At 37.8% G+C, this 72,089-nt stretch overlaps 1 protein-coding gene and 1 pseudogene across 1 annotated transcript; both read right to left on the bottom strand.

The window, feature by feature from the left end:
• Positions 1 to 30,687: 30,687 nt before the first annotated feature.
• On the bottom strand, positions 30,688 to 56,885 carry UBXN2B (UBX domain protein 2B). Its single transcript, XM_058528745.1, has 8 exons — positions 56,802 to 56,885; positions 51,382 to 51,485; positions 45,170 to 45,320; positions 43,156 to 43,239; positions 42,230 to 42,339; positions 39,697 to 39,834; positions 33,827 to 33,988; positions 30,688 to 32,822 (listed from the first exon to the last, which is right to left on the bottom strand). Exons 1-8 carry the CDS (start codon positions 56,883 to 56,885, stop codon positions 32,660 to 32,662), a joined length of 996 nt encoding a protein of 331 aa, XP_058384728.1. The 3' UTR covers positions 30,688 to 32,659.
• A 13,718-nt stretch (positions 56,886 to 70,603) lies between these two features.
• LOC131396659 (swi5-dependent recombination DNA repair protein 1 homolog) lies at positions 70,604 to 71,694 on the bottom strand (annotated as a pseudogene).
• Between the last annotated feature and the right edge of the window lie 395 nt (positions 71,695 to 72,089).

Genomic DNA, 72,089 nt, shown 5'->3' with positions numbered 1-72,089 from the left:
TTCATGGCCACCTGGGAGCAACACAGAGGTATGCAGCCTTCCCCAGAGGAGTGGGGGACCTGAGCCAGGAACGCTCCAGCTACAGCCATTATTTGGACCCAGCACAACCAAGACGAGTGTCATAATATCTGGCTTTGTTGGCCACAAACAACAATGGAGAATACCCCCAGAAAAGCTGGGACACCAAAAATTAAATCCCGCTGTTAAAGGGCCCATGCACAAACTCACCCGTTTCAGAAAGCAACCTAAAATCACCAGAAAGAAAGGTGCACAGTCCTTTGGTGAAAAGAGACTTGTCTGATAGGCTCTGGGTGCATCTCAATGAGAGTTGAGACCTCTCCAGGGACTGGGACATTGGCAGCAGCCGTTGCTGTGACCCAGTGTGGGTGTGCTGACAGAGATGCTGGCAGATGCCATTGGAGTTCTCCCTGTGGTCTGCTAGCCCAGGGTCTGCCCCATCCACTAGAGCACAGATTTAATGCAGCTTAGCCAAGGAAAGCAGCACCCCTAGGGACTGGCCCTACCCAGTAACAAGCCCTCAGGCAACTTATGGGCCTGCTAAGTGAGCTTCCTGGATTTTCCTCAGCCTGACAAGTGGGTCCACCTCTGTGGGGCAGGGTATGCATGAGGAGTGGGTGGAGAGTGTGAGACATTGGTGGAGTGAGTGGCTCCTACCTTGGAGTGACTGGGAACACTCCAAGGGGTTGGGGCACACACACAGGGCAGGACTGTGTTGACTGTGTGTGTGGCCCTGTGGGCAGCAGGGCTTGACAGCTGCAGAAGACTTGTGCTTCTCAAAGAGCAATATAGGGGATGGGCCCCACTTTCCAAAGCCTGAAAGAACTGGGTGCTCCCATGCCTGGGGCCAGCTCCACCCAGCTGCAATCCTCAGAGAGCTAACAAGAGCCTTATGGGCTGGAGGCTTATAGCAATTGTAAGCCCCTGAGCCTAACAATCAGCCACACTGGGCGTCTAATCACTTAATAGAAAAACTGCAACAGGAATGTGCTATTAGACCTTGTAGCCAACTGTGTTGGGGTGCCCCACACCTGATAAAGAGACTGACAGGCCCACAACAACTACACGCACCTGAGCATTACAACCAGCCGGCCAAGGGGACAGCTCAGCCTCCCTGGGCACCTACAGCAAGAGCAACCCTACCACAACAGAAGGACACACATAGCCCACACAGAGGTCATTCTTGGAACATTTGGAACTGGTGACAAGAGGGAAGCACACTGCCGGACCTCATAAGGCATCACTTATATAAGGTCACCTCTCCAAGTTCAGGAGATGTAGCTGCCCTACCTAATACATAGACACAAGCACAGGGAAAGAGGCAAAATGAGGAGGCAAAAGAATATGTTCCAAGTAAGAGAACAGGACAAAACCCCAGAAAAGGAACTAAATGAAATAGAAATAAGCAATCTACCTGACAGAGAGTTCAAACAAAGAGTCATAAGGATGCTCACTGATCTTGGGAGAAGAATGGATGAACTCAGTGAGAACGTCAACAAAGAAATGGAAGATATAAAAAATAACCAATCAGAAATGAAAAATACAATACTGGAAATGAAAAATTCACTAGAGGGACTTAAAAGCACAGTAGAGGATACAGAAGAACGGATCAGTGAACTGGATGAAAGACTAGAGGAAATCACCCAAGCTGAACAGATAAAAGAAAAAAGAATTAAAAAGAGTGAGGACAGTCTAAGAGACCTCTGGGACAACATCAAGTGCACTAATATCCACGTTATACATGTCCCAGAAGAAGAAGAGAGAGACAAAGGGGCAGAGAATCTATTTGAAGAAATAATAGCTGAAAACTTCCCTAACTTAAGGAAGGAAACAGACATCCAGGTACAGGAAGCACAGAGAGCACCAAACAAGATAAACCCAAAGAGGCCCACACCAAGACACATCATAATTAAAATGTCCAGAATTAAAGATAAAGAGAGAATTCTAAAAGCCGCAAGAGAAAGACAACAAGTTACATACAAAGGAAACCCCATAAGACTATCAGCTGACTTCTCAGCAGAAACCTTACAAGCTAGAATAGAGTGGCACAATGTATTTAAAGTGCTGAAAGGAAAAAAGCTACAGCCAAGAATACTCTACCTGGCAAGGTTATCATTCAGAATGGAAGGAGAGATAAACAGTTTCCAGGACAAGCAAAAATTAAAGGAGTTTATCACCAATAAACCAGTCCTACAAGAAATGCTGAAAGGACTTATTTAAGGGGGCAAGAGAAGACCACAAATAGGAAAAATTACCTATTTCCATGATAAGAAGGTAATGGATACAAAGGCACAAAAAAGAGGTTAGATATGATATCAACAACATAAAATGTGGGAGGAGGGGAGTAAAAGAGTAGGGATCAGATAGAGGTCAAACTAAAGAGACCATCAACTTAATAAAGATTGCTATATATGTAGGTTACTATATATGAACCTTATGGTAATCACAAACCAGAAACATATAATAAAATACACAAAAAACTAAGAGAAAGGAACCCAAGCATAATACTAAAGAAAGCCATCAAACTGTAAGGGAAGAGAGCAAGAGAAGAAGAAAGGAACAGAGAGGAATTACTAAAACACCAAGAAATAAAGTAAAAAAATGGCAGTAAGTACATACTTATCAATAGCTAATTTAAACATCAATGGACTAAATGCTCCAATTAAAAGCCATAAGGTGGCTGATTCGATAAAAAAACAAGACCCATATACATACTGCAAACAAGAGACACACTTCAGACCTAACAACACTCACAAACTGAAAGTGAAGGGATGGAAAAAGATACTCCATGAAAATGGCAATGAAGGAAAGCTGGGATAGCAATACTTATATGAGACAAAATAGACTTTAAAACAAAAACTGTAACAAGAGACAAAGAAGGGCACTACATAATGATCAAGAAGACAATCCAACAAGGATATAACAGGTGTAAATATCTATGCACCCAATGTAGGAGCATCTAAATATATAAAGTAATTATTAACAGACATGCAAGGAGAAATAGACAGTAACACAATAACAGTAGGGGACTTTAACATTCCACTTATACCAATGGATAGATCATCCAAACAGAAGATCAATAAGGAAAGATTGGCCTTAAATGACACACTAGAACAGATGGACTTAGTAGATATATACAGAACATTCCATCCAAACACGGAAGAATACACATTCTTCTCAAATGCATATGTAACATTCTCCAGGATTGATCACATATTAGGTCACAAAACAAGTCTCCATAAATTTAAGAAGATTTAAATACTACCAAGCATCTTTTCTGAACACAACAGTATGAAACTAGAAATAACTACAGGCAGAAAACCAGAAAGCCACAAATGTGTGGACATTAAACAAAATGCTACTGAACAATGATTGGGTCAATGAGAAAATCGAAGGAGAAATCAAAAAATACCTGGAGACTAATGAAAATGAAAACACAACATGCCAGAATTTATGGGATACAGCAAAAGCAGTTGTAAGAGGGAAGTTTATAGCAATGCAGGCCTATCTCAACAAACAAGAAAAATCTCAAATAAATAATCAAACAGTGCACCTAAAGAAACTGGAAAAAGAAGAACAAACAAAGCCCCATATCAGTAGAAGGTAGGAAATAATAAAAAATCAGAGCAGAAATAAATGAAATAGAGACTAAAAAAAAATAAAAAAAAAAGAAAAAATTAATGAAACAAAGAGCTGGTTCTTTGAGAAGATAAAATTGACAAACCTTTAGCTAGACTCACCAAGAATAAAAGAGAGAAGGCTCAAATAAATAAAATCAGAAATGAAAGAGGAGAAATTACAAGACACCTCAGGAATACAAAAGATTATAAGAGAATACTATGAAAAGCTATATGCCAACATATTGGATAATCTAGAAGAAATGGATAAATTCTTAGAATTATACAACCTTCCAAAACTGAGTCAAGAAGAAATAGAGAATTTGAATAGACCAATCACCAATAAGGAGAATGAAACAGTAATCAAAAACCTCCCAAAAACAAAAGTCCAATACCAGACAGCCTCTCTGGTGAATTCTACCAAACATTCAAAGAAGACTTGACACCTATCCTTCTCAAACTCTTCCAAAAAATTGAAAAGGAGGAGAAGCTTCATTAGGAGCCATTCTATGAAGCCAACATTACCCTGATACCAAAACCAGGCAAGGACAATACACACACACACAAATTACAGACCAGTATCACTGATGAACATAGATGCAAAAATCCACAACAAAATACCAGCAAATCACATACAACAATATGTTAAAAAGATCATACACCATAATCAGGTGGGATTTATTCCAGGGATGCAGGAATGATTCAACATCCGCAAATCAATCAATCAATGCGGTATACCACATTAATAAAATGAAGAAAAATCACATGATCATCTCAATAGATGCAGAGAAAGCATTTGACAAGATACAGCATACATTTATGATAAAAACTCTGAATAAAATGGGGATAGAAGGAAAGTACCTCAACATAATAAAGGCCATATATGACAAACCCACAGCTAATATCATCCTCAATGGTGAAAAACTGAAAGCTATCCCTCTAAGAACAGGAATCAGACAAGGATGCACACTCTCACCACTCCTATTTAACATAGTACTGGAAGTCCTAGCCAGAGCAATCAGAGAAGAAAAAGAAATAAAAGGGATCCAAATTGGAAAGGAAGAAGTGAAACTAATTATTTGCAGATAACATGATTTTATATACAGAAAATCCTAAAGAATCCATCAAAAAACTTTTAGAAATTAAAAATGAATACAGTAAAGCTGCAGGATACAAAATCAACATACAAAAGTCAGTTGCATTTCTATACACTAACAAGGAAGAATAAAATATCTAGGAATAAACTTGACCAAAGAGGTGAAAGATCTGTACACTGAAAACTGTAAAACATTGCTGAAAGAAATTGGGGAAGACACAAAGAAATGGAAAGCTATTCCATGCTCTTGGATTGGAAGAATTAATATAGTTAAGATGTCCATACTTCCTAGGGCAATCTAGATTCAATGCAATCCCTATCAAAGTTACAACAACATTTTTCACAGAAATAGAACAAAGAATCCTAAAATTTATATGGAACAACAAAAGACCCTGAATAGCCAAAGGAATCCTGAGAAAAAAGAACAAAGCTGGAGGTATCACACTCCTTGATTTCAAAATATACTACAAAGCTATAGTAACCAAAACAGCATGGTACTGGCACAAAAACAGACACACAGATCAATGGAATAGAATCAAGAGCCCAGAAATAAACCCACACATCTATGGACAGCTAATTTTCAACAAAGGAGCCAAGAACATACAACGGAGAAAGGAAAGTCTCTTCAAAACAAATGGTGTTGGGAAAACTGTACAGCCACATGCACAAAAAATGAAAGTAGACCATTATCTTACACCATACACAAAAATTAACTCCAAATGGATTAAAGACTTGAATGTAAGACCTGAAACCATGAAACTTCTAGAAGAAAACATAGGAAGTACGCTCTTCGACATCGGTCTTAGCAACATAATTTCAAGTACCAAGTCTGACCGGGCAAGAGAAACAATAGAAAAAATAAACAAATGGGACTACATCAAACTAAAAAGATTCTGCATAGCAAAGGAAACCATCAACAAAAGGAAAAGACAACCTAACAATTGGGAGAAGATATTTGCAAACCATTTATCTGATAAGGGGTTAATCTCCAAAATACATAAAGAACTCATCTCAACAACAGAAAAACTAACAATGCAATTAAAAAATGAGCAAAAGACCTGAACAGACATTTCTTCAAAGAAGATATACAGATGTCCAACAGGCACATGAAAAGATGTCCAACATCACTAATTATTATGGAAATGCAGATCAAAACTACAATGAGATATCACTACACACCCATCAGAAGGGCTATAATTAACAACACAGGAAACAACAAGTGTTGGAGAGGATGTGGAGAGAAGGGAACTCTCATACACTGCTGGTGGGAGTGCAAACTGGTGGAGCCACTATGGAAAACAGTATGAAGATTCCTCAAAAAATTAAAGGTAGAACTACCATATGATTCAGCTATTCAACTGCTGGGTATTTGTCCAAAAAACACCAATGCGTAAAGAGACATGCACTCCTGTGTTCATTACAGCATTATTCACAACAGCCAAGACTTGGAAGCAACCTAAGTGCCCATCAAGGGACGAACGGATAAAGAAGATGTGGTATATATACACAATGGAATACTACTCAGCCATAAGAAACAATGAAATCCAGCCATTTGTGACAACATGGATGGACATTGAGGGTACTACGCTAAGGGAAATAAGTCATAAGGAGAAGGTCAAATACCGTATGATCTCATTCATAAGTAGAAGATAAAAACAACAACAAACAAACACATAGAGACAGAGATTGGATTGGTGGTTACAAGAGGGGAAGGGGATAGAGAGGAAGGCAAAAGGGATGATTAGGCACATGTGTGTGGTGATGGATTGTGATTAGTATTTGGGTGGTGAACATGATGTAATCTATGCAGAAATAGAAGTATAATGATGTACACCTGAAACTTATATAATGTTATAAGCCAATGTGACTGCAATAAAAAAAAAAACTAAAACAGAAAAAAAAATTAGACATTTCTCACAAAGCTAGGAAAATGGGGAGAAAAGTATAGATGGAGTTAACTTAAGCTAAATATAAGATAGATAATTTACCCAAAGAAAAATTCAAATAATGTTTAACTAAAGACATAAATGACTAGTATATTGCATCTATATTTCATGTCATTCTGGTCACAACCCTCAAGAAATCTTCAAAGCATTTCAAAGTTGAAAAAATCTTCAGACGGACCAATCAACATTGGTTTCCTTTTTGGGGAGAAATAAGTAGTCTTCTAAGTCAGCATGTTATTTTTATGATCAAATGTTGAGAGGAGTATTGGGAGATGACTCTAAGATCATGACAGTTACCAAGAGAGTGACTTCATTTTTCATCAAATTCCAAAATTTTTAAAAATTACTAGACCCCTCAAGATGTAAACAAATTCTAGGAGAACTAAAAGAAACAATCTCTATTTCACAGATAGTAGTGAGCAAAGCAAGGAAGGCCTTAAATCAATAGGTGATAGATGCATAATCATGTATTATGTTGTGTAACATTTACAGAGGTGAAGTGATTTGTCTAAGGTCTCATTGATGGTAAGTGGTGGAATGAAGACAGGAATTCAGGTTATAGTCATTCTCTTTCTGTGAAGCCATGCGGCATCTACATACCACATTGCTCCTATGGAAACTCACATGAGACACGGACATCTGAGAAATAAACAGCTTCAAACATGTAATCTAATGAGCTCATTGCCATGATGTTAATCTACTAAAACATAATTGAAAAGTTGGTTCAAGCATCTGAAGTCACAGGATATGCTGTTTTTGTTGGTTGCTTAACTGAAGTTCAGTGAAAGAACTTTCTCCACACTCCAACTCCAGTTCACCTTGGGTTCATTTTATACTGGTCACATATTAGGTTCTATATGTGTTTAAAAAATATATCTCAATTAAAGCAGTAGGATCCAAAGTTGGTTCTATAGAGATGGGTTAATGGTTCTATAGAGATGGGTTAATTCAATTGATATTATTTTCCCCTCTTTGTTCTGTTCACCTTCAAATGGCACACTTTTCTCTCTCTCTCTTTTTTTTTTTTTGTGAGGAAGATTAGCCCTGAGCTAACATCTGTTACCAATCCTCCTCTTTTTGCTGAGGAAGATTGGCCCTGGGCTAATATCTGTGGCAATCTTCCTCTATTTTGTATATGGGATGCCACGACAGCATGGCTTGATGAGTGGTGTGTAGGTCCACGCCCGAGATCCAAACCTGTGAACCCCGGGCCACCGAAGTGGAGTGCGCGAACTTAACCACTGCGCCACTGGGCCGGCCCCTGGCACACTTTTCAAAGCTTATAAATAATAGGTTTATGCAAAAAGGTAGTTAAACTCATAACTCTATCTATTAGGGCAAAGAAATATCAGTAGAAGTGCAGTGTGCATTTGTGTGTATATTAGAAAGCTTAGAAATGGCAAGCATTTTGTCACTGAAAAGCTGTAAAGCTTCCAAAGTCAACATAAGCCAGTAGGTTATACAGAGCCTGTTCAACTCTGGACTCAATAGCCAAGATCAAGGCCATTTACTGATAAGAGTAGATCTCGATCAGTATTTATCAAGGTCTTTTTTTTTAAAAAAAAAAGAAGTAGAGCTATTTGGAAACATTGAAACCAAAGTGCACTTGCATGTAGCCTTGGCCCCTTGTGGGTTCTACTTCTGATGTTTCTGCTGAGGTCTTCACTATTCTTGGGTCTAGAAACTCTAGGTAAATGACATTTTAAAAAAACAAAAATGTGATACTATAGCCTCACTATCACTAAGAACCGAAACCATTATGTAATGGATGGGATAAATGCAATTTACAGTTTCTAAGGAAGGCAAATCCTAGTGAATGAATTCCCCACTGAGGACCTCAATCAGTCTGGCTAAGGGGCGAAGTTTGTGAGTAGAGACAGAAAAGGTGTAATTGGCTCTACTTAACAAAGAATTTGGAGTTCTAGGGAGGACTACCTCCAAATAGCCAGCACAGAGTTGGCATGATGGCACAAAGATGGCGTGATGGATGTGGCATGGAACAAGGTGGCCAAAGAAAAGTCCCTAGGGATGGACAGTGGAAATGTCGCTGACTAGGTGCCTTGAGAAACTCAAAGGTGGGTTTGGAAGCAATTAACTGTTTTTCCAAGTTGTTTCTTTTCCTTTTGTATGTTAAGGAGATGTAACCATCGGCCATCCTGAAACTGACCAACCCTCACCACAAGAGCTATGCCCACGACCTTTGCCTTATTTTTAATGCAAAGATCCCTCCAGGAGGAGCTTCGGCCTCATTATGTGGAAGCATGTTCTCCAACTGCGCCTGTGCAAGTGAATACTTGCCTCTCCCTTTTCAATATTCATACCCCAATCAAAATAAATTTCCCGCTTCCCTTTGTTTGGGGATTCCTCATGGCCTCCTATTTGCTGCAAATACACTTTACTTTGTGAGACAACTTCCACTGGTGTAGCGTCTTATTTAACTCACCAGGAGGCGAGCCCACTTGGTTCCGTAACAGAAGGACTTTTGGAAACAGATATGTTGAGTGTTCTATTGAAGTTGTTTATATTGCTGTAACAATTATTTCTCCTTCCCCTGCAATCTCCTTTTATTACCATCAGCTGCCAAAAGAAAGAAAGCCTTGTGAGCGGAGTTTTGTTTTTGCTGGGCTTTGATTTTGGGGAGGGTAGGGTGGGTGAGGAAACCACAGAAAGGGTCTAAGTTTGACACCTGTGTCAATGTAGTATAGAGTAGGAACCACATATTAGGGGCAGCGGGGTGACTATTCATAAATCAAACTAACTGAATAGAAGCTAGGAGCTTGGGGCAAGGATGCTCATGAAAATAAAGTGAATGTGGAGGAATGCTGGGAAGGGCTTTTGACTTCCAGAGGACATGGAATGAAAGTTAGAGCTAATCTTATCTAGAAACTAAAAGGAGGGGAAACCTTAGCTGCTATGGACAGAAGTACTTTGCCTTCCCACCTCTCTCTCTCTCTCTCTCCTCTCTCTCCCTCTCTTTGCAAAGGAGGCAGGTAGTTAACAAATATGTATCTTTACATAACTTTTAATTTTCTCACACTTGGGAGATATTATTAGCTTCCATTTAATTTTATAGATGGAGACATTCAAGCTCTGAGTCACTTTTCGAGGGGCATTCAGAAACGAGTGGCAAAACTAGGGATTAAACCAAGATCTGACTCCAGGGAGATGTTTATTCCACCAGGCTACAAGGAAGTGACATGGACCCCCTGAAATCACTGAAAAGCATACTTACTGACAGTGGGGGCAGGGAGGACCTCTGGTGCCCTATGGTCTAAAGAGTTCAGTTTGCCATATATTAATGACTCTAACTATGTATTGATTTATGTATTCAGATCTCTAAAGAAATAAGTAAGAGATTTAAAAGGAATGAACCACCTTTGGCATATTATCTTTTTCATTTTATCTTTTAACATGGGTTCTTCATCAGAGTCTGTTTGTTTGGGTGAATTTGCTCCAGAAAATAGAACGTTTCTGTTCTTCTTATGGAAATTGAAGGAGTTGGAAAATAAGTATGATGAAAATATGGGAAAGAAGTCATTAAGTGCAAATGAAGGACAAGTGGGAGAGAATGACAAGTAGGCTTCAATCAAATGACAGAATTAAATAAATTACTGGAAAAGTAAGAAAGCCAGTTATATGTAAAATTAACAAAGATAAGATCAGACATTAATTACAATCATGAGCAACTGAAAAATTTGAAAATTAAAGACCACAATGAGGATTTTGGATTTAGTTAAGAAAGAAGAGGTTAAAGAAGACCTTATCATGGCTGTTTCTGACAATTAAGGGTGACAGAAGTCAGGGCCCAAATTAGGGAGAGAATTGGAGAGTGGATAGCTGAGGCAATTCAGATGTTTACACAAAGCACTTCAGAGGCAAACTTTGGCTCAGACTCCCATGAGGAGCAAGATCAAGGAAATATGAAGACATCAGAAGTATAGGAACATTCAAGGAGAAAAATTGTTCTCCCTTATATCTCTTTAATAAGAGAGAAAGAAAGAGAGAGAGAGGGAGAGATGAGAGAGTGAGAGGAATGAATAAATGAATGAGAATAAAGCAGGCAGGATTATTTTAAATAAACAACTAAAGGATATTATGAAGAATCAATAAAAAAAAGATATTGTCCTAAATGAAGAGTCACAAAGTGGCAGAGATTGTTGATTTTTTAGTGACAAAAAGACCTAAGAGAAGTGAATAATTATGTAATCAGAGTACTCAATGGCACAGAGACACCAAAGGATAATTTCACACTGAGTCCTCATAGTACACAGAGAGAGAACAAAAAAATCATGAGTGGAAAAAAGAATGAAATCAAGTGAAAGCTTAAAACAGTGAGGAACAAAGAAGAGATTTTTAAAAATTTAGAAAAAAAAATAGGTCAACTATCACAAGGTTAAAAGGAAAAGTGTAGTAGTTAGTTGTTAAACTATGCATTATCTCATATAACTCCCATTACCTATCAAAGGTTGGTATAGCACAATGAGGTAACTAAGGCACAGAGTTTAAATGCCTTGACTAGCTGGTAAATGGTGAAGCCAGGGGTCAAATCCAGGCCTATCTCCAAAGCCTATACTCCACCTCCATTAACAGTTTTGTATTAATGAGCATTAACAATTTTGAAGACTTCACTATAGTATGCATTAAAAAAAGAATATTTTCCTACATAGCTAAAAACATTATCACACTTCACAAAATTAATCATAATTTTCAATATACCCCATCCGCATTTCACAAGTTGCCCTCAAAATATCATTTACAGCTGGTCTATCCAAATCTGGATCTGGTCCAACTCACACTATTCTAGTTGTATTCCTTACCTCTCCTTTAATCTGGCAGAGTCTCTTTGCATGACACTGATCTCTCCTGTCAAATGTTTCATCTTCTGGATTTGCTTATTACTTCTTTGGGGCAACTTTTAACTTATTCTTCTACGAATTTCCTGTAAACTGAAAGTTACATCTAAAGGCTTGACAGATTCAAGTTAAATGTTTTAGTCGAGAGCCCGTCACAGGTGATACGCAAACACCATAGGCAATCCACTAGGAGATGTGTAATACCTGGTTGTTCCACCATTAGGGGTGCTAAGTTTGGTCAATGAATTAGGGTGATGATGGCCTTATTCTCCATTGTACAATCTTAGCCTCATTGTTCCTCCTCCATTGTACAGTTATGATTTGCCCCTTGTGATGACAGTGTAATCTTTTTTGATGTTACTTGGGCAAATCACATACAAAATTCACTTCTTCATCAATCAAACATCTAATAATTTTAACACCAACTGATGATCTTTGCTTGAGTCAGTAATTTCATTACGGACTGCAAAATGGTAATTTTATATTTCTATCATCATCTACATTTACTAGCTGGTATTCTTCTGTAAAGTACAGCTTTCGCTTATCAACTAGGGTTACTGGTTATTCAGAAACATAGGTCTTATTGGAAAGGCAGGACAAATGCATAACACTTTCCTTTACTCATTAGTTTTAAAAGTAAGGAGTTGGTTTAATGGCTACCTCAAATGGTGATGAAGAGGTTTTAATGACTCATTTGAGAATCATGAAGGTCTTATAGATTTTAATAGACGTCATGCATCTCAGTTAACTACAATCTTGATGCTGAAATGGTGCCAAATTAGACCAGGGGGAACTTCAACCTGGCTTCTGTGCCCTTTTAAAATGACCCCATTGGTCTTTGAAACCACTTTTATTTTAGGTCACAAGATAACCTGGACTTATCTCGTATTTTCCTTTCGCAAACCTGGAGTCAGCCATTTCTTCAAGAACCCCCGGCTACTGTTAGTGAGGAATAATATTAGAGACCAAAATTTGGACTAGAAATGGTAAGCAGTTTTTTTTTCCCCCCTAACTAAACTGTAATCCTATGGTAAATCTTTTCTAACTTGACTTTGTTCTTATCGTGAAATTTTTTCACATCGTTAAATATTCTACTAAACATTTTTTAAATGACTGACTAGTGGTCTATGAAGGCACCATGATTTTTGTTGAATAGTCTGTGTAGTTAGACTCACACATAATTTTTTTTTAAAGCTATTAAACATTAGGCCTAATAAAATTGTATTGTCCTGCAAATTTTTCATTGGCTTTAACCTACTTGTTAATGCTGTCCTTTACCAGCTATCCCACAGATACTAGTAGACTGAAGATATTTTTAATAAGAATTCTCAAATTCTCTTACCAGTAGATCATCCCAGAAAACCAATCCAAACGGAAAAGAATAAACAACTCAAGTTATATTTTCTCTGGATTTACTTATTGGTTTCCACTGACTTGTATCATTTGTCCATCTTTAACTCCATCATAACACCTTTAGGCAGGTTGTGTTGGTCAGTGCTTACTTTTATGAAAAAGAATCAGAATTAAGAACTGAAGGATTGTGTTCTAATCTCTTTGTTCTGGAGATGAGAATATTGAGATTGCAGAGCTGGTGGTAGAGGCATGGTGAGGAATTTAGGACGTCCGACTCTTATGCCAATCCTTTCCATTTTCATTTTATAATTCTGCCACTCACGTCTCTGTTAGGGGACTTGGTGATTCTAAGGTTGCATGCACAATTTTGGAAGAGGGAAAGGTAAGGGTCAAAATAGAATTCACTATGATGAGAACTGTGACTGCAAAGACAGAAAAGAACCCAGAATTGAAATCTGAGTAATCAGAATTTAGTCAAGGAAAACAGGAGGGGATATGGCATGGGTAAAACAACAAAAAAGAAAGAAAGAAAAATAAGAGTTAAGGAACAAATTTTACATCAGTGCATTAAAATGGAGAATGTATTATCAAGGGAGTTCAGAGACTTGGTGGGGCATTTTAAATACTTTCCAGGGAGAACGGTCAGTGGGCAATACACCAAAGTGATGAAGATCTGGGCTATGTTTAACAGGCAATGCCACACTGAGAAAACCCCAAGGCCTGGTACATTGACACTACCGATATTTTTATAATTTAACATTATCACATTTCTGAAAACGCTAATTACATTTTGTCAAGTGTTCCTCATCTATACTGCAGGAGGTCAGAAAAAGCAGTGCTAAATGATATTGATGTCTGGGTAATGCCTAGTTCTTATTATAAAAAGTAATTTTTATCCTCTCCCTCCATTTTATTAAAACAGCTAAGGGAAAGATCATGACATAAATTCTTTCCTAGGGCGCACACACCCTCTGATGGAAATAAAAATAAGTAACCAAATTCCCAGACACTGATGTCCTAATGTTAACTTGTCAAAGGTAACTAAAAGACTTTATTTTACTATCAGCAGCACCTTGATCTTTGTAAAGATTAACAGGGCCTGTAGCCTTAGATATTTATTGCCAGATGATGACGTATGAAAAAAAATTTCTTCACTTGGTTTTACCTCACATGGCTCCTCCTCTAAACATACATACTGGGGGGTGGAAATGCGGTTCTTCCCTCATCTTACATCCTGGGCTGTTTTATAAGATTAGAGTCATTCTGTAAAAGAAGTTAAATTGTAAACAACAATAGCCTTTTGGATATTAATTGCTGCCAAGCAATGATATCTGCTCTAGTCGTCTCTTCTTTTCTTATGTTGAAGATAACCATCTTCCCTCCCACCCCCGAATGTTTTAATACATGAGATTTTTAAAAGGCTGTATTAAGATCTTTTCTAATTTTTAGGTTTATTAACTTTTTAGCTTTCAAGATATTCTGGCTTACAGTTGAATAAGAATACCAGATTCTTGCACTAGATCAACGAAAAAAATTGATATTCATATTTCCAGTTTAAAAAAAACACAATATTCTTATAAAAATAGCACCAGACCCTTTCAAATGCTCTGCTTTTTCTCCCACATCATTCTGGAAGTAATAAAATTGCCAGGAAGACAGCATTAACAAAGATATAAAAAACATTAAACTGCGTTAGAATACTCCACACAAAAAAGTACATAGAACCAAAATCACCAAATGGTCATAAATTAACGTTTCCCCTGAGGATGTTTTCGGTGGTGAAGCTGTGTTACCATATTTACTGACTGTCCTTTAGAATATGACTTAATATGCTGAAAATTACTTAAAATGCTGAATACTCACCATATTTGCTGAATTGTCTTTAGAAAACAACTTAAACTTTTTATCAATGACCTATGAAATGAGTGTCCTGACATCTCTGTATGTGCACTGCAGGTGATTTAAGAAGAAAGAGGGTCGATGTTTGTTACCAGCAGTGCAGGACGATGGAAACGGAAGCACATCAAGAGGAAGGAGACCCTGACTTCATTTCAACTCACAATGTGATTCTTCCAAAGTCATTTAACTTTTTTCCCCAGGAAGGTAGTGGGGATAACATTTGTTCTGTTTACCTCCCAGGGATCTCATGATGCGAGAGCCCGAATTCATCCTGTCCACTTGGCGCACTTCTCTCCTACACATTTTAGGACGGAGAACTTCTTGTTCCAAGGAATGCTCCCAGTAAGTCATATTGGAAGTAATATTTAGAAGTATATGGGAACAAAGAGAAAAGACAACCTGAGAAGAGAAAGGCAGGAGAAGTAAGAGTGGAAGTGAAAGTTTATGTGTTGTTTGGAGATTTATTATGGTTTTGTTGTCCGACCAACACCCCCACTACCCCCAACCCCACATACATGTAGTACGAAAATTTTTAGATGTTTTTATACATATCCTATGAGTAAAAGTAAGCACTGACTATTGTTTATAACAGTAACAATAATGAGGAAATAACCAAACATGGTTTTATGCCTTAAATGCAATTAAGTCAAATCTTAGCCTTGATTGGCGAATCATCCATAAATGTGGAATTAGGGGACCTATTTGTAGATATGAAATGAAAAAACTTAAGTCATAAAATTGAAAAAACTCTAGGAAAGCAAACATCTTTCATAATTTAATTTTCACTAATAGATTAAATTAAGGTAGACCCTCAGACAATTGCAGGTATTTCACATACTGTTAGCTTCTCAGGAGAGCATTCCTTAGTCCTCTTCCCCCAATTCTACCACGGGGAACTGCCAGGACCATTCAGCTATAGGTATAAGTGCTACCACTCCTGAAAATGTACCAAGGCTGCCACTTCTAGAACACTTTTTTTTACTTCTTCCTTTAAAATCCAATCAAAATGTACAAATGTTTTCTATCATCAGTATCAACTCTGTTGGCACTATTCTGAATCTCTCATTTTTAAAACATTAACGCATACATTCTTCCGATGTTCAGAGGATCCCATTCTTAATTCACTGATTTATTACTTACTAACCATTTACTGAGTGACTCCTACATTTAAGATACTGTTCTAGGCTCTAAGGATATAGCAGTGGATAAGAGAAATCTCTGCTCTCACAAACTCACATTCTGAGAAGCTGGGGTGATAAAGCTAATTTGTATAATGGGGCCCACAAAACTGAGGCCTCCCCAGTGGCCTAGCCCATGTCACAAATCTAAACCTAAGTCAGCCTGCACTTACAGGAAACACCTGTCAAGGAAACCTAACATACACCAAGCAATCCTCCAATTCAGCTTTAGCTAGCTGACCTTACCCTAGTAACAGGACGTGTTTGCCTTATAAGGAAATCCCCCACCTCCTAGTCAGTCATGTCCGGTTTCCCCATTGCCTCTTCTAATGCTCTATAAAACTCACCCTTGTCCCACATCTCTCCAGAAGAGTGCCCCTCTGCTTGTGAGGCACTGTACTCTCTCAATCCATGGATTGTTTTCTCTTAGATAAAGGAGATCAAACTCAGTACTAAGTTGTTTTATTTTCGTCATTTGACAGGGGAACAAGAAACACTGTCCCCATGTTAGGAGATGGAGATAAAGGTCAAACAAATTAACAAGAAAATAGCAGGTATTGCTAATGCTATAGTAAACAGGGTAATGGGACTGAGAGAGACAAAGGGATAATTTTAGGTTGAGGCACCAGGGAAGGCCCCTCTGAAGAAATCACATTTAAGCTGTTAAAAAAGAGACAACAGGGGCCGGCCCAGTGGCGCAAGCGGTTAAGTGCGCGCGCTCCGCTGCGGCGGCCCGGGGTTCGCTGGTTCGGATCCCAGGCGCGCACAGACGCACTGCTTGGTAAGCCATGCTGTGGCGGCGTCCCATATAAAGTGGAGGAAGATGGGCACAGATGTTAGCTCAGGGCCGTCTTCCTCAGCAGAAAGAAGAGGAGGATTGGCGGATGTTAGCTCAGGGCTGATCTCCTCACAAAAAAAAAAAAAAAAAAAAAAAAAAAAGAGACAACAGATCCCAAATGGAGTCACTTATGCTAAACCGCATGTCAGCAAACCAAGACTTAATACCTAACCTAACTGCAGTTTCAGCCTCTCCCAGGAATGTAGCATTTAATCAGTCAATCTGGAATTACCTGGTCAGCACTAGTGAGGAGATCTGCCTGATAACCCCTTCCATCACCCATAGGAAGGTGACCTTGCCTGAAATAATCCATTGTTTGCTAGAAACTTTCTTTTTCTGTCCCATTCTGCCTATAAAAACCTTTCACTTTGTACAGATCTTCAGAGCTCCTTTCTATCTGCTAAGATGGAATGCTGCCCGATTCATGAATCATTAAATAAAACCAATTAGATCCTCAAATTTACTCAGTTGAATTTTGTTTTTTAACAGATTTGGTGGCAGTGGCAGGACTGAAGGAGACTTCTGATGACTTCAAGGACTACAAGAAACACAGGCATGAGTGGTACCTGCAAACCCTTTTGAGTTCTCCTTCTTGTTTCCGAGGGCTGTGGGTGAGTTCCTCTCAGTTCTGAACTTCTCTCTCTTTGCGTTGAGCTCCTGATCTAACTGGCTTTCCAGTCCAGGGCAGGTCAGCTTGAGCTAGCAGACTGTTCCTCCTGGAACCCTAGCCCTTGGCCCTTGGTTCAGACTGAAATTCCCATTTGATTGGAAACCCCAGCCTTTGGTTCTGTCCCCAGATTCCATGTTGGGAACTGCTGCCAATTTAGTTCCCCATTTGTTTTGAACCCTTCCCCAGATTCCATGCTGGGGACTGCTGGCAGCAGGTGCAGTTCCCTTTTTGTTTGGAATCAGTCCACAGTCCCCATTCTTTGGCAACTGCTGGTTCAGCCCTTTCCCCAGCCCCCAGTTCTATGCTGGGAATTGCTAGGGGTGTGCACAGAGCCTTCCTTTGGCCAGGTTGCAGTAATCTCTCTTGGTTACTGCAGGAAAGTTAAGGCACACGTGTTTAAATAAAGGCTATTCCTAGTAGGAATTTCAGAAGCCAAAAAGCAACAAAAATTGGTGGGCATGGGTTGAGCACTTAAAAGCTGATAGAGTGCTTCCATCCTAATTCTAAGACTCTCGTAATAGGATAAGTTGGTTACAGAATGTGTTAGATTGACACTAGGTCACTGCCAACCTCAAGAAAATTTTTGTGCAATGAGGTACACTGTAAAACACCACACAATCTCCAACCCAGTGGCACATCCCCCTGAAGTGTTAGTTTCACTCTGAAAGACCCAAAGGCTTAGCCAAAAAAGAACAACAAAAGAAAAAGAATGGGATCATTAAGCTCCTAAGAGTCAAGCACACCACCTTCCAGCATAACTGCCTATTTTATGTCTAAGAACCATGGTCCTGGAAGCTATAAATATCTACAAAAATGGCAAAATCTTACTAAAAACAACCTAGAGTTACAATGGTCATTATGGATAACATCCCCATTAGACAAAATTGTTCATTTAAGTGCACTTGAAAGCAAGGGTTCCCAAATTAAACAAACAGAATAGGATACCTATTTTAATTGGCTTGCAGAAGCTTTCAAAAGGCTTTAAGATTCCAAAATAATCTCATTGAAAGATTCATTGCAAAAGGCTAATGAAAAATTAGGGGCCAGCCCAGTGGCATAGTGGTTAAGTTCACGCACTCCTCTTTGGTGGCCTGGGGTTTGCAGGTTCAGATCCCAGGTGCAGACTTAGGCACCACTCATCAAGCCATGCCATGGCGGCATCCCACATACAGAATGGAGGCAGATGGGCACAAACATTATCTCAGAGCCAATCTTCTTCAGCAAAAAGAGGAGGATTGGCAACAGATGTTAGCTCAGGGCCCATCTTCCTCACCAAAAAAAAGGCTAATGAAAAATTAAAAACACTAAGACAAAAGACAGTAAGACTGATGTGATTCCTACTGCTCCCTTCTATCCTCCTTTACCTGAATACTCAGGTTCTACTAATTCTCTCTATCTGAACTGCCTTTCCACTCTGAAGAGACTCTTAAAGAGTTGTGTTTTAAAATAAAACCACCCGAGGTTGCAGGCCACCCTCAGGTATCTTTCACTCCTTGGTCAAAAACCAAACTAAGGTCCATAGTTAACGAATTTTTCTTAAACCCAGTGAGGATCCTCAAAAGTTTTCTGAAGAATTTAGAGTCATTATTGGGGCCTATAACCCTGGGATGTCAGATCTTTATCAGCTTGTGCACATGCTGATAGGACCTGGTAAAGCGCCAAAATAGATATGGGAAGCATAATAGTGGAACCCTGAGAATGATATCTGAGATCCTCAGTCTCCAATACGGTTCACTTATGAACCAAAAATGCTCACAAAATAGCAACTGAACTTTTAAAAGCCGTTCCTGGAGTCTTCCCTGCCTACATTGATTGGTCTTTTATTCAAACATGTAAACAAAAGAAAGACGAACCTGTGGCAGAATTTAAAGCCATCTGGAAGCTCTCTTCCTATGGCATTCCAGGTTCCATACAATAAATGAGGTCACCTAACTTGTGTTAGTTGCCCTATTTGTAAATGGGTTATCTCCTGAGATTAGTGGGTTGATAAAAAGACAGAAACTAGGATGAGAGGCCACCAGTCTCACTGAACTCATGACCATAGCTGAGCACTTGGAAAGGACTTTGGAACAAGATCACAAACAAAAGTCTGCCAAACTACTGGCCTTACAGCTACAACAGCTCAAAGGCCAGGCACCTAAAATAGTACCTGGGCCTCCCACATTGCACCCTCCTAGGATCTACCACCAAAATTCAGGCTCAGGAGTCAATGTATTATTTATAATCAACTAAGACACTGTAAAAAAGATTGTTCTCAAAGATTTTATGTAAATTCTTCAACATCAACTTGAAGGCCCTCATATCTATCCCCAAAGAAGGGTCTCCATACGGGCACCTCCCAGAATTGACAGGACTCTGAGGGGTTCTTCAGTAAACTGTGACCAGTAATTCCCTTAAACAGCCAAGGGGAAACTAAAATTAAAATTAGTTTTAAAAAACTGGCCAAATTCTGGTGGATACCAGAGCTACACTCTAGTTTAAACCTTACTCGGAGCCTGCAGATGAGATTCAGGGAAAAATTGGCAGAAGCTGGTTAAAGGTAAGAATTCTTACCAGAGTCAGCTCTCCTGGGTCTCTGTCTGTAGTACCTAGAAGAAGAAAATAAATAAAATTTCACATTGCCCCTTCCTTTTCAAATCTAGGCCATTGGTTATTGATCTTTGAGAGTGGCTCTAGATCATGTGGAGATAATATCTTTTGCACCCTCTTTGAGGACACCTCTTGGGTCCATGGGGTTGTTTAATGCTGCCAGGAATATTTACTCTTTGTCCTGGCTGAAAACTGACAAGGAATGTACGTAGAGGGAGAGAAAAACCTTCTGAAGCCTTTGTGGAAAGATTTACTAAAACATTCCAAAGACAAACAGCTCTAAATCTGGACCACCAAAATCTTTTGATTTCTATCTTAGTGGAAAATCTTCTCCCTGATGTAAAAAAGCAAATTGAAGATAATGTGGTTGGATAGGTGGATCAACCTATGATGTCACTTAAATTGCAACCCAATTCCTTGAGGAATTAAAAGCAACTGTCTTTATCTTACAAATCTTGGCAGAACCAGATATGCAGCTCCAGAAACAATTCAAAATCCACCCATCCTTTTTACCAATCCCCAAACCTCTCGCATTTATCTCAAAAGGCTTATAAGTATTATAAAAATTCTGGCCTTAGGGAACAAAAATCCTTCTTGGAGAAATTTGTACTCTTTCCCTGTGCCTTTGAGGTGCAGAGGTTCTGCTTGGTCTTCATCAGGAACTCGTAGCTGGGCCACCTCTTTAAAATGCAAAATTCAGGAGGTAATTCTTATCAGAAAGAAAACCAAAGGGGGAAAGGTTATTTGAAACTTAGGCAAATGAATAAAACCTTGAGTGTCGTCTCTACAAATATTAGTAAAAAGCTTTAGCCATCTGAGCAGGTAACCTTAAACTTATTCTATCTGCCAGAAACACAATTTAGATCTGACTTCTTTTATAACTAGTGCATTTTGTATTATTGTACCTGACTCATGGATAAAACATTAGAATGAAAGCTATAAGATCTCTGTTTTCATCTGTCTGTATGTTTATGTGTGTCTATACATATATATGTTGTAGATGTGTGCTATTTTTCTACCTCTGGATGGAAATGCTAAAATTAATTTGTAAAAGAGCTCTATTTAATTGATTCTTTTTTAAAATTAAGCACTTATATGAATTAAATATTCCTAAAACTCTCAAAAAAATAATAGAAACCCAAAGATTTTTCAAGTTCACATCATCTAGGATTAATCTTCAGTAAATAAAAGCTAGTTTAAGGTTCTTGGTTTAATTAAAACAGGCATGTCTTTAGAGTTATCATTATTGAATATAATACTTTTATTCTACATGGGTTTTCTAATCAAATAAGTTCATGTTATCTGTTACAAAATTAGTCAGCCAGAAAAATAACTTAGGATGATGACTGAATTTGTCTAATATCTGACGAAGTTTTTGTAGGTAATCTAAACATAATTATTAAGAATAAATGATTTAAATAAATGTAAACAGGATAACAGCTTCCAGGTGAACTTTTCAGCAAATAGTTTCCAAAATCTTTTGGTAACGTGAAACCTTAGAGTTCTGCTGAGTTAAGTTAAATGATGGAAATTCATTGAATATCTAGATGACTTCAAATAAAATAAAATACTAAAACTAGTTTTATCCACTTTTGGCTTCCTTTTACAGAGGGACTAAAGATATTTGGATCTATTAGTAAACACGTTTTGTGCTACATATGCTGAAAAATTTACTATAAGGAGTCATATGTTTCTAAAAATTATGAAATGTATTCATAAATTTGCCAATCTAATGAATGCTGATTTAACAGACAGTTCACAGTTGTTTACTTCTTTATTTTCACTAGAAATTAAGGTTTTAAGCATTAAAAATTTAATATATATGTAAGCTACTAGAAATTATAAGGGAAACATCTCCATGTGCAAGGAAAGTAGGATGTGTGTTTTTGGTAAAAGAAGGTATGAGAAATAGAAATGCTTTTTTTTCATGAGGAAGATTGGCCCTCAGCTAACATTTGTTGCCAATCCTTCTCTTTTTGCTTGAGGAAGACTGGCCCTGAGCTAACATCTGTGCCCACCTTCCTCTATTTTGCATGTGGGTTGCCGCCACAGCAGGGCTTAATGAGTGGTGTAGGTCAGCCCCCGGGGTCCTAACCTGCGAACCCGGGGCTGCTGAAGCGAATCACATGAACTTAACCACTACACCACCAGGCCAGCCCCTAGAAATGCATTTTAGTTGAGGGAAAAGAAAGTAATTTTATCTTAAAAGCAACGTTGGTTATTTCAGAATGGGAAAGAGAAAAAAAATACAGGACAAAATCTAAATGTAAATAAGAAAGTTGTAGAAGGCTTGTGAGAAAGGAATCTTGGGAAAAGCAATTTATGAGTGGTCAAGCTGGCTAGGATTAAAATGAATGTATTTGAATAAAAAAATGAGTTTTAATATCAAAAGTAAGCTGGTACAAAATTAGAATTTGGTTTTCTCTCTGGTAAAAGGACAAAGTTTTCTTGGACTATTGGTCTGCTCTTGATAAGATATTGTGAAAAGTTTTTCTTTACCTTTTAAGTAATCTGCATGAACAGCAACGATTTTGTGTCTTACCAAAATAATTTGCTGTTCTTCATGTTATCTTTATCATCAGGTCTTTGATTACTTACAAAAACTGTCTTCTCTATTAAAAGACCTAAGGTTTTTACAACTATGTAACTTTCTGTATTTGCCTGGAAGTCTTTAATTTTCCCTTTGGTTAAATAGATAACTGGGTGTTGTTTCACAGGGAACTGTGATCCTATTTGTATAAGTGTTTTAAAGCCTTTTGATATTTTTGACAAAGTTCCCCCAAATCAAACTCTAAATGAAGTCATTTTGACCTCAAATTAACTTTGGGATTTTCCAGAGGATGCCTGGAATATCCTAAAAGATTTGCTCTCTCTCCTTATAAAAAGAGAGATGCTAAACTATTTAGGTTTATTTGATGTTAAATTACATGAAAAGCATTGTCAAATAAGAAGTAATATCAAGCCTTCTTTATGTTGTATTTCTATAGCTATATAAGTGTTCCAGAAATTGTGTGAAATTCCTGGAAATCTGATATGTTCTGGTATAATGTTATCAATTGTAATCCTGGTTATTATCTTAAAATGTTGTATGTTACAGAAATAACCAAATTTCCTTGTCAATTCCATTTAACGTTGGCCGTTTTTAAGTCTTTTGTCATTTACAGATGATTACTATTTCATTCTGATGCTTTTACAGAAGTGTTCTTACAAAAGTGCTTTATCTTCAAGAAGATTCATGGAAAGGACTTGGACAAATACAGGTTTCTGATAGCTTTAAGATCATAAAACTGTACTGGGTAAGAATTTCCAGAATTAATGGAAAAACTGGATTCAGGCAGAATAAGTATTAATTACCTAGGACTAAGGATGATGATTATAATTTTTTAATGACTTTTTGTTTGAAACATTGCTGGTTCCTTAATGTTTTGTTTTTTCTAGAATTAAGGAAACCTTTTCTCTTCAACTACCTGACTTACAGCAATTCGATAAAGTATCCCTTTGTAAACAAAGATGAAACATTTACTTTTTCTCCCTACCTGATTCCTCCAGAATTTGAAAACTCTTAAGTATTCTTTTCATGGCAATATAGTTAGTTATTTACATAAGTTCAATAGGAATCTTTTCTCCTTATAACAGGATCCAATTAGAGACATTGGCTATATTACCAAGGCTTTGACTGATAGAAATTCACTCAAACTACAGGTATTGCAGGCAAAATCTGATGGTGAGTCCGTGGCTTGGTTTCCCAACCTTGAGAAGCTTTTAAGAGTTCAATCTGAGATTCCTTATGAAAGGAAAGCAAAACAGTCTTTAAAAAGAGCTTATATGGTCAATCATTATTTTTGCTGTACTTATGTAAATAATCAGGCCAAGTTTAATGCAAACTAATTAGTTCTATTGTGATTATCTTAGGTAAAAAATGGGGGTAATTGTAGAGAGAAAAATTCTTTGCACCTTTGTAGATTCTAGATTTTAGTCCTGTTAATTGTCGTCGAGGTTTTGTTATATATCTATAAACTGGACTTTATCCTAAATTCTTCTAGTTTTCTCAAATATCTAGCTATGGCTTTCCAAACTAATTTTTCCAATTTTCTCCCACTCTTCTGATTTGGAATCACTAAGAACAAAGACTGCCCTTGAATCTCCTTGAAAGGAACTATACCAGGTCTTCCTCACTACCCAGATGACAGCCAAACTTCGGAGACTTGAACCTTGGGCACACATCTCACAGCTGACATTTGGTCCTGTGCAGACACTAGAAACCTTTGAATCAAATTCACAAGGAAGAGAAGTAGGCTTACATCAATATAGACTGCTTCCTCCCAATAGTCTGGATCGGGTTTTCTACTTCAAACATAAAACCCTTCTCTTCTTTCTTTCCCTTATCTGGCACTGGCCTGGAAAGAACACCATCACCCATATCTCCCAGGCCATTGCTAAGGGGGGTAACTTTTCAGAGTATTGGATTTGTCATAAAAAATTCTGATCTGTATGAAGGCCTAGATGGCTGGTGCATAACCGGGCAATGCCTTTTAGGTTATCTAACTGTGCCCCTAACTGTTCATAAACAAACTGAGATATCTCAGTGATCAACTCCCCTGAATTTACATCAAGTTAGAAAGGACCTACCAGGTGGCATTCATTATTCAGGATTCACTTCCTTTGACAGGCCCCTACTTCCCTGGTTAGGAGTGAGTCCAGATGTGGCTATGATCAGGAATCTCCCCTTAATTCTCGAAAATATTGAAGGATCTGCTACAAAAGTGATAGCTGCTCAATGAAAATCCTTAGACTCTCTGGCCAAGGTTGTTCTTGATAATAGAAAGATAAAGATAGCTCTTCACTATCTTCTAGCTGAGCAAGGAGGTGTCTATGCTGTGGCCAACACCACTTGCTGCACCTGATTAACGCTTCTGGGGAAGTTGAAACTCAGCTACGTAAGATCACTGAACAAGCCACTTGGCTTACGCAAGTGACTCTTTCAATGTCTTTCTTTGACTTACTGTATTTTGATTGGTTTGTGTTTTGGGGACCATGGCTCCAAAGTACACTCCAGACTTTGGAAATTATCCTGTTTATAATAACCAGAGTAGTCTCCCTGGTGTGTTACATTCTCTCAAAAGCTTTCAATGCCTATTTGCAGCTGTTAACCACCAAGCAAGTGATCTCCCTAAGACTGGAACATCAGAAAAGAAACAAAGAGAATGACCAAATAAAAAATTGTGAGTCTGAAGTCATGCCCTGTAAATACCAGAGATTCAGCCAAAAAAACATCATGACCTGTGAATACCACACGGGGATGAGAAAAAACTGCGAGAATTTCAGAGCAGTAACTGAATGTGGTGCTAACGCCTTACATTTTGATCACATCTCTCAGTTAAGCTGAAAGTCTGAAAAGGAGGTAATTGTAAAGAAAGAGACAACAGGCCCAACATGGAGTCACTTATGCTAAGCCCCGTGTCAGCAAACCAAGACTTAATACTACCCAAATTGCAGTTTCAGCCTCTCCCAGAAATGCAACCTTTAACCAGTCAATCTGGAATTACCTGGTCAGCACTAGCGAGATGATCTGCCTCACGGATGCCTCTGGCTCCCATAGTAAGGTGACTTTGCCTGAAGCAAGCCACTTCTTCCTAGACACTTGCTTTTCCCACCCCCTTCTGCTTATGAAAGCCTTTCATTTTGTACCACTCCTCAGAGTTCCTTTCTATCTGCTAAGATGGGATGCTGCCCGATTCATGAATCATTAAATAAAGCCAATTAGATTCTCAAATTTACTCATTTGAATTTTTTTTTTTAATAAAGCTGTGGTCAGAACGACAAATGGTTACAGAGTGACACTGATCATAAGTAACTTGCTGCCTGCCAAATATAGGATTCCGCTCTTAGTAAGCCTCAATAAATGTTAAACCCAAGTAGTTATGTCTAAGATAATACCTTTGTTGCAAATGAATCACACAGACGCTTAATATTAAAGAATATAAAGTCAGATTAGAGTTGCCAAAGAACACCTACGTACATAATATTTCAAACAGTAACATCCACTTACATTAATAATAGATTTTCAGGGAAAAAAAACACCTCCAACCTTGATGTTATATTTTATAATATGCATATATAAAATATTTATTTGCATGTAATTTTATTACGTTAATAAAAATGACCATCTCACCTCAGGGAAGGTTAAATCTCACATTGATCTGTAGAAAGGATGAACATTTCTTTCTATAAGATGTTACTTCATCCTACTATCTTCTCTGCTCAAAAGCCCAGACCCAGTGACAAATTCCAGGCTGCTGGGAGGAGAAACTCCACCTGTACTCAACTATGTTCATGCTTTGACTTTCCAGCCTACTGGTGTTCTGAATATTTGTAGTATTTATAGTTGCTACTTTTTAATCAATAGATTCTGATAGAAAACTAAAAATTATACTTTTTACCATTCCTGATCCTAGGATAAAAATGATAAAATCTGTCAACATTAGAAGAAACAAGCCTTTCCCACAAAGACGAAAAAGTAGGGAAGACGTTAAATATGAAACTGTAGGACATTTTATAATTCACAATGTTCTAAAAAAATACACTGAAAGGTGCACTATGTAAATAAGAAAAATACAAACCAAAAAGTAAATGCAAAGGCATAAAATAAAAGGACATATACTCATTTTAAATACTCTTCTATCCCCAAGGTTGAAGTGAGAAAGGTGACTGTCTTAAACATGATCGTGTTGATACCTACACTAACGTACGCCATTGTAAACAGCGGAACTAAGCCAAGCTTACACTGAGGACGTCAAGGGCAGGAAAGAGAATTGTGAGGGGAAGAAGACAGTTGACCCACACCTTGAATCTAGTAGCAGTTTTTTGTTGTTGCCTGATTAACATGCATACCTTAATTCACTAGAAGCCAATAGAAAAAGTACTGTATTGCTAATTGTGTGATGTCCTTAAGTCCACGCTAATGAGTTTGTCATTATTTATCAGGCCCTCCAAAGAAAGCAACAAATGTTGTGAAACATTCAACAGAACTGACTGACTACCATTCTTTCCCAGTAGCTTTCATTCGAGAAGCCTAAGAAGCCATATGAAATGAACTAGTCAGTTCTCAGAGGAAGTTGTAAGGTTGAAGCCCCCTAGAATGATCCTGAATGTCTCTGCTTAATATTGTTAAAGAACAAAATTCTACTGAATAAATTTTAAGGATCTTATTGGCTTTATTCAGTGATTCATGAATCCGGCAGCATCCAATCTAGCAGATAGAAAGGAGCTCCGTCAAGCTGTACAAAATGAGACTTTCATAGGCAGAAGGAAGCAGGAACAAGGAAGTTACACCAGGCAAAAAGCAGACTGGTCGTGACAAGGTCACTGTCCTATAGCGGACAGCAGGGCTCTCAGGCAGATGACTTCACTAGTGCTGATCAGGCGACTCCTGATGGACTGATGTAAGACTCCATTTCTGGGAGAGTCGGCACTGTAATTAAGTCCGTCTTGGTTTGGTGACGTGGGCCTTAGCATAAGTGACTCCATTTTGGGCCTACTGTCTTATTTTTAATAATATAGAAATATTTATCTAAAAGAAAATAAGTCATTAAGTTCAAACTTTCTAAAAGGGTTTTTTTTTTCAGAGACCTAGGTCATAGCTATAAATTCTAAAGAGGCCAACTTGTTAAAAGTGGATTATAGCCAGTTGTTAGTTCTAGGCCACACATGTAATTTTTGTGTGCTTTACAAACACACACATACATACACACACACATTGTTATACATATGCATTGGGGCTCCCTTTATAAATAATTTACGTGGAGTTAAAAGATACTTTAATTTAAAGTGTATAGAAGATTATAGAAAATGTTTCTTAGCCTTTATGACAAGATTGGACACAAGAAAAATTTGCACTTTTATTTCGGTGGAGTAAAAACAGAAACAGTAATGAGAAACTGAGACAATAGTGCGACACCTCAGTTCCTTCTCTGCCCATCAAAAGATGCATCACAGGAAATTAAACCACAGGAAATGCTACTCATGCTTAAAATACTCCATCACGCCACTCAAATAAAACTGCAAATCAAGGAAATTTTGAAAAGAATTCTCAATGAGTTTCGGTGAAAACATTCTTTATTGGTAAGCAGACACTTAAAATTTTTTGATTACATACGTCATGCAAAACAATTAACTTCACACATAGTTGTCTAACTGCTCATTGTAACATAATCTTTTTTGAGATGATTATAAACTTTAAAAGTTACGGCAACTGAAGTAGTAAAAAGAATTCACAAATACGACTCTAAATGGAACAAAACACTACCTAGTACATGTGAAAGTACTGTTCATCCCTTCTGGATATTTCTCTCTCCTAATGTAAATGTCTATATATTTGAAGACCATTATATACAAAAATGGCAGTTATTTTGTATGTGCATCTATAGGCACTCCATCTAATTGATAAAAAAAACTACAAGAATAAAATTCCAAATAGCTCTACGGGGTTTGGTTAATTTTTCCCCCATTTTGTTAATCCAAAACAGGGCACTGCCCTTTTATTTAAAATGTTCATTTGTTTCGATTATTTCCTTAGGACGATAATTTTACTCCTGTGAAAATGTAGTTTAACCTTGGTAATCTTGTTGAACTGAGAATGATGTTTTTAACTGTTATTTATATATTCTCCAAGTCGTTTTGAATTAGTGGAGAGAAGCAGGGCTTCCTATTCTGAGGGGAAGACTTGGGAATCATCTTCTTACTCTATGTTATGACAGAGAAAAACTTTTCTCTGCGGTGGGATCAACACTTCTGTCTTGCGGCAGTTCTGGTAGTACTCCCCGTATTAGAACCTCTCACACAGGTGAATTCACCTCCTTGACATAACCAGAGCCCCCAGAGAAACGTGAATTCCAATTCTCCTATTGGCACATTCAAGTCAATTGGCAGTGAGCACGCACAGTAGACTTTTCTAGATACCTGAAAATGGGGTGCTGCTGTAACAAATACCTAAAAATGCAGAAGTGGCCTTGGAATTGGGCAGTGGGTAGAGGTTGGAAGAATTTTCAGCAGCATGACAGAAAGAGCCACGACTGCCCTGAATACTCTTAATAGTTATACGAATGTTAATGCTAGCGAGGGCTCGAAGGATTAGGAGCATGGTAGAGAATATCTAAATTGTCATGAACAGACTGTTAGTAGAAATAAGGTCATTACAAGTGCTGCCAGTGAGGGCTCAGTAGGAAATGAGGAACATGCTCTTGGAAACTGAAGAAAAAGAGACTCTAGTTACACGGCGGCAAAAAGCTCAGCTGAACTGGGTCCTGCAGTTATGTGCAAGCAGAAGTGGCAAGCGATAAATTTAAGATATTTAGCTGAAGAGATTTCTAAGCAAAGTGTGGAAGGTGCAGCCTACTTTCTTCCTGCTGGTTATAGTAAAATGTGAGAGGAGGTAGATAAATTGAGGGAAGAACTGTTAAATATAAAGAAAACAGGATTTGATGCCTTAGAAATTCTTAGCCTACTCAAATGGCAGAAGGCATTAAAATTAAGAGATTCACTGTCAGGAAAGCCTGCTCTAGGGAAAGAGATGAGGGTGTGGCTGTACAACCTTTTGCTAATACCCGAGAAAGATCAAAAAACTCTGAGGTGGGGTTGGACTGGTGGCACAAGTGGTTAAGTGCGCTTGCTCCGCTGCGGCGGCCCAGGGTTCGCCGGTTCGGACTGCTTGTGTAGCCATGCTGTGGCGGTGTCCCATATAAAGCAGAGGAAGATGGACACGGATGTTAGCTCAGGGCCAAGCTTCCTCAGAAAAAAGAGGACTGGCATCAGATGTTAGCTCAGGGCTGAGCCTCCTCACAAAAAAAAAAACCAAAAAAACCTCTGAGGGGCTGGCCCAGTGACGTAGCGGTTGGGTTCGTGTGCTCTGCTTCAGCAGCCCAGGGTTTGCAGGTTTGAATCCCGGGCACGGACCTACGCACCGCCTATCAGGCCATGCTGTGGCAAGCATCCCACATATAAAGTAGAAGAAGATAGGCATAGGATGTTGGCTCAGGGCTAATCTTCCTCACCAAAAAAAAAAACCACCTCTTGAGTATTCAGTCACACAAAAGGCTCTTTGAAGGGTGTGACTCATAAATCCTCTCAGCTATCTCAGAAAAAAACAAAAATAGAAATGGGATTATCCAGGATAGCTCTTGAGGAGCCTCTGGTCTAATGGAGTGAATCCCTGTAACAGACAGGAAAGAGCCACAGGTTTCTTGAAAATGTTATACCAGCAGACGTTGCCATCTTAAACTGAAAGGGGCTGAGGTAGTATGAAATGAAAGAAGATGGTTGGACCTCCCACAATTCCACAGGCAAGAAACAAGCTGATAAAACTACTTAGCTGCAAACACATGCTAACTCCCATGAAAAAGAAGATGACTCTGAGAGGGAGTCACAAGCCTAGAGCATGGTGCTTCAAGCCACAGAAGACGATTCTCAGGCCTTGAGACCTAATGGAGTGCCTGGCTTAATTTCAAATTGCTTGGCACTGGTGGCTTCTTTTCTTTCTATTTTCTATTTTTTTGAACAGGAATGTCTATAATTGTTACTCTATGCCTGTCCTACCATTATATTCGAAAGCAGAAAACTTTCATACCTAGCAGAACTAGGTTCATAAGTACATAGATGGAGAGGAACTGTATCCCAGGAATCATACCCAGATCCTCACTCATACTTGATTTAGATGACTTAAATGAGATTTGGAACTTTTGAGCGGTGAGATTCAGATAAGATTTTGCACTTTAAGTTGATGCTGTACTGGGATGAGACTTTTGAGCACCTTTGGATGGGGGACTTTATTTACGACTGATGTGAATCTTGGGGCAGGAGTGGACAGTGTTAGACAGACAGCATACCCCCTGCCCAATGTTCATGTTCTAATTCGGAAACCTGTGAATCTGTTACCTTACAAGGTAAAAGGGATTTTGCAGATGTGATTAAGTTAGGCATTTTGAGATGAGGAGATTATCCTGGATTATCTAGGTAAACCAAATGTAATCACAAGGGTCCCTATAAGAGGAAAGCAGGAGAATTAAAGTTGGAAGTAAAAGATGTAAGGGCACAGGCAGAGACTGGGGGATACAGCCACGAGTGAAGGGATGCCAGCAGCCTCTACAAGTTGGAAGAGTTGCAAAAACAGATTCATCCCTGGGGCCTCCAGAAGGAACTTGCGATATGTTACCTTACGTGGCCAAGGGACTTGAAAGATGTGGTTAAGTTTACTATGGACCTTAGTATGGGGAGATTATCCTGGATTATCTGGTGGACCCAATCTAATCACATGAGTCCTTAAAAGCAGAGAACCTTTCCTAGCTGTTGTCAGGGAGATATGATGACAGGCAAGGGCCAGAGAGAGGCAATGTTGCTGGTTTTGAAGATGGAACAAAGGGGTCACAGGCCAAGGAATGAAGGTGGCCTCTAGAAGTTAGAAAGACAAGGAAATGATTCTCCCCTAGGGCCTCCCGGAAGGGACGCAGCCCTGTCGACGCCTTACTTTAGCCCAGTGAGACCCATCTCCGATGTCTAACCTATAGAATTATAAGATAATAAATCCGTGCTCCTTTAAGCCACTAAGGCTGTAGTAATTTGTTACAGCAGCAATAAAAAACTAGCCAGGAGTGGTGACCAAAGAGGAAATGACGTCTGGGAAGTAGCAGCAGCTTCTCTATCGTTCCTGACGTAGCCGACCTCATTCAGGAGATACCCGGCTGCAGCAGAAATGCAAACGTTTACGCTGGTCATTCTGCAGATCCAGTCCGTCTGACAGAATTTACATTCCTCTATTTCTACACTTGTTCCGTCCTGAAACAGAATACATTCTGGGCTGAACACTTAGAACAGTGTTTAGTAGAGATAGTTGGTCCCCTAGAAAAATGTGTTGAATGAATAAATGAACGTGATAAAGGCAGGCCCTGGGAAGGACTGTAATTACTATTTTAAAGTGCTATTTAACACATCTGCTCAAGAATTGCTGATCTTCATGTCTTTGTTTCTAGTTTATGATGGTCATAGTTCTGTAAAATACAAGGCCAAACTGTACTTTTTGACACTAGTAATACAGCTAAATCAGTAAGTAAAAAGGATGTGTAAAATCTTAATAGGAGAAATAATTATCATATGATCAAAGTATTTCACAATCAGAATACAGATACTTTTCAGTATATAGCACAGAAAAACTTTCAAATTATTTGATCAGAAGATTTCTTAATGGCTGTTGATCAATGCAGCACCACGAAACTTTAGCGCAAATTTTACCAAATGTATTTATCAGGTTGGGGTTTTGTTAATTTTTGCTGCAAATAAATATTGTTACATTAACACTGAGCATGTAACAAATTGTTTTGCCAGAATATTTACAAGCTATCAATGTAAGCCATCTCTGCAACTAAAAACTCATCTCAAAATCTATTCCTAGTCCAAATTCATCTATACTAAAGGCTGGAAGATAGAACAAGATTAAAACCAAAATTTATCTCTATAAATAATAAAAATAATTTGTTTTTCTAGGCTCTAAGTATTTTCCTTATTAAAATGGCACATTATCTTTCCTCCATGCTACTGCATGAATAGGAGCAATATTATTTGAGTTGCTGGAGTATCACAGTGTTAAGAATATCTGCTTCTTGTAGTGTCAGGCTTTCATCTGTTAGCTCTTTGTTTGGAAATGAAGTCACAAGAATAAAGTCAAGAGTTGAAAATTCAGGACGGGACTGTACAATAAAGTCCCGAACATCCAGGATCCTGGAGAAATAAGATAAAAAAAATTTGTGATACAAAAATTTTATTGCCATGTAAGCTTTTAGCTAACATTAGATAATAATAAAAATTACACAATTCAAATCCTTATTTAAATGTTCTGTAACTTTCTTTAATTTACATTATTTCAATGGATGGATTTATCTTGGCTTTAAGATCAAATGTGAGGATAACTTTGGAGTGTACTTAATTATCCACTTTTACTGTAAACAGAGACAATCTTTAGGTGAGGTATGAAGAAAATACATGTCAACAATGTTATGACACTGAAAGTGCAGGTCCTACTTTATTCAGAGTATAAAATATTTTAGCAGTACACGATTCAGAAAAAGGTAATTGGCCTGTGTCAAGGTGAGACTATAACCATGAAAAGTGTAGGTCATGAGAATAATTTTTAAAACTCACTTTCACATAGAACTCAACTAAGATCGTAAATGTATCCCTTAGATGGATACAATGAGCAAATAAAAATAATATCTTATTAGCCCAACAAATGTACAAATGAATGCTAAAATGACATTTTTAAAAGTTTATTTGAAATCCTTGACAATAGCACAGTTAAACTTTATTTACACTACAAATTTATATTATGAAGAATTTGCTCAGTACAAAGTCAATCCAAATCAGAATTAGGATAAATTTTTAAATAAGTTAAGTCCAAATAAGGTTTTACTATATTAAATCAAATCTGATTCCACTCCACATGGTTTTAGCAACAGTGCAAAACTGCAGCTTTTAAGAATTTTATTTTTGAATGATATCTGAATTTGCATTAGTATTTGGACAGTTTACAAAGGATGTTTAAAGATTAAGTATTTCACTTCTTACACACAGCTATTACCTTTTAAAGTCTTTTTCTTCTGTCAAAAACTTACTTCAAAAGTAAGTCTAAAGATTTTATTCATTCTTTGTTAGATTTCATTACTCAGGTCATATACAGTTTTACCAAGATCAGTAACCGTGTGTATAAGAGCAAACTAGAAGCTTACCTGTGTGTACTATTGAATCTCTGTATCAAACGACTCCCATCTGCTAACCTGATTTGAATTTTTGTTGTTGGCATTGAATCATCGATAAGAACAACTGCATTAAACATTGACTTATCCTCTTCTTCTGGGGAGGAAGGTGTACTGACTATTTCAGGTGTAAGGCTAAGAAAGAAGAATTAAAGAATTAGAACACAAATTTGAATACATAAGACATTTGACAAACTGAAGACAGCAGAATAACCACTTGGACCCACAGCTGACTCTGAAGTTATGCCGCCTACGACTTCTGGACTGGCAAGAACATGGCTTCCTGCGAGTCTCCTATACTTCGGCCAACCTCTCTCATTATAGTAAAATTATTTTGGATCCTATGATTCTGATTTAGTTTATCCAATCTCTTTCAAAAACCTAACTTTGTATTGTTTCCTTCCTTTATCCCTTTGAAATTTCATGTTAGCACGGTTTACCACAACAGTCGAGTCAAAGAATGGCTACGAGCACAGACGGACTTGGTTTCAAATCCAGCCAGCTATGTCAACAGCCTCAATTTGAGTAAGGAAATTAATCTCTTTGAATCCTAGTTCTATCATTTATAAAATGGGGGGAAATAATACTATGTTAGGTAGATATGTTATACCAGCAAGCCCTTAACATGGGGCCCAGGACAGTGTTTCAACAGACGCCAGCTATTTTTGTACAAATTATCAGCACTAAACTATTAACTTAATTTAAACTTAACTAATATTGCTTAAAAACATCTGATTTAAGTAGTTACTGCTTTACAAAAGAGAAGTAATTCCTAAGTGTTAGTGAGGAATGAAATTTTATATATGGTGATGAATTTATAATGAAGTTTATTTGACAGGACATCTTACCATTGACTTTGATGACTAATGACCTTGGCAGTGACTTCTCAGTGGCTTCTAAAGAAGCTGGAAGACCCAGCATTGTAAGCCAAAGGTGAAAGTCAAAACTAGAGTGCTCTTTTGGTTAAGAAAATAAAACAAATTTAGCCAAATTTTTCATAGACATCAAATTTTAATCTTCTTTCAGTCATCTTAAGGGATTCTTTGATAGTCTTGATGTTTGTTCTCTCTGATACAGAGATTTAGATGGCTTCCTATAAATTATTTTCTTTTGAAAAAAAGTAAGTCTATATTTATTAGCATAAAAGTTCTTTGAGCATTTGAGCTTTTGTCAAGTGTAAACCTAGCCTATCACAACTCTCATTCCCACCCAAAAGTTTCTCAGAATATATGGCAGAGTGGTCAAATTAACTGGCACTTACTGCTAACACTTCCCCTTTCTTTACCTATCTCCTGACAAATATTTTAGAACTGATTTCAGAATATATATGATAAAGATATGAAAAAGGAGAAAAGGATGATTTGCAATCACTCATCAGGTATTATTAAGGAAGTTTCTTTCAGGTTTGGAATTGCGGGCTTAAATAGCTGCATTGCCAAGCTGGCTTACTGTGCTGACAGTCCAGTGTCCCTTACACAGGGAGAGGCATGAGAACCAAAGGGAAGGGACACAAGACGCTGGATGCAAAGGACCTCTTCTCTCCACCTCTGCCTCACGGACATTATCACCACCACCCTCACAGCCTCACTGCATCCGTTATTTCATTTAAATCATGGGCTGAGGGAGGCAGAGGTGCTTCATGGTTAACAGCATGGATCCAGGAGCCTGACTCGCGGATTCTGATTTCGCCACTTATTAGATGTGTCACCCTGGGCAAGTCACTAACACTCTTTGTGCCTGAAATTCCTCATTTTCAAAACAGAGACAACAGTAGTACTTTTGTAAGGATTAAATTAAGTAGGACATATAAGCACTTCAAATAGTGCTTTTATATAGTTGGCACTACCTAAAAGTTAGCTATTAGCATTATAATGATAATTCTAACAACATCTGGGGAAGGAAGAGCTATCCCTGTTATCCCCACTGATGGATTAGAAAGCTGAGGCTCATCCTGGGTTCTTTCCATGACATCAAGTTGCCTATATTGCTGTTTCTATACTTTAATGCTTACTGTTTAAAATAGACTCTGATCAGGTAAGTTCTTCTCAAAACATAAAAATAAAGTACAGGGCAGGCAAACTAGGTAAGAAAAGCCCTTTCATGTGTTTCTTTGTAAGATGTGTGTATGTCAACATGAAATTACATGGACTAATAACATTTGAGGACGGGAACAGACTTTCAAGATAATTCAGAGAAACCACATCATTTTACAGGAAGGGAAAACTGAGTCACAGAGATTGAAAGACGGGCTGGGAGCCACAGAGACAGGCAGTGAGCAAGTTGGTTAGTGCGGTATAAAACAACCATTTAAAAAAGATACATTAAGTTTAATATTTAGCTTTCAAGTCACACCTGTTTGCTACTGAAAACTTTCTCCTTATCATTCAATTGATCAAATAATAGTGACATTTTGATATATTGTTTGTATGTCCAAGTATTACATTAAAAAGAAAATTTTTAAAAAAAGGAAAAGAGAGAAGTTAACCGATAAAACAAGATTTCTAGGCAAACTGGAGGAAAGGATGTAGATTCTAAGTGGAGTGATTCCCTCAGACAGGAGGACAAACATCTTCAAGCTTAGAAGAGGGAAGTAAGGACGGATTTAATCAACTTAGAGGCTGAGGGGAATACATTAAGAAAGTTAATTCTTATTGGGCTCTATTTTCTCAGTGAAGCTGGAAGCCAAGGAATCCATGCGAGTGCGGGGCAGAGGTGAACAGGGGGCTCAGGGAAAGCAGGGAACATCTGGGAACAGCCCCTCGAGAGTGGGAGCAGCTCAGCTTGCCTGCCCAGCATGGGAGTGCAAACGTCCCCAGCAGCACTGAACCGCACAGAGCAGACAAAGCCAGTGACTGCACAGTAAGGCAAGGGGCCACAGAATCGCTGGGATCAGAAAATGAAGAAAAGGCAGGAGGGAAGGGCTGTTAGGAGGGAAGGCTATTAGACTTTCGAGGAGAGAGCCCTCAAGGGTCCAGCGACCAAGATGAAGTCAAATCTCAGGTGCAGTGGGCGGAACGGGTGAGAGTGGCAAACAGAATCTTTTGGACTGGACTGCACAGCATGACACACAGGCAGTGATTGTTCTTAAGCAGAAAGAGAGATTTGCTTAAAAACCACGATTTTTATCATCATACACACCAGCTCAAAAGCCTACAGTGAAAGTCTCCTTGTTAGCCCTGCCTGTCAAAAACGAATCTGTGATTTTCTGGGTCTTTTACTTGTTGGGCTCTCCTCTAGCTCACCAAGCTAATCTTTATTCAGTAATACAGTTTGTTCTACCACTGTAAACTTGCAGTTTTCCATCTATGATTTGCTTGCTCCTCTTATATTACGTGAGGGTACTGGGTAATACTTTTATTGCATTTAGGTTTACCCCATAATTATTTGCATATCACAATAAAAAATTAAGTTAGTTTCCATCTATGTAATGTCCTGTTTGCAATTAGACTGCCAGCTATGGAAGACAATGGAATTATTTCCATTTCCGTTTTGTTTGCTTCTTTTTAATTATCTCTCTGTTCAGTAAATAGTTGTCTGGAACTCCTGGGTAATGAGTCATTTTAGAAAACTACTTTCTGAATAAATAAACGTTAACAGTTAGAACTTTTATATTTTAATATTTTTTAGTAAAGCCTTCTAAAATGTTCTATGCAATTCTTCACTTTCTTAGAATATATCTTCAACTATTCCACATTTGGATTCAAGTGCATCATATAGGCTCACACCACCACACGAATCTCCTAGTGTAAATATCCTATAAATTAGAAACTGAAAAGTCTAAAGAGTACATTTATCAGACTCCCTTACAGCTAGGATTTTATATGATTCAACCCTTCCACTGAGCAAACAGGTACATACTTGTATGGCGCAAGTAATCACTGTAAAGTGGAAGCTATGTAGCTATTCTGGTTACCAAGGTATTGGAGGCATTTGATTCTTCTAGAGCAGTCATGATAGACTGTTCTAGTGTCTGGTCCCTAGGGGACTGAGCAACTGATAGGGTCACAGGAGGTATTTTCTTTAGAAAGTTCCCTGTTGTTTGCTTCTCCTAAGGAAAACTTGGTTTGCTATCTCTTCTAAAAATTCTATAAAGTATCCAAGGCTCTGTAAGAAACCCTTTACTATTTAAACTAACAAGTGGATTCTGTTTTCTATAATCAAAAACCCTGACCAATATGGCTAATGATCAGCATAGCATTATCACCACTGATTTTTGTCATTCTCCTTTGCCATTTTCTCCTTTTTTTTTTTCAGTCTTTTTCTCTAGCTATTTGCCTTATAAGGAAACAGGCTGGCCTTTGTAAGATATTATAATTAGATAATATCCTTATTTTCATGAGTTGAAATTGCCAATTATAACCAGTGGCTCTTCTCAGCTATCTTCCCTAAATTTATGCTACCTTCTTCAATTCCAATTGTAGATTTACTGTACTTCCACAAAGATGTGCATTCTAACATTAATTCTTGGTCATAAATTTAAATAATAGAGAAAGAATATGTATGAAGCAAAGAGACGACTGGGCATTTTACCTGTGTTCTAATTAAAAATCATAATCTCAATAAATATTAAGTAAAAAATGAGAAGTTCTAGAAAATATTTAAAAAATATATATCTAAGGATCATAGTTATAAAAACAAAAGGAGGGAAGAAATAGAACAATTCAGGGGAAGCTGGACCTGTGTTGGTAGTAAAGAGAGATGAGGGAGAAAAGCTCCAGCACACTGGGCACTGAAGGATTTGGGTCCTAAAAACAGCCAGGTCAACACATGTTCCTGCACTCCCTACGTGTCTCAGAAATCATTCTCTATCAGAAGAAAAGGAAACAGAAGGGAGACTAGAGACATGAAAGACCATGTAAAGAACCAATATTGAATATTTTCCTACTTTGAGAAATGAGAGGGGAATAGAGAACCAGTGTGCACAAGGGAACTGAAAAGACCTTAGAAGGGAAAGAATCACACGAAAAGGAAGAAAGGATGCACAAAGGGCACATTGGAAACACGGCCAAAGCCACAATTCCACATGTCTCCTGTAGACACATGTGGACAAATAGAGGGTAACTTTTACCAACTTATTTTACAAGATTTATGAAGATTCTTTCAAGCCATGGCTATTTTAAGGAGTCCACTCATACATGATACCACGTACACTGGTTTCTAAACTGTGCTTGGCAACATCCTAGGGCTTCTTTGGAAATGTCTCTGAGACAACTCCCTCCAACACCTACAATCAGAGAGCTCAGGTTTTATACGTGTTTTACGTATTGGGCTTCAATAACTTAAGAGTTGGGCTGCTTAAAAGACATTGAAAATAACCAATTTACGCACAAGCTCTCGCTGCAAGAGCTTAACAATCACTTATGGCAGCCAGGCAAGCTTAAAGCTGTGATCTAAGATATCTACTGTTTTATCTAATCAACAACCCTTTACAATTTCCCCCTTGGACCCATGTAATCAGAAAGAGGCAGGATGGCACATGGTAAGCACAGACTCTGGAGGCAGGGCCTGGTTTGAACCCCACATGTTAACCACCTGCTGGCTCAAGCACCTTGAGCAAACTACTGCATCTGCAAACGGAGTAATATCAGGATCTCCGTCACAGACTTGTTGTGAAGGTTAAGTGAGTTAACGTATGTTTAAGTGCTCAGAGGGCCAAGACTGTGGTCATTGTTACCTAAGTATTAGCTACTAATATTATCACCAGATTTGCATATCTAATTCCATCAGCAAGGGCTTCACAGTTCATATTTTAGTTTTTACTTTTTAGGTTATTTTGCTTTTTTATTCTCAAAGAAAATTCATGTTGAAGAAAGACAAGTATTTTTCTCATTTCAGGATTTTACCTTCCAAGTTTTTGTCCTTCTCCACTAAAAGCCTTGAACCTCAATCTAGGTTTTATGTATTCTTGATCCTGATGATCCTCCATATCCAAATTCACTTGGCCACCATGAACCAGTCGCTGAAGCTCCAGGGGAATCTCTCTTTAAAAAAGGGGAAAACAGTTTTAGTTAACTATTTAAAAAATGAATCTACACAGTGGAGATTACTATAATCAAGTTGTGAGCTACACTGAAAAACAGAAATTTTTGCTTAAATTATAAAAATTTCCATGATGATAGTCCCTGCAGATATTTCTTTCTTCAAGTTGCATCACCTTATTCCTTAGTGGTTCTCAACATAGGGATTTTTGTTGTCACAGTGACCTTGAGGTGCTTCTGACATTTAGAAAGCCAAACTGTAAGACAGCAATTTATACCTAAATTAGCACTAGAAAATTCTTAGGAGGACATAATAGTAAAACGTAGATATTTATTTCTAAACTCCTTGAAGAAGTCTGGAAAATCGACAGGGGTGTTTTTGATTGTTGTGTGATTTGTGAGTGCTGCCATCATTCAGAGGCGGGACCGGGAATTCCTCTTGCACCATGAAGACTTGTCTTGGGTTCCGGAGAACCACTGAATGCCCTGCCAGAGATTCACATGATGACAACACTGTTTGTAATGTCTGAGCCTAAAAGCTTATTAGGCTCCGTCTTACATATAAGCAAAAACTGATTTCTTTTGGCATTGTATTAATACACTTTGAAATTTCCAGGAATACATTTACCATATAAACAGAGAGAAGACTGCACTTTGTTCTGTTTGGAACTTTACCAAGTCCCCAACCTCGATGTCACTTACAGTAATTAAGTTGCCAACTTCACACACCTCGTTATTCTGTTCTTATGTCTCTCACACTTACATGAGAAGTACTAGACTGCACATAGGTGCAGACCATCTGACTCCTTTGTTATGTCTTCCGGTGTGGTCGTACCCAGGCATTATACATTGAAATATGTATAATTTTATGATAAATTGCTTTCCTTTATTTCTTCAATATATTTAAGATACAATATCACATAAATCGTTCAGAAAGAATATGCATAGCGAGATTAGATTATCTATGAGTTCTTCTTTGAGGAGAGTGAAGATGGTGTTACATAATATTTGGGGACAATGATAATACAGTTGACAAACACTATCTGACATCAATAATTTTTTTCAAGAAGTCTTTTCTAAAACTGTTCTTGATCATAATTTGTACTTGAGGGTATGGTATGGCTCAAATAAAAAAATTCCTTTAGTATACCATGACTGTTTGAACATTAGCCTACAAAGTTTATGGATTATTATCATTTAATAATAAATTAGTTTTGACCTATATTATAGTACATTCATCATCAATATGTTCTTCTCTTCCACCATCTTGAAACAAGCATCAATTTCAACAGTAACGCTGATCTTCACCTAGCAGACCAACACCTCCCCTCTCAGTCACTCCCAGCTCTTCCCAGCAACTCTGCAGTTTCCAAGTCCAGAGCATTCATTTAAACTATTATGTCCTTTTATTTTCCACCACCATATACTGCCTCCCAGGACAGCTTCCCACCTTTCTCAATGACTTCAGCACACAGGTTACAGCTTTCCTTGACTTTTTTTGGTATCCTGCCATTATCTTTGCAGAATTCAAATTGAAAATTTATGCTTAGTGTTCTAAAATACCTTTCCTTCAGAGTTCCTTGACTACCTCAACTCCAATGAGTTTCATCTCCCCTCCACTTCAGCCACTCTCCCTGGACATATTTTATCACTTGGAAAAGCCCCCCCTTCAATTCCTGGACGGAGTATAACATCCTACTCCACTCCCTTCACTGCTACTTAGATCTTCCAGTTCATCACCAACCTTATGTCTTTAGTTGTATTTCTACTTAGGAATGACCACATTGTCAGCTAGTGAAAGCATAATTCAGAAAAGCTTTTATAATCATAGCAAAATGACTTGATTCCTCATCCTTTAGCAAGAAGGGCTGGTGAGTTATGATGTTCTTTAGATGGGTCACAGCACCATATATCTGGTTTACTTTCACAAAGTGTAACTTCAAACTAACCTTTTGAAATCTTCTGCCAGCAGTAATGCCACTAATGCCACTTTAAAAGATTTCTAACGTAAGTTGCTGAATTTCAGGCATACATGCAATGAGAGTCACCCTGTCAACAGTAAGCAGGACAGCGCCTTAGTGGATGGGCAGCTACACGCTAATCAATTCACTGATTTATGACATTAAGATGTTTCTGCTCGGAACTGGGACCATAGCTTCACCAGATTTTAACAGGGACCAATGTCACCGCCCCTCCCCATAAATTAAGAACCAGTGACCTACAGATAGCGATTTATCTTTTATATACTTAAAAATACCCTTCCCCCCAGCAACCACTTACATAATATAATCCAGTATCTAACTCTTACAAACCAGGAGTGCACTCATTACTGAACAGCATCTGTTAAAAAACAAGTCCCACCTTAAGTAAAAAATAAAATACAAACAATACATCTTACCCTCTCTTAACAGACTCCAGAAACTGAGCATTTGTTGGGTCACTGTAAGGTCTCAATTCTCCATCATCTAAACTGAAACCATTGCTCCACAGTTTAAGCAAAATCTGAACCTTGTAAGCATAGGAAAAAAAAGATAAATACAAGAATCCATCTGCATTAAACAATTTTAAGTTTCAAATGTGATATTTCACAATATATTAAACCATTAATTTAAAATATGGAGTTATTTGTACTATTCTTTATTCATAGTTAAAATAAAGACATAAAGGAAATCATGTGTGTTTGCTTAGAAGATTTGTATTTAGCGTAACAAACTGACAACGGCTGAAAAACCAAAAGTCCCACAGCTGGACTCTGGCCTTGAAGAACAATTATTTCTGGTTCATTGAGAAAACGAAAGCAATGAGAGCATCCAGCTGTCACTCAACACCTGCCCTTCTTCACCTGTACCCATGTTCTTCTCTGCCACAGAGCTTAAATATTGATGCCAACGGGCAAGACAGAATTTCCAGTAATGCTCCAATGCTAAACTACACGTTTAAAATGACACTATAACTCCAAAATTTCAAAAGGCAACAGAAACAAAGAAATACTTTAGGTGTTTCTATGTTTAGAACTCAGCTTATTCTATACTATGACAGTATACCATTTATAATTATTGTAACATATATAAGCTTATTTTGACAGTGAATCATATATTCTTTCAACAAATAGTTATGTATCCATAAGTGCAAGGCACAATTGAGATACAAAATATAAAATTTAAGATTGAAAACTTACACATTAATCCTTTTAATCCATGTTTCAAAAAGTAACAGAACAAAAAGAGATTACATTTATATATATTATCAATTTTTAATTTCAAAATGAACAACAGTAACTACAGGCAAATATCTCTAAGGTGTCATTTTGATTACTGTACCTACATCTTGCAGCTGATTTTCTCCATAGATGTACTCAGACCGCTTACAAAAGGAACTACCCAATCGGTATCCTCCACCTGTAAATGACTAAGGCGCAGAGCAAGTGAGCTAACAATCCAGTAAGGCTTAGTAAGCAAAGTGTTATGATAATGTGCGATATATATTTTAAAACTAGATCAGTTGTAATTAGCCAACTGGTTTATACTTTCCAGAGAAATTTTATATTAAAATGAAAGCCTTATGTTACAGAGAAGGGTATTCAAGTAAGAAATTCTGTTTCTTCCCATAAAAACACTAGGGTATCAAGCTGAATTAATTTACACCAATCTTAAACTAAGAAACGCATTTATACACTGAAATATATACTTTGAAGTATAAACACATTTTAAAAAGCCATCGTTAATATTTTATGACAAGTCTTATAATAAAAATTATAATGCTTAAATAATATTTCATGAAGTAAAAAGAGTTTCATAGAGTAAAGGAAGAATTTTATAAATGGGTATAAATTACCCTGAAGAAAAGCTCTATACTTATCCTGTAAGTTGCTTTTATTCAACTGTACCAAATACACTAGATTGCGATTTTTATTTCGCTATACTAATCACCAGGTCTTCTATTTTTCAGGTAGGATAGCTTAAGAGGTAAAAACACCATTCCTTTAGATCACCATTTATGTCATAAGTGAGCTTTTAATTATCACACATTGTCTTTTTTTCTATAGACTAAATTATATCAACTCCAAATTTTTCTTACAGAATCAGAGAACTTGCAAGAACTAAAATTACCTTAGACTTGACTGAAAGAATTTCAAGCTGTTGGTAAACACTGAAATGAAAACTAAAATTTTATTTCATTCAGAATAGTGGTTCTCAACAGTGGATGCCTCTCACAATTACCAGAGGCCTCTCTGAAAGACACATGCCTAGGCAGACCTGAAATCTACTGGACTGTGACACCTTGAGGCCATGTGGTAGTTTAGAAAAACCTCCCCAAATGATTTTGATAAGGGAATTCAGGTTGAGAAATGCTTTTTAAGAAAATATGACAATTATGCACAAAAAGACACATGATGTCTTCTTTAATATACCAATACTCTATCAGTTGATATAAAAGCTATATAAAAGTTTTATAGAAATTTAAGAAGGTACAAAAGCAATTCAAAGGAGAAAGGAGAGCTTTTTCAAGAACTGATGAAGCAATTGGACATCCATAAGCAGAATCATGAACCTCGATGTAAACTTTACGTAAAATTAACTCAAAATGGATCATAGGTTTAAATGTAAAATGTAAAACTATAAAACTTTTCTATATAACACAGAAGAAAATCTTTGGGACCTACAGTTAGGTGAAGAGTTCTTAGACAAGATACCAAAAGCATAATCCATAAAAGAAAAAGAAAAAAAAAATAAATTGGACTTGACCAAAATTTAAACTTTCACTTTGTGAAAAATCCCAATAAGAGGATGAAAAGACAAGCTACAGTCTAGGAGAAAATATTTGCAAACCATATATCTGACAAAGGATCCATATCTATTAAAATACGTAAAGAATTCTCAAACAATTTTGTTCGTAACAAAACAAACAACCCAATTGGAAAATGGGCACAAGTCATGAAGAGACAGTTTACTGAAGAGGGTAATAAAGATAATGCCAAATAAGTACATGAAAAGATGTTCAACATCACAGCCCACTAGGAAAATGCAAATGAACATCATTAGCCATGGGGGAAATGGGGAAACTGGGTGAAAGGTACACAGGACCTCTCTGCATACTTTTTGCAAATTCCTGTGAGTCTATAATTATTTCAAAATAAATAGGTAAATACAGAAGTTGCACAGAAATGTAAGAAACTGCCTCAACTTTCAATTAAGAGAAAGATTATAATCTTGTAAAAATGAATCAAATATTTAAAACAGTAAGAAACAGAAAAAGAATGTTTGCCAAAAAAAATTAAAAACTATAGAAAAGAACAAATATATAAATAGCATATTTAGTTTTAAAATTTAGCACTTACCTTAGATTTGTCATCACCTGAAGCTCTTGTGGCTTCATTCAGAGGGACAGCCCCATGTTCCCTTGCCTCTTTGAAAAGTTCATTCACAATCTTCCCAGTTGAAGGTCTGACTATATGCAACCCACTGTATCCGTGTTCACCTGAACAGAAGCTTTAAACGTTACAGTTCATGAATAAAAACAGAATACAGACATAAACTACTTTAAATTTGTAAAAAGCTACAAAGTCTTAGGATTAACTTTTATTTAAAAAGAATAATTTGCTTGACTTTTGTGGAAATATTTAATTTTAAAAACAGGATTAAGGGATATATAGCAAATATTTCACATACTTTCTCATGGAGTTTGCGGAGATTCTGGTAGCAGGTTCAGCATCAGGCATGAGAACTGGCTTGTTTCTTCCTCCCTCCTCCTGTGATTGCTTATCAAATGCATCTCTCTCACAACTTAAGCACATTTGGTGTGGTGGGGAAAAGCAGTGTTGACAACCAGAAGCTAAATCTCTTCCCCTGAGGAATCTACACTCAGTAGGGACCTAGTTAGTGCAGAGACCTCCAGATTTAGATCACAGCTACACAGAGGGTTTACTCTTCAGAGATTTTTGGATTGAAAAATTATAACCCCCTGTGTTAAAAGTAAATAATTCAGACCACAAACAAATTTTTCAGTGTACTAACTATGTAGTGACTAATTTCTACTCTGACTCCAACTTCATAATGGTACTAGGGAACATAAAAATTTCCTTTATATAAGATTAGTATCCTATGTTAGCTTTCATGATTTTTTTCAATCAAGAATATCAGAAAACACAACCAACAAAATATCAACATGGAGACTTCCAGTGTAAGGTGACAATCCAGTTTCAAACTTGCACTGAACTAAGTCACAGAACAAAACAAAGGGAGGAAATTGTATCGGCACTGGAGACTAAGAATGGAGGTCATCTTCAAGACCTTCTTCAAAATTAATAGATGCAAAACTGAATAGAAAGAGGGAAGGGCAGACCAGCTCTCGATTCAGCAAGTGAAGGAAAAATCTACCTGGAGAATAGGTGGACACCAGGAGAATCCCACGAAAATAAGGCTGGCTCATAACCGCTGAGGGTGGGGGTGGGGGTGGCCTCCATCCTGCTAGTGCTCTGGGGAAGCACACCGAGGCCCCAGTTTACTCAGAGCAGGAGCCACTGGAAGCCTTCCTGCCAAGCTTATACTCAGAGGCCCCAGCACAGTAAGCAAGGCTGAACACTGCCATAGCTGACTCTTAAGACAAGCATTAGCATTAGAGACAAGGAGCTTGACAGCACATGATTTTAGCCCTATGAGAAAGGAAGGGAAAGGGAAAGGGAAAGAGAAAGGGAGGCAGCACAAGAGGAAGGGGAAGGAAAGGAAAGACAAGACAAAAAGAGAAAAGCAAAGCTTCCCATTGCAGCTGTCTCCCGTTATAGCTTCTTGGCTCCCTGTCCCATGTCTCTAACATGGCTAAGTACAACTATATAGTTCCTTATATCTCCATCTTAGGGAGAAAGACCTTATTGGAAAACCAGACACAGGAAAAGATCTACCTGCTCCTTTATGGTTCATGCTTTTTATTACCTGTTTAAGAAATCTTTGCCTACCTCAAGGTCTTGAAGATACTCTATTTTCTTCTAGAAGTTTTATTATTTTCCTTTTATATTTTTAGATCCACAATCCATCCATTTCTCCTCTTTCATAATTAACTATGCCTATATTCTTGACTCTCGTTCTCTATTTAAAGTCATCTGATCGTCAAAATATTTGTCCACTCCCATAAATAACAACCTCCTCTATACGGATGATTCTCAAATACATGTTTTTAGCAACCTCATACTTATAGTCCAGTGCTGAATTTAAAAGCACCTACTTGAATCAAGTTCAACCTCCAAAATTAAACCTACGTTCCCCACATAAATCTTCCCATTAAGAATTACATTTTTCTGGGGGCTGGCCTGGTGGTGCAAGCAGTTAAGCATGTGTGCTCCGCTGCAGCGGCCCAGGGTTCGCTGGTTCGGATCCTGGGCGCACACTGACGCACCGCTTGGCAAGCCATGCTGTGGTGGCGTCCCATATAAAGTGGAGGAAGATGGGCACAGATGTCAGCCCAGGGCCAGTCTTCCTCAACAAAAAAAAAAAAAAAGAGGAGGATTGGCAGATATTAGCACAGGGCTGATCTTCACAAAGAAAAAAAAAATTACATTTTTCCTTGTATCCTAGATTAAGAACATTTAAGTTTTCTCTCTTTCCAGTCACTTACTCCCTATATCCCATGTCATTAAGTTTCTACAGTAAATTCTTTAAAAATATCCCACATTGGGCCAGCCTGGTGGGGCAAGCGGTTAAGTGCGCATGCTCCACTGCGGCAGCCCGGGGTTTGCCGGTTCGGATCCCAGGCGCACACTGACGCACCGCTTGTCAAGCCATGCTGTGGCGGCATCCCATATAAAGTGGAGGAAGATGGGCACGGATGTTAGCCCAGGGCCAGTCTTCCTCAGCAAAAAAAGAAAAAAAAGAGGAGGACTGGCAGATGTTAGCTCAGGGCTGATCTTTCTCACACACACACAAAAAAATCCCACATTGATTTCACCCTTTCTCCTCCATTCCATTGATACCAACCTAATCCAAAATTTTATTAGCACATTTCCCGCAATTGTTTTCTTCTTGATTTGTCTCCTTATCCTGTTCACCCCATTACTATTAATTTTATATTGTATTGCCAGTCTTATTTTCCTAAAAGTAAATAATTATAATAGCTAACATTTATTAAGGGGTAACTACGTGCTCATTTAATCCTCATAACAATGGTATTATCCTCATTTTACAGATAAGAAACTGAAGCTTTAGGGAATTTGAAGAACTTGTCCATGGGCAAAAACTTATTAGAACATAGAGGAAAAAAATTAGAACTGCGGGGTGTCTAGCTCTAGAATCAAAGCTTTTATCATAATATTATAGTTTTTATCATAAAATTTACCTTAAAAAACATATACTGGCTTTACACTGCCTTCTATACAAGCGGAACTCTCCTTGGCTTTTAAGGCTGTCCACAGTGTGGCTGTATCCAGGGCTGGCCACATAATTTGTCAAATGAAAATGTAAGACTCCTTGTTCACAATTTATTAAGAATTTCAAGACTGTAACAGCAAAGCATTAAACCAAGCATGAGGCCTTCTCAGCACAGGGCTCTGTGACTGCAGAGGTCTCAGGTCCACGAAGCATACCCAGCAGCATCCAACCTTATTGGCCACTAGGCAAATTTTCTTTTTCTACTAAAGTTCTGCCGTTTCCTTTTCTGATCCCTCTTGTTATTTTTTATTATTTTTTCCTCTGTGCCTATTTGTTCCTCGAATTTTGTCCTTGTCTTCTGTGCTTATCTACATCCTAATACCCTTTTAAGGCCCAATTAAGTACCAACATGTGCTAGACATCTTATACACTTTATCTCATTTAATTCTCAAAACAATACTATCTAATGACTTGTAGAGGACATTTTTTTAAGTTCTTACATTTTTAAACAAGGTGACTCAAATTTTTTTAAGTTCTATTGTGATATATATATATATATCGCATATATATATATATGTATATAGCACTTTGTGGATGAACATATTAAAGCAGGTGTCAGGCTATCTTCTGAGAGTTTTCCTGTAGATTCTGTTCCTACTCTTGTAAATTAAAAACATAGACTACATTAAGTCGAGAGTTTCAGATAGTGAAAATGTACTGGCTTAAAATGACAATGAGCAGATGAATGTTTGATATCTAATACTGCCCAAGAATGTGGACCATGAAAATAAGCACTGTTTTCTGTACCAAACAAAGCAGCAGACACCCAATTGAAACTGGGTTTCAACATCCAATATGAAACCAAAAGAACTGTAGACTTAGTATCAGAAAATATCACACTTAGCAAATAAAAGATCGCCAAAAATTTGCTTCACATTGTATTTTAAGCAGATCAAACAGGGCTTAAGCCTCAACCAATATCATTTAAGGCAGCTCCTCCTTTTGGATATGCAAATAATTCTAGAGATCAAATCTGAGGCACAAAGTCCTTAAAAATTGCATTATCAAATTACAACTATTAAAGGCAACATTGTTTCAGATAGCATAAAATAAAAAAGACAAAATCATTCATTACAATGTCTTAATGATTACATTTGGATAGCAAGGAAAATATTTAACACACTACTCTTATTATAAGGAATCAAAGGAGTCAAATATTTTGATTTGTTATATCATGAACAAATTAAGTCATTCAAAATATGCTCAAATTGGGGAAACAATGGCCAAATAGTTAATGAGTAAAACTCTGGTACATAAATATTTTAAGCATTTCCAAAAGTATGGAGAACGTATAAATTAAGAAAGCTGTTAAAATGTATAACATATATACAATCACGAGTGACTTAACAATGGGGATACGTTCTGAGAAATGCATCTTCTAGGTGATTTCATCGTTGTGTAAACATCATAGAGTGTACTTACACAAACCTAGATGGTATAGCCTGCCACACACCTAGGCTATATGGTACTAATCTCCTGGGACGACTGTCATATACGTGGTCGATTGTTGACCGAAACGTCATTATGTGGTGTATAACTGTATATATACAGATATATATATGCATGTATGTATAGATACACATCTATGTCACACAAAAATTAAATGAAAGAATAGGATATTCAAACAGTGCTAAGATACCAACCAGCAGATTACAAAGGAAAAACTGTACCTTACAATCAAGTGATGGGGTGGTCGGCACCTTAACCAAATGAACATATCACCAACAGGGGGAAAGCCTGAAATTATATGGCCCCTGATGTGATACAATAAACAGCAGACAGTATCACTTACTAGTATTCTTGAAAAATACGTTTAACAAGAATCTAATCATAAGGAAACAATGACCTTGAATGTGGGGCATTTTACAAGACATCTGGCCTAGACTCTTCAAAAAAGTCAATGTAATAAATTTTAGATTATATAGAAGAGCTAAAAGCAAACAACAAAAAGGTGGGAAGAATGCTCTGGATTCAGATTCAAAACAAGAATAATCAAATGGAATACACGGCCCTTGGTTGGATCCTAAATCCAAAAAAGGCTCTAAGAGATATCTGACTATGGACTACATATTAAATGATTTTATGAAACTACTGTTCATTTTCTAAGGTAGGATATGTTATTAAGATTATAAAGGAGTGTGTGCTTCTTAGGGGATGCATGCTAAAGTATTTAGGGGTGAAGTGTTATGACGGCTGCAACTCACTTTCAAATAGTTGAAGCATATGCAGCATATAGTCATTGTATTAATCTTTTGATTATCTGTGGGTTTGAAAACTTGCAAAATAAAAAGTTGGGGGAAAATTATAATATATTCTTTCTTCTCATTCACATACAGAAAGACAGGTCATTTTTATCTCCTCTATAGAAAGAAAGGATGTGAAGTAGTGATAGGCAAACAAAAAAAATAATTTCCAGTGAGTTTTTCAACTTTTGGTAAAATAATAGTTTCTGAGAACAAGATATATTGGGAAAAGTCAAGTTTCTCCCCAGCAATGAGATACACAGTGCTAAAAAGACATTAATGAAAATATTCCTGGAAACAAGAAAACTCAAGGCAATAAAATACACCTGGCTCTCATCTCTCAAATCTCCACAGTTTTTTTTTTTTTTTTTACAGTTCAGGGATTTTAACAACAGCAAATACTACCTAGGAGATCACTTAATAGATGGGTTATCACCCAACAGAAGCACAGACAGATTCCTGGAATTATAGATTCTTAAATGGAGGATAAAAGACACACAGGAGCTCCATGCATGTGTGTTTTAAGAAACACTCAAATTCTTTAAAATAACTGACAAAATTGCACATGACAGTTGTTTTGGGGGGAAAGGGGCTGTAGCTTTTATCAGATCCTCAATGAACGCTATGACTCAAAAATGAACCACCGTGCCCAGGAAAAGTACTATTCAATATATAATTATATGATGTCTACCAAAATAGTAGGTATTTAAGATAATTTTTTGATAAGTTTCTTCTAGCTTTCTGACTACTACAGTTTTACAAATAGTACATAAATAATACTTAAGAAATTACAGTTTTTAAAAAAATTCCCAATGCCTTTTAAAATAATTTGGGATTAGTGAACTGAAAAAGGATACAATTATTAAAAACAAAAACAAAACAAAACTTACCTTTGAGGTGGTATTCGTGGGCTTTTAAAGATTGTAGCTTTAGGTCTATCAGATTTGGAAGATTTGCATTTCACTTCATCTTCATATAATTCTGCCAAGGCCAACTATAAAATAACAGATTTGTTATCAAGTATAACACTAGAAATAAACTCTTCTACACAGCCAGAAGTTATGAGTAGAACATCAACTTGTAATTGAGTAGTAAAGATTTCTAACGAAAAACGAAGGCTGCTGCTTCAGAAGATAACTCCCTTCCAAATAAAACCACTGCATCTCTCATTTTAGAAAACTAACCAAAATGCCACATACACTAGAATAAATTAAAGCTACACTAATTATTTAATTATTTTTACTTAACTATTCAACAGTTTCAAAAACTGTATTTGGGAAGAGATCATTTTCAAAGTTGGACCTACAATTCTCCTACAATTCTTACAAAAATACTTGAGGATGTTTCACACTAATGTCAGCTTGCTCTCATCAGATCTCATAAAATTATTTCATTTAGCTGTTCAAGTTTTCAAAATCCAAGCACATAATTTCAAAATTATTCCATTTAAAAAAGTCTACTAGACATAAATTTCATCAAGTTTAAGATAATGAGCTTCTGAAAAATAAGACAATGAATTATATATATGGTTTATATAACTTTTAGAAAGCATTATTATGAAATTATGCATTATAGATATAAAGCTGGATATCTTCAAAACAAAATAAACAAAACATAGTTCTTAAAATTGGAATTTTAAAAAGTTAACCAAATATTTCAGTATTATTTTGTTCCCACTTATGACTCTTTGGATGTCAAAAACCCAAAAACTTTCCTTAATGTCCCTTGAGGCTATTCCATTATAATTGGCATGACTGTAACCTTTGGGAAATCTTTTGGAAAGAAAAAACAGAAAAACCCCCAAAAAACCCAGATAAAGCGCTCCATCCAGAAACACAAGGGATATGAAAAATACCTCCATGGCTTCTTTCCTCAGTAGGAAAAGCATAAAGAATTGGGGCAAAGTTAATTCTTTCAAGATTCTATCACTCAACTTTTAAAATATACACACAAGAAAACAAAAATGAAAAGCTTTATTTTTCCTAAGTTTTTTACCCCCACTCCACCCCCCATACACATACATTAAATTTCCTATTTCTAACATGGCAATTTTGCTAGAAATCCTAATTATAAAAGTGTTTTGTAATCTAAAAGAACTGAATTAAAATCCTAACTTAGGCTCTTATTGTGTGACAATTATTTAACTTTCCTGAGCCTTAATTCCCTTTAAATGTCCATAAAAAAATTACCTTAGAGGGTCATCTTATGGATTACATAACATATGTGAGGTACAAGGCAAGTACTCCGTTACTAGATGTTTAACAATGATTACATCAGTGTTTCATTTTCCCCAAGATTTCTTGCTTCCTGCAGTGTTATCTATGTATGCCGTACGGTCTTTTCCCACCCTGTGCCCTCCAAAATACAAAAAACACAAAACAAATGAGGGAGAAGAGACAGAGAGGGAGACACAGACAGACAGACAGACACTCTGACTGACTACTTGAGCCCACAGTTTTCAGAAATTTTACCTCCCTGAAATCTCTTCACAACAGTATTCCTTGATGGATTTCCTCCTGGGCTGCTTGTATTATTTCAGCTCTATGAATTTTATGCTAGTCCTACTCCCACCCATGGAAATGTTATCTGTATTTCAAAGGCCCATTTCAGCCACCCTTCACGAAGCCTTTTCTAATTTTCTTAACTAAATGATATTTCTTTTCTAAATCCTCATAGGATATGCTATCTTATCATCGACCTTTGTATTAAACACTATACTGTCATCACTTGTGTACTTTTCTTAGTATTTTATTCCCCCTACTACATGTTAGGTTTCCCAAATTGTTTCTAACATAGTACTTAACAGGCACCCAACAAATTCATGCTGAATTACATAGACTGTAACAGAATATGAATCATAAAGAGATATAGATAGACAGAATACAGTTATAGATTTTAAAATTGAGATTATATTTGATATAGTTTTACAGCTTGTTTTTTGCTTTAAGAAGATTTGAATAAACCCTGTCAATCAAATTATAATTTTCTTCTGTGAAATAAATGAATAAAGCCTTTTGACTCCATGGAATGTGGAATATATATTAACTCTGGAATACATAGGAATATATATATACATAGGAATATAAATATAGGAATATGGAGAAAATCATACAGTGCAAGGAGTCACCTAGCTGAAAGGTCCTAGTTATTAATGATACATCATTAACTTAAAGGAAAATGAATGATATTTAGAGGGAATTAATGTCAGGAGTCATGATGTCCCTGTAGCATCATATGGCATAAGTTCACTAGTAAATATTACAAAGAAATTTAAAATGTATTATTTGTCATAGCAAATGACACCACACCAGAAGAGGAAATGATTATTTAAACTGATCAAAATAAATTGAAGTACTGGTCAAAACCAACAGAACAACAACAAAATCTCAGTCAAATAAAGAGATAAAAATATGTGCATTGTGAAGTAATGAAGCATTGTGAATTACCCCGACAGCGTATTCCACAAGCTAAACAATTAGATTATGAAGATATTTCAATTACACAGAGAGAATAAAAGTGTGTAAGCATTGATAATCTTTTCTCTAGAATTTGAAATGTGAAGAATGTGAAAAGAAACCTGAAGGCAAAGTAATTGAGAGTGAGAAAATCAAGTTCATAGCAAGAGATTAAAAGTACTGGAATTCTCAGTCTTAGAGTGACAACTGACAGAGGGTATAATGCAATAACAGTATAGCAATATCACCATCACCCAGGAACCTTTGAAAAACGCAGATGCTCCAGCCGCACCCTAGACCTAATGAATTAGAAACTCTGGGGTGGGGCCCAGCAATGTGTGCTTTCACAAGCCTTCCAGGTGATTCTGATGCACACTAAAATTGAGAACCACTCATAGGGTATACGGATATCCAACGGATTAGGGTTAGCACTGTCACTAACAATCCCGCCCCAAACTTTCCCACTGAATGTTTCCCAATTGGGGGGATGATGGGAACTAAGATCTACTCTTGGTTGATATCCACGGGAGATTTCTGCAGCTTGTAACTCAGAGGCTCATGGTCCTGGGAGGCTTTATGTAAGACAAATATCCATCTTTCCTCTCATAGTAAATGAGGAAATCTCTCCTGATCTAGATGCTGACAAACCCTACACCGCATGGCAGCTAAGATATATGTACTTAAGGGTACTTTTGCTTGTTCCAGTTAGCAATACATCACCCTTTATAATATCGTGAAAGACTCTTAGAGCAAGCTGTCCGTAAGCTGAAAGTAAGAAGTCTCCACGGAAAACTGCACTAACTGGGTAACTCTTAAGATAAGCCTGGCTAGATCAAACAATAACAAGATAGTCCAAAAAATAATCAATATCCAAGAAACCAGTTGGGGAAAAGAACATTATCCAATTCTTTTAAACCTTTGATACATACTCTATTCCTTCATACGTCATCACTTTGGTTGTTTTCAGGTTTCTTTGCAAGTTCTTCACATTCTTATTAAATTCTAAAGGAAAGATTATCAATATTTAGTATATTTGATGTATCAACTCACACTCATAAAAAAAAAAATCAGTTATCTACCTACCAACCTGCCTACCAGAAAGCAGACAGAAGATGAAAAAAAATCTATCTTCTCATTGATGGTGGAAAGAAATGCATTCTCACAATTAGCAACATCTACCAGAATATCTCTAACCACTAATCATATATTAATCCACTGGGTTAAGTCTGTAAATTTGTCAAGTATCAGGTGAGTATTAACCAAGCTGTTCTCTTTTTTCACATAAAAAGAAGAAATGGATATAAACTAGAGAAAGGATATTAAGCTACATAGTTTTAACTTTAATGGCATTAGAATGGACTAACCAGCAAAAGTTAACAGTATTTTTCTCCTTTAAGGGAAAAAGGAACCAAATATTTACCAAGCAAGTACTGTGCCAGGATAATATGGGAGTTGTGCATGGGCACTTCATAGACATTACTTTATTCCATCCTTGACACGACCACCATCACTTCCAGTTTACAAATAAAGACACTGGGATCAGAGAGGTTAAGACATTTCTCCATATTCACACAGCTACTAACTGGCAGGACCAAAATGCAAACCGAAGTTGGTGTGACCAGAAACTCCATTTTCACCCAACATCCCATGTTGCCTCTTAGTGCTGGTGGTCTACAACAGAAAAGACGAGAGAGATGACCGCTTCCTATTCCTTGATTCTGTTTACTACTACTGAATTGACTTATGGGCAATGGAACTATTCCACTTTGTGTTCATCTCCTAACCTAACACTGATCTTTCCATTGTCCAAATACCTCATTTTATGCACTGCTTATTTTGGCACTCAATCATACTCGATCTCAAAGTGTTATGTTAAATATAGTCATATCTTATTTCTGCAAAAAAATAGGTAGAAATGTCTTTTACACTTCTATCTCTTTCAACAGTGTCCACACCAAGTGTGGATTTGACGTCCTATTTATCTCTGCATTTCCCAGAGCTTAGCGGTATGTTACATGGCAGGTGGTCAATGTATGTTTGTTCAAAGAAATAGAAGGAAGGTGTGACTATCACGTAATAGAACTTTTCTACCAAGGCTTGTGGATTTAGTGTCATTTATTTATAATTATGGCTCCTTATAGATGTTTACTTGTTTAATTATATCCATCATCTTATATAAGGAGACAGAAAAAAGCCTAAACCGAGCAAAGTATTATTAAGCATCTGATCAAGAAAGATTTGGTGCACCTGTAATTAGCTAACAAATGCCAGTATTCTATAACATTATAAAGTTTTATTTCCCCGTTTCTTGTGTGCAATGTTTTACAGGCTGTAGCTTTTACAACTAGGCTGTGCAGCCGCAGGATGAAATACCTTAGTTCACCCCTTTAGTAGGGAAAAGCTATCTAATAAAAAGGAACTATTTTTATATAAAAGTAATCAAGACAGGAACAGCATCCAAAACAAGATCAAACATGCACACACGTTATTACTTTTTACGCGATGGCTGATGTCCCCAAGCCACAGCAAAGCTCTCTTCTGCAGGAAATGTCCTGCAGGAAGAAGCATCAACCGGCGAACCACTCAACTCACCCCACAACAGGCCGTTCTAAACGAACAGCTGCTGCTTAAATTGCAAACGGGGTGGAGCGGAAACGCGGCAGCAGCTCTAGCGGGGGTCGGGGTCGGGGTCGGGCACTTGTTTCCACCGCCAGCCCCGTGCGATGCGCCGCCCGAGTCACAACTCTGCCCCCGATGAGGTCCGGGCGGGCTCAGCCGAGGCCACGGGCGCCTCCGACACGCACCCGTCGCGCTGCCACCCGCCGCCGCGCCCCGCCCTCGGCCGCTCGCCGCACCTGCAAGTCCCGCGCGCTCGGCGGCCGCGGCCCGCCGCCCCTCCGCTCCCGCTCGGCCGGCTCGGCGCCGCCGCCCTCCGCCATCTCGCAGCCGCGCGCCTCCCGCCACTTCCGGGGCCGGTTGCCTGGCAACCGCGGGGGGCGGTGCCCGCGCGCCCCTCTCTTCCGGCGCCGGCCCACCTGCCCTGGCCCGCTTTTGTCCGTAAAGGAAACGGGCTCAGAGAATTTCCCCGCCGAGAAGCCTCTGCGTGAGGCTCGCGTTCCGTCTGCCGCACACCCGAAGGCGCTGTAGGCCGCCCGCGAGGGCAGCGCAGACCTGCAGCTTCTGCTAACTCGACGAGGAGAACGTCCTCTAGGTGTGTTATCTGATAAAGATTGCAGCCTTACTTGTCTAGTCTTGGTCAAATTCTCTCAATTCCCCACCCAGGACTGCGTGCTACTTCACCCCCAAAGCGTGAATTGGTCTTGATGACGAAGAACACCCTAAAGGCTCTTTGCAATCCGAACTAGAGACTACTAAACCCTCTTCATTCATCCGAGGTTTATTTAAACTCCTGTCTTATCTCAGGCACTTTTATGCCCCCGGGATGCAAAGGTAAAAAGAAGTAGTCCCGGTCATTCTAAAACTCACAATCTAGTGGGCAATAGAGAGATGTAAACAGATAATAAAATGCAATTTGCGTTAGAGCTTTGCAGGAAATCTTATGAGTGGCATGTGGTGTGTGAAGGGGAGTGTTCTGTTGGTGTCTCCTAGGTACACTATGCCAGATGCATTCCATGTGTAATTTCGTCGGTCCCTCTGCCAGGTAAGTATTGTTGTTACCGTGTTTACCTGAGAAAACTGGATGATAAATAACAATTAAATTCACCTTGTTGTAAATGGCGGTGCCAGATACTAAATCTTGAATTTGTTGTCCCAATATTCTTTTTACTGCAACATTCTGCCCCGGAAATCCCTGACTGTTCTATGTGTCCCCTAGAGCCAATGACGTTTTGGCTGAATCTTGAAGGATAAGTACTTCCAGTAGACTTTGGACCAAAAGGGACCACAGGGAAAGGCACAGATGTGAAATATCATGTTCATGTTGATAGAGTACTACACGGTTGAAGCTTAGGAGAAGTGACAAAAGATGGTTAACTGGGGGAGGGGGATCTACAGTGGAAATGTGGGCTTACGACAGATTCTGAAGGATCTTGCCTTAGTGAAGAGATTGAACATTCCCATCTGGGCCAGTGATTCTCAAACGTTGTTGCACGTTAAAACCCCCTCCCCTCCCCTCTTCACCCCGGGGACTCAGATTTAATTAGTATGGGGTGGAACTCAAGGACTGTGCTTTTTAGGATGCTCCCCAAGTGGACTTTGCCTGTGGTCATGACAGTGTACCTGGTACTGGACTTTCCTTCCCACACCCAACAATTAAAAAACTAGACAAGATATATGAAAAACTGTTTTCAGACATTGAATAACAGGCAGCATGGGTCTATGATGTCCCAGAGAAGGGGAACAAGCAAGAGGAGCTATGTTTGCCCTGGCTTTCTGCCTGGAAATCTCGTACAATGCTGGTGGGCATGGAGAATGGTACAGCCACTTTGGAAAACAGTTTCCTCTAAAGTTAAATATTTAGTTATCATAAGACTCAGCATTTCCACTCCTACGTACTGACCCAAGAGAGATGAAAACATGTTTACAAAAATATTTGTACCCAAATGTTCATAGAAGTTTTATTCCTAATAGCCCCAAACTGAAACAATCCAAATGTCCATCAACACATGAATGGATAACATTTTGAAAAGGTCATACAGTGGAATCTTACTCAACAGTAAAAAGGAGGGAATTACTGATTCACACACCATGGATGAATCTCAAAGATGTTATCTTGAGGAAAAGAAGCTAGATGCAAAAGAGTAAATATTGTCTAATTCAATTTATATGAAATTCTAGAACAGACAAAACTAATCTTACTGACAGAAAGCTGGTGGTTGCTTGGGGTTGTCTCTTTGGGGAAGGTTAAGCTTGGGGAGTTTGACTGAAAAAGGACGTGTGGGAACTTTTTGAAGTGATGGAAATGTTTTATATCTTGATTGTGGTGGTAGTTACACAGGTATATACATTTGTTAAAAACACACTGAGCTATATACTTAAAACAGGTGCACTTTATATGTAAATTACACATTTATAAAGTTGGTTGGAAAAAACCTCCCCAGATAATTCTGTTGTGCAGCCACGGCTGGGAACCACCGATCTAAGGCAATTGGGAGCCATTAAACAATTTGTGATCTAGAAAGATCACAGAGGCTTCAGCATGTAGGATGAATCAGAGTTAGGAAATTAGAAGGTTTTTACAACAATGAGGGCTTCTTAGGACTCAAGTTTTATCAATGGCAGTGAATATAGAGAGAAGCAATAGTTGGTAGAGATATTAGGGTCAGACCCAATAGGTGCTGGATTCTTCCACAGGGAATATATGAAAGGAGGAGAAATAAAGAATGAAATTTGGGGTTTTGGTTCAGTGATTTGGTAAATGGTGCTGCCTATAAATTATCGAGTTGAAAGGGAGAAGCAAACTTCAAAAGAAAGAAACAAGTCTGTTATGGACATTTTGAATTTGAAATTTATGTGGGACACTAGGGTGAAAATACATCACAGAGCAATTGCAAATGTGGGTCTAGATATTAGGAGACTATGCAAGTTCTGACAGATTTGGTGTTGACCGAATGTAAGTGATAGCAGAGTACATGAGGCTCCCAGGGGCCGTGTGAAATGTGAGAAGACAGGAGGACGGAGAATACTCAGAAACACCAACATTGACTCAATGGAGAAAGGAAAACATTGAAAGAAGACGTAAGGAATGGTCAGAGGGGTAGGATGAAGACAAGAGACTGAAAAACTAGTAACAAGATGGTTTCAAGGATGAGACCAACAGTGTCATTTCCTACAGATAATCATGTAAGATTAGGACTGCAAAGTATCCGCTGGATTAAGGGAAGAGGAGATTGCTGTTCTAAAGGTCACTACTAGAAAGGAAGATCCATATTTTAGTAGTTTGAGAGTGACAGCTAGGACAATGAAGGCTATGTTTTCAGTGTACTTAATGTCAGTGGTGTGCAGGAGGTGGCTTATACCAGCTCGTGAGAGCCTATTGTTAAATAGTCAGGAATTTTGCAGCAGTTGTTAAACACAGCCATTATTAAAAATTAAATTATATAAACTTACAATGAAATCATATTAAAAATTAATGTAATAAATACTCAAAAATCATTTCCTAGTTATTTAAATTTTATTGAAATTTAAAAACTAGTTATTTAACATTTTTATTGTTATCTATGCTCTTGAGGTTATTTACCTCTATCGTATCTATATAGTGAAGATACCATATCATGGCACCCTACTGTACACCGCTTCCCAACTCCTCATTCAGTGACAACACATTGGTAGCTTGAAATTCACCGTGCTGGCAGTATTTACACCTCAGAAACTGGCAAATACACAAATAAGAGTTTGACTTATGATCTTGTTCATTGTCTACTCTAGATTTAAGAATGTGGTGGAGAAAATGTTTACAATGCAGTCAAGTCTTAAAAGTGTGCTGTGTCTGTAGCTGTTATATTGTGAACAGCAAAAAGGAAAAAAAGGACATATTCTTCCAGAATTTGAAAATTATTAGCTAATTCAGGAAAGAAGTTGCTCACGTTGTGTCATTGAGTTACTACATATGTTTGTGTTGTTTCACTCCCATCTTGTTAATGTGAATAAAAATATCAATGATATTCACGTGGTCCCTTTGAAGTCCCCTCTCTTTTAGCTTGTGATGAAAGCTGTAGTATCTCTTCCTCTTCTTCTCCCAAGAAATATGATCACAAATACCTCACTCCTCCTCCATTCTCTAGATATTTTATATTCTCAAAGTGGTTGAGGGGGTGCAAGAATCATGGAATTTATTCTATATGAAATACTCTCCAGGAGACTCTGTCTCACACCTGCTTTGACATATAAAAGGTATTATTTCTTGGGGTGCTTAAACTGGAAACTTAATTTATTACCTTATTATACTTATTTTTTCCTCCCATTAGATTGTAAGATCATGGATGCCATGGGCCAAGGCTTTATCTCTAGTGTCTTAACATAGCACCTGGAACATAATATATACTTTTAATAAGTGTGTGAATGAGTGAATGAATGAATGAAGGCAGTAGGGATTCATAACTCAAACCTAGATTTGATCATCTCCAAAGCCCATTTTCCATTCAAGGAAAGTCAAGAAATAACAAGATATATCAACAGAGATCTTCATCATATATGGATAGGAGAGGCAGAATAAATGCAGGCCTATCCATCTTGGACTAATAAACTGTATCCAACTTCCCAACTCAAATGAAACTCACACTTGTGTCCTTTTACTTATGCTGGAAGATCACTAAGGCCAAGATCAGAGGTCACTGCAGTACACAAGAGCCTTATTTCATCCTTTAAAATATTTGAATCTTGGTTTTTTAATATTTACAGAATATAGAGTATTTACAGTTGCTTATTTTCATGGTTGCTTATGTTATTTCATGTAACCTACAACCTTCCGGGTTAGGATTTGTCTTCATTCTACAGAAGAGGTAATTGAGGACCAGAGAAATAAGGTGAATTTCCTCATATCACCCAGCTGTTAGGTAACAGAACTAAGCTTTAAATTCAGGTCCATTACACTTAAAAGTATATGCTTTTCCTTTATACCATTTATGTGTCTCCTGGGAGCTTTTTCGCACCTCCTGACTTTGGTGACTGTTCCCTTCCTGAAACTTCCTCAGGGTACTCCTCATCACTCCCTTCTCACCTACCTGACCATTCCTTTTGAGCTTCCCCTAAACATTTTGCCTTCTTTCCACCCTCCAAATGATGGTGCTCCCTAGAGTTCTGTCTTCAGCCCTCTTGGTTTCTCACTGTGTATGCTTTCACTATTCAATATCATCCACTCTCATACCTACTATTTGTGCATGGTAAACTCTCATTATTTGCAGTGGTTATGTTCTATAAAGTTGCCAAGAACACTGAATTAGTGAATACTGGACCATTGCTTCTAGAAGAAACACAGGGTAAGATTCCTGCAAGTCTCTGATCATATTTTCATCAACTGATTGATACATAACCTTGTTTTATGTCTGTTTCTGTTAAAAGACACCTTATTTAATATATATTGTTGAATTATTAACATGAGCTCACAGCCAACAGCACTATAACTCACGCTTGAACAAAGCTTATCTAATACATGTATTTTCTCCATGAGGCACATCACAGCCTTCTTGTGCTTAGGAACTTGGACTTAGGAACAGCAATTCTGCATTACACTTGGGGCAATTTTCAACAGCGACAAAATGCAAAAAAATGTGGTACTAAATAGACCATGCAAAGGACATTTGTTTACAGTATAAGAGCAGAAACAAGAAGGCAGAGCGTTGCCTTGTTTGCCCTTAGCAGGAAAATGCTCATTGGGCAACTCATATTTTTTCCTCTGTGCGCATGTCTGTGAATGACCACAAAATCCCTGTAAATATTGATTTGGGGTTACAAATAAACTTATCAAGTAAGTGAATTTGCAAATATGGAACCTGTGAATAGAAGATTGACTGCATTTAGGATTTCCACATCTGTTTTTCCAATACCTATTTCTTTCCATCACTCCAGACCTACATTTCCATCCTGCATTCTGCAAGTCTCAAAAACCTTGTATCTCGAACAAAAACCTCTTTTTTTCCTACAAACCTTCTTTATCATTGTATCATTTATTACATCACCATTTAGCATAAGCTACAAATTAGAGTCATTTTTAATTCCCCTCTTTCCTTTAACCTCACAGTTTATTGTTTGCCAAGTCTTTTGATTTCTCCTCTAAAGTATTTCTTCAGTAGATCTTCTCCACTTCAACCTCACTTCCACTGACATGGTACAAATTCTTTTTCTTTTAATTGACATATAACTGACAAATGAAGTTCTAAGATATTTAAAGTGTATGATGTATGATTTGATATATGTATACATTGTGAAAGGATTCCCCCACTGAGTTAATTAACACATCCATTACCTCACATATTTATCTTTTTCTTTTGGTGAGAACATTTAAGTTCTCTCTTAGCAAATTTTAGTTACACAATACAATGTTATCAACTATAGTCACTATGTTATACATTAGATCCTCAGACCTTATTCAACTTATAATTGAAAGTTTGTAGCTTTTACCAACCTCTCCCTATTTTCCCCAGCCCCCCAGTCCCTGGCAACCACTTCTCTACTCTCTGTTTCTATGAGTTTGACTTTTGTTTTTAGATTCCACATATAAGTGATAATATGCGGTATTTATATTTCTCTGTTTGGCTTATTTCACTTAGCATAAAGCCCTCCAGTTTCATCCATGTTGTCGCAAATGGCAGAACTTCCTTCTTTTTCAAAGGTGAATGATATTCCATTGTGTGTGTGTATATATATATATATATATATAAAATCGAATGGAATACAGTAATATTATATATATTTTGTATATACATTATGCAATGGAATTTATTAACATTCCATTGTGTGTGTGTGTGTGTATATATATATACACCATTTATACATTGTATAAGTATATATATATTTTTTTCTTTATCCATTCAGTTGCTGATGGACACAGGTTGTTTTCATGCTTTGGCTATTGTGAATAATGCTGCAGTGAATATGGGAGTACAGATATCTCTTTGAGATAATGGTTTCATTTCCTTTAGATATATACACAGGAGTGGGATTGCTGGATCATATGATCAATTTTTAATTTCTTGAGGACCTTCCATACTATTTCCCATAGTGGATGTACCAATTTACGTTCCCATCAGCAGTGTACAAGGATTCCCTTTTCGCCACATCCCTCACCACCATTTGTTCTCTCTTGTCATTTTGATAATAGACATCCTAACATGTGTGAAGTGATATCTCATTGTAGTATTGATTTGGAGAATTTAGTCCATTTACATTTAAAGTAATTATTGATAGGTATGCACTTATTGCCATTTTGTTAATTATTTTCTGACTATTTTGTAATTCCTATGTTCCTTTCTTCTTCTCTTGCTCTATTTCTTTGTGATTTGAGGATTTTTCTGTAGTGGAATGCTTAGATTCCTTTCTGTTTATCTTTGTGCGGCGATTATGGATTTTTCTTTGTGGTTACGAGGCTTATATAAAACATCTTATATTTGTAACTGTATTTTAAGCTGATAACAACTGTGTTTGAATGCATACTTCAACTCTATACTTTTACTCACCCCTACATTTTATGTTTTGATGTCACAAGGTACATCTTTTTACCTTGGGTAACCATTAACAATTATTGCACTTATAGTTATTTTTAATACTTTTATCTTTTAACCTTTGTACTAGATTTATAAGTGACTTATCCACCACCTTTATAACATGAAAGGATTCTGAATTCCACTATATATTTACCTTTATCAGTGAGATTTAAACTTTAATATGTTTTCCTGTTACTAATTAGCGTCCTTAACTTCAGCTTGAAGAAGTCCCTTTAACATTTCTTGTAAGGCTGGTCTAGTGGTGATGAACTCCTTCAGCATTTGCTTGTCTTGAAAAATTTTTTATGTCTCCTTCAATTCTGAAGGACAACTTTACTAGGTAGAGTAATCTTGGTGACAATTTTTTTCTTTCTGCACGTTGAATATATATTGCCATTCCCTTCTAGCTTGCAGTTTCTGCCAAAAAGTCTGCTCATCATTGTATTGGGATTCCCTGGTATATAACAAGTTGTTTTTCTTTTGCTGCTTTGAAGAATCTCTTCTTTTGAAGAGATTTTGACCATTTAATTATAATGTGTCTCAGCGTGGGTCTCTTTGGGTTCATCTTTTTTGGAAAGATAACCTCAGAGGCTACTCAGTTAGATAGGGCTGTTGGCCCTATGATAAGTAACTCCTGGTTGATATAATTGCTTCCTCTCTGCTTTTTATATTTTATATGTATTCTCTATAGCTACCAGCTGTTCCTTTTTTTCCCCAGCTGCTCCTTTTAAAGACAATTATTAGATCTACCTATAGAAGTAACAAACTTTTAATTTGCTATAATCTTGAATATTAGATAATCTAAGTTTTTATGACTATGTGTAAGATAAAATATCCATTGAGGAATGATATAAGGATTCTTCTATGTGTACAATTAGCACATGTACATGCATCAGTCAGGAAAGACCGTGCTATAGTAACAAATAATCTACATATCTGAGTGGATTATAAACAAACGGAGATGATTATGAGTTGATAGGGGTTTCTGCCCTATGTTACCCTCACTCAGAGACCCAGAGTAATGCCATCTCCACTCTCTGGTTCAATCACCGCTGTCATACAGGGGGAAGGAAGTTTAGCAAATCATGCTCAGTCAGGTCTTAAAGCTTTTGACTGGAAGTGGCACGTGTTACTCCCATTTATATTTCCTTGGACAAAGCAAATCATATGGCCATGTCTAACTTTCAAGCAATTAGGGAAGTGCAATCCTACCATGTGCTCTGAATGAGAACTGGAAATCTTGGTGAGTAGCACTAATGACTATTTCAGTGTGATTCACAAATTAAGAGCAGGGGAGTGTTAAAGGTTTTCCTGCTCTGGTTCTGAAGCACTCGTCCAAGGGGTAAACAGTCCCTTTCATCTTATTCTGAAGTCGTGACAAAGATACTATGTGGACTAGGAAATGTAACCAAGAAAAAGATGCTAAGGAAATTGGGGTAACAATTGCTACAAGATTCCCAGAAAGCTGCTCTTTCTGCTTCTAAAACCACTGAGGTCTTCCCTCTATCACAGCAGTGAGAGAAGTTAGAATTGTTGTCAAATAGTGGTTTCAGAATTATGCAAACATAACATTAATCTTACACATGGGCTTTGCAATATCTATTTTGGCTGTTCAGAGACGTTTTTTCCCCTTTTTGCTTACTTCCCGGTTCTCAGTTGTGTAATGTGTTACCGTCTTTGTTTGTTAGTGAAGTGTTTAGACAGAGAAAAATGGCCAGATAGAACAAGGATAAAAATAAAGAATAACAGCCACCAAAATTGCAACAGCACATTTCTATTCACCTGTATCTAAAAATAGAGCTGTTGAGTAAATGCACAGAGAATTTAAAAGCCCTGTTGAAGCTAGCCCGGGAGCATTCAATAAAGGACTAGATTCCAATATGACATGAGAACCCAGAGAGATCAGTTTTAGAAGTCATGTAAGACTTGGGGCAAGCCTGAGACCTTGGCCCTGCCCAGAGGTCTATTGCCACTCTTACTGACCAATCCCTGCCATTTCATCAACCCACATGCAGTGTGCCCACTGCAGAACCTCCCACTGCGTGCCTTCAGTAGGCACAGTTGTGCTGAGACACTGATGTCTCTTGGGAAGCAACCCAAAGTCTGGGGACGCCAGAGGCCTTGAACAGTCACATCCATCAGCGAGCTGTACACATGTCATCATTTCCTGTGCTCATCTTGTTGGGAAACACTAACCCATAGCGTTGTTTTTGCCTCTTTTCAACCACTTCCAGTAGTGTTGACTAGACCTTATCTGAGTTTTATGAATTTACTCATCCCTCCAATAAAGGAAATGTCCTTCACATGGAAATGTTGGGCTCCTACATTGAGCTGTCCCTTCCGGCTCTCGTCTGTGTCTCAGCCAGCCCCTGTCAGCCCCCCAATCACCCAGGACATAGAATTCAGCTTCTTCACTGTTTTCCACAAGAGAACCTACAAATCATCTCTGCTGAGGATTTGAAGCATCCAGGGAAGGGTTCAGCATCTTGGATTGCTCAAAGTGAGCACTCTTTATTTAGCATCTTTTTTCTGTGGCCCCTCCTTTACCATGCTACACTGTCCTCAGGGTGAGGGTGGAATTTCTCCCTCTCCAATTCCCAAATCCAAATTCCCCATCCTTTATCAAACAGAACAAACATTTCAAAAAACAATTACTAATGAGCAGTCCCTTGCAGTTTAATCCTCTACTCTAAGCTATTATCAAGCTCTTTCGTTTTTAACAAATTCCCCGAGAAGAATTCTGGTGAATATAATCAGCTTAATCTTATTAGATTCACGCATTTTTGATCATGAAGGGATCTTTTGAGATTATTTCCTGATTGTTCTTGGCTTTATGTTGTGTTTCTTGGCCTATGAAGTGCTCCTGCATTGAAAAAAAACAAAACAAAAAACATGCATGTGTCATGTGAAAAATGTCCGCCAGAGGAAGCCCACAGACTTCAGCTGTAATTTGAGAATTCAGCTCCAGCTTCAGACCCTCCCGATATTTATAAGTGAAATTCTCAGGAATGCAGTGTTATGTGAAATATACATTAAGAAAGGATTAAATAGGGGCTGACCCGGTGGTGTGGTGGTTAAGCGCGCGCGCCGCTTTGGTGGCCCAGGGTTTGCAGATTTGGATCCTAGGTGCGCACCAACGCACCGCTCATCAAGCCATGCTGTGGCGGCGTCCCATATAAAGTGGAGGAAGATGGGCATGGATATTAGTCCAGGGCCTGTCTTCCTCAGCAAGAAAGAGGAGGATTGGCAGATGTTAGCTCAGGGCTAGACATCCTCACACACACAAAAAAGGATCAAATATATTACTATGATTGTTATCATGTTGAAACGTAAAGTTGAATTTGGTAAAAAAAAAAAAAGTAGACTGAGAGAGAGGGAGAGAGAGAAATTGCTGATGTAAAATTTGCAGCTGTTGTTTCCATCCATTTCATAACAGCCTAGGAAAGAAAGTTTTAAAAAAGTTATTTAAAACATCTAAGGTAACTGAATTTTATCGACTGATTTGATTGCAGATGTTAGCCAGGCTATTCCTTAAACCTTCATCTCTTGGTGGAAAGCACTTTCTCTGGAGATTTAACAAATGTGGGATGTTTTCCTTCTCCACTGCCCACGTCCTTCCCAACTCCCACCCTCCACCCCTCTTCCTTAGCCCCAAGACAACACACCCACTGACTGCTCTCAACACTAAGGACTGGAATTAGGGCAGAGAATATGAATAACAAGAATGGAAGAAATAAAATTGCATACTAAATTCCTACTATGACACCAGGGATCCTCACAGTTGAATTTGCGTTTCATAGAATCCATAGGTTATTCTTCATTGTCAAAATGCAGCATAATTTTGAAAAAAAAAATCTTTGAACGAGTAAAGAGATATAAGAATAAAATACGAGTTTTATTCTTGAATATAAAGAACTATCTGGCATCTGAAACTGGGTGAGACTGGTTTGGACCTGCTGCTGTTTGACTCTGATTTTAGCCAAGAAAAGACAAGGTCCAAGGTTAAACAGCATTGATATTATTCCTGTATGTTTCTTCGCTCTTTATCGTGGAGAAAAATAGGTGGAAGCTGTTGCTGGTTCCCTCTTTTAAGTCTTTATTTGTCTTCCACTTCTTTCCAGGTATATGAATTAATTTGATGAAAAGAGTTGGTTTCAGGCTCCCATTGTTCTTCAGCAGCCATCAACAAAAGCATCAACGAGTGCCCTCACACATGGCATGACTGAATAAACAATATCTGCCCCGGGAGTACCAGCCTTAGACGGAGGGGTTAAGGGGATACATCTATTAATTAAGTAACTATGGCCAACGGTCAGTAGATGTATTTGGGGCTGCACAAAGCAGCAGTAATGAATATATCCCATTGTTGTTGCCCAATTACAAGTCAGAGATTTTCAAAGAGCATCACTGGCTATGATGAGATATCACCTAGAGAGCTCAGGGGCTAATAATTAATTCATCCCATTAAGCTAGGTGAAGTAAGCCAGACAGAGAAAGACAAACACCATATGGTGTCACTTACAGGTAGAATCTAAAAATAAATAAATAAAAGTCAAACTCGTAGAGAAAGAGAGTTAAAAGTGGTTGCCGGGGGCTGGGGGATGAGGGAAATAGAGAGAAGTAAAAGAGTGAAAACTTTCAGCCATAAGATGAGTAAGATCTGAGGATCCAATGTATATCATAGACTATAGTTGATAGTACTGTACTGTACAATTGAAATTTGCTAACAGAGTAGATCTGAAGTGTTCTCACACAAACACAAAAAAACATAAATATATGAGGTGATGGATGTGTTAATTAGATTGTGGGAATCCTTTCCCAACGTATATGTATATCAAATCATCACCTACACTTCAAATATCTTACAATTTTATTTGTCAATTATACCTCAATAATGCTGGAAAAAAACAACAACAACCAAAAAATGCATGCCAGGAAAAAAATTCTAAACGTTCTTTACTTTAAGGATACTTAGATACTAAAGTCTATATAAATAAAAGAGATGAACAAGGAAGTGATTATTTTTATTGCAGGAGATTCTTTCACTTTTCAAAAAGGGTATTTTCTATGGGTCTTATAAATAAAAACATTCATAAAACTTGATTTGTGCATGTTTTAAGGAATATAAGTACTATTAAAGAAGTGATACAGTGTAAATATTTTTATATTATTAATATTATATTCCTTTTGAACCATTATATCTGGCCCAGTTCTAAGCACACTGGAGTACATCGTGGATATTGAGTTGATTGACACTGAGCCCCAGCTGCTGAAGCACGGAAGACCTTGAGGATACGTATGTGGCTACATCCTATGACAATTTAGATCCTTAACCAAATGTGCTTCAGTTTGTTTGTCTTAGAGGGTGCAGAGGAGGGTCTTAGGACATCCAGGGAGTCCAGAGATTGGAGGACATCAGAACACAGGGGAAAGGGAGATTCCCCCCCACCTTGAAATTGTTCTCCTATTTGATGTATCTATTTTTTTTTTACATTATGCATAAACTAATTTAAAAAATACTAGAAAATACATAGTGATGGTTAAAATTATTCAATCAGCATAGGAGTGTATAGAGCAAACATGAAAACTCTCCTTTGCCACGTGGGACACCCCAAACGCACATCCCTGAGACGGCCACTAAGCTTCCCAGAAGAGTCACAGATGCCCTGCAGGTTACTGCTCTCAGCACAAGGGGCACCTGGGGCTCCCAAATCATAGCTTTTCTGAGGGCACCTGACCAGGGTGGGGGCTGACGCAAGCCCAGTGGTGTGGCATAATGCCATCGTGATGTGATGGGGAAGGAGCAGGAGGGGCAGGCGTGGCTGGTGCTCTGCTCTTTGGGCATCTGCTTCTGCAGGCTGGCCACAAAATCCCTGGTGGGCACAGTGCGGGAGCTGGAGCTGGCATTCTAGACGCCCAGAGGGCCTGATGCAGGACACACAGAGCAGCTTGGGGGGCAGGTGGGAAGTGGGCAAAGGCTTTTGGCTTGGGCAGTGGCCCCCGATTTTTGTGTCCATGTATATTATTATTATTATGTTAAATTTAGGACATAAGAGTTTAATTACCTTCTCTACCTTCTAGATGGAAATATATGGTAAGGGGATGGAAACAAGGGTCATAAACTTAGGAGAGAGGCAGGCATTTTTAGACCAGTTTAGGTTTAGATATTCCCCAGTTTGGACAATTTTTAAACATTTAACATAAGACTTTTTACCACAATAAACAAGATAACGTATTAAAACTGACTTCCAAAATTGTCCAAATTATTTTTAAACTTGATTTCATTTTTTCCACATTTCTTTGTCAAGTTTTGTCAAATTTACCCCAAATACTAAATTTTCATTTTTGAACTTTGTTTATATTTATATAACACAGTGCCCTAAATTGATGTTCACCAGGATACCTTTCTCTAACCCCTAGAGGTTTTTTTCTTCCCTTTAAAATGTATTTTAATTAAGTTGTCATTCTCAAAGATATTCTGGATATAAAATTATGAATTAAACACCTATAAATTCTTCTTCATTTCTGTTATAGTGTGACAATTTATCATCTAACCCACAGCAGTCTATCGACTGAGTAAGGCTGGATTTCTTGTTCTCCTCAGCCATAGCTGACTGCAACTCATAAAGTGACAGGTGGCTACAGCTTCTCTACTTCTGTATGAATAACTGTGACTGAGACAGGTCATTCTTTGATCCATACGTTTTGACTAGTTTTAGCCTCTGGAGAAGGTCTTCTTTCTCCTGAACCTGCTTCATCAATTTTGCTTTTTCTTCATATATTCCTTGTTTGGGAAAATTCTCATTCACAAAATCATTTTGGAGACCACTGCATGACCCAGTATTACGTGATTGAGATTCACATGTAATGATATTCTTGAAAGTATTTTTCAAATATATTGTGAAAATGAATAAAGGAAACCTAATCCAAAATGGAGTTGGGCAGCAATGAAAGGAGAGCTCTCATGCACATACCTGACAGTAATCTTTGTTGTAGATTACTTTACATAACTCAGCTGGAAGAAGGTAGATTTTCTCCTTGCCCAGCAACAACCTATCCAATGAGAAGCTGCCAAAACCCTGAACTCTGGCGAGCTTTTGTTCAAAACACCCCTCCCAACCACTCCCTTTTCTCTATAGAGCAAGCCCCTCTCCTTTGTTCTTCCGACTTCCCTGTGGTTCGCCACAGTTTGCGTGTCCCAAACTGCAATTCCTCTGCTATTCCTGAATAAATTCATTTTGCTGATTAAATAACTGGCTATTTTATTTTTAAGGTTGACAATGTCCATTATTCAAATTCACTGTCTATGTGTTTAACATTTTTTGAAACTTAAACAGTTTTCTTCTGTTGAACATGCTGGTTTCTCTGAAAGATTCTGATTGTTTTCTTCATTCCCTAAGACATTTTACCACATTGTATCAAGAATTAAATGATGATCTTGTTTTCCTTAATTGCTCTCTAAATGTGGCACTCATAGGTTGTTTTCTTGAACTATTATTTGGGGAGATGGCAGATTGGCACAGGCCTGTGGAATGCTGAGTAAAGTCACAGCTGAGTCCAGTGGATTTTCCATCTTGAAAATGAAATCTTGGTTTACCTCATGGAAACAGAGCTTTACTCGACTCCATGCACCCTCTCCCCCAGAAGTCCAGCTCTTAGACATCCACTCCCAGGCAGCCATTCCAGGGGTGGGGTCTTGAGGAGGTTCTTTCCAAATACTGCATAGATTTTATAAATGCATAAAGATACATGCACCCCTGTGTTCATTGCAGCGTTATTCACAATAGCCAAGACTTGGAAGCAACCTAAGTGCCCATCAAGGGACGAATGGATAAAGAAGCTGTGGTATATATACACAATGGAATACTACTCAGCCATAAGAAACGATGAAATCCAGCCATTTGTGACAACATGGATGGACATTGAGGGTATTATGCAAAGTGAAATAAGTCAGAGGGAGAAGGTCAAATACCGTATGATTTC

This window comes from Diceros bicornis, chromosome 33 (assembly GCF_020826845.1).
Source record: "Diceros bicornis minor isolate mBicDic1 chromosome 33, mDicBic1.mat.cur, whole genome shotgun sequence".
Classification (NCBI taxonomy): domain Eukaryota; kingdom Metazoa; phylum Chordata; class Mammalia; order Perissodactyla; family Rhinocerotidae; genus Diceros; species Diceros bicornis.
Note: the sequence above shows the minus strand (reverse complement) of the source record. Positions and strands in the feature narration are given on the sequence as shown.

Bases quoted from the DNA above. Each gene is read 5' to 3' on its own strand.
- UBXN2B (XM_058528745.1), bottom strand. From the start codon at position 56,885: ATGGCGGAGGGCGGCGGCGCCGAGCCGGCCGAGCGGGAGCGGAGGGGC. The intron at 51,486-56,801 runs GTGCGGCGAGCG...GTTATTTTATAG, and splicing joins CGAGCGCGCGGGACTTGCAG to TTGGCCTTGGCAGAATTATA. The intron at 42,340-43,155 runs GTAGGTACAGTA...TATGCTTACAAG, and splicing joins GAGAAAATCAGCTGCAAGAT to GTTCAGATTTTGCTTAAACT.